Source organism: Chanos chanos, chromosome 2 (assembly GCF_902362185.1).
Source record: "Chanos chanos chromosome 2, fChaCha1.1, whole genome shotgun sequence".
In the NCBI taxonomy this organism is placed as follows: domain Eukaryota; kingdom Metazoa; phylum Chordata; class Actinopteri; order Gonorynchiformes; family Chanidae; genus Chanos; species Chanos chanos.
Window position 1 is genome coordinate 15,925,586 of NC_044496.1, and position 62,121 is coordinate 15,987,706.

The window sequence follows — 62,121 nt, forward strand, 5'->3', positions numbered from 1 at the left end:
CTTGTTTCATAATTTACTCTCAAATTGTTACCTTATTTTTAATTTTTTTTTATCTTGCTTGACACAATCATAAAAAAAAAAAAAAAAAAAAAAAGAAAGAAAATTAAACCTGCGAAAGTCGAGGTTCGACTATATATGCTTAAAATTTTATTTTTACAGATATTTCCCTTAGCTGGAAATATCTTGTTTCATAATTTACTCTCAAATTGTTACCTTATTTTTAATTTTTTTTTTATCTTGCTTGACACAATCATTAATGTGAGGTCAAAGAACATCACCATATAAATTGCACAGAATTACAATACATTATCACAGATCGTATAAGACAATGTAATTAAAATCAAGTATCAGCCTGTGTGCTTTTAATACAGACAAACAATGAAAACTATTTTGCTATTAATCAACTGGCAGAAAAAGGCTAAGAGAACTGCTCTCTTTTAAGGTCAAATGTCGATCATTAAGCTCATAGGGAAAGAATTAGATATGAAGTGGATACTGGGAAACATGTAGACCTCACTTCCAACAATAATTACCTCAGTTTAATCTGATGAGCCTATTTCTCTAAGGGTAAATGAGTTTGAAAAAAATAAATACATGTATATTTAAGGAAGCTTGCTCCCAAAGGATCCTTGGTACAAGGACCACAGCAAAATGAGAAGTTAAAATTCTACTTATATGTCACGCTGGTGGTGTGGTGCAGGACCCAAGTGCAAGACACGATGGTTGAAGTGACAAAAACGGAAGACTTTACTTAAAATGAAGATCAAAATACAGGCGTAAACTAATAACAAAAGCCAATAACAAAAAGGTGCAGCATGACAGTGCGCAAAATACACAAACAACGATCGACAAAGACAAGGCAAAACACTAGGACTTAAATAGAAGGAAAACTAATCAGGGCAAAACAGGATTGGGCGAAATTAACAAGGTAATAATCAGACAAACGGGAACAGGTGAGGGGCGGAGACAGGCACAGAACAAGAGCACAAAGACATGGCAAACTAAAAGTCCAAAATGGCGGTGCAGGTTGTGACAGAGCCCCCCCCTTAAGGGGCGGCTCCCAGACGGCCCAAAAGAAAAACAAAGTCCAGAACAGACCGGGTGGGTGGGGGGGCGCACAGAGGGAAGACCGAAGGTGCTGCTGATGGGTCCCCTCTGCAGCGGAGCAGGTGAAAGGTTGGCTGGATCGGACACCGGAGCGGGCTTTCCAAACCGGGCAGAAGAACAGGAACGGAGCAGACTCTTCAAGACAGCCTCGACGTCGGCTGAGCTGGATCGGGGAAGCGGCCTCGGGAACAGGACAGGGCGTCAGCATGGGAGCTGACCAGGACAGGGCGTCAGCATGGGAGCTGACCAGGACAGGGCGTCAGCATGGGAGCTGACCAGGACAGGGCGTCAGCATGGGAGCTGACCAGGGCCGGGGAAGCGGCCTCGGGAACAGGACAGGGCGTCAGCATGGGAGCTGACCAGGACAGGGCGTCAGCATGGGAGCTGACCAGGACAGGGCGTCAGCATGGGAGCTGACCTGGACAGGGCGTCAGCATGGGAGCTGACCTGGACAGGGCGTCAGCATGGGAGCTGACCTGGACAGGGCGTCAGCATGGGAGCTGACCTGGGCCGGGAAAGCGGCCTCGGGAACAGGGCAGGACAGCGCACCCTCCATGGTGCGCCGGGCAGCGCATTCCTCGCGCTGGGCAGCGCACCCTCCATGGTGCGCCGGGCAGCGCATTCCTCGCGCTGGGCAGCGCACCCTCCATGGTGCGCCGGGCAGCGCATTCCTCGCGCTGGGCAGCGCACCCTCCATGGTGCGCCGGGCAGCGCACCCTCCATGGTGTGCCGGGCAGCGCACCCTCCATGGTGTGCCGGGCAGCGCATTCCTCGCGCTGGGCAGCGCATCCTCCATGGTGCGCCGGGCAGCGCATTCCTCGCGCTGGGCAGCGCATCCTCCATGGTGCGCCGGGCAGCGCATTCCTCGCGCTGGGCAGCGCATCCTCCATGGTGCGCCGGGCAGCGCATTCCTCGCGCTGGGCAGCGCATCCTCCATGGTGCGCCGGGCAGCGCATTCCTCGCGCTGGGCAGCGCATCCTCCATGGTGCGCCAGGCAGCGCATTCCTCGCGCTGGGCAGCGCACCCTCCATGGTGCGCCAGGCAGCGCATTCCTCGCGCTGGGCAGCGCACCCTCCATGGAGCCTTCGGAGTTGCTGCTTGAAGAGGGGGCTTGAGGGGATTCAGGGTGGCAGAGACAGGAGACCCAGGAGCGGACACAGCCCTAGAGATGGTTGGGCCCAGCACCACAATCCATGTGGTGCCTGGGTCTAGGGCTGGGAGCCCCCCCCCCAAAAAATCCCCCCCCCGGGTTAGGGGCTGGAGAACCTACCGAGAGAGGGAGCCCCGCCGCACCCAGGTCAAGAGCTGGAGCCGTCTCTGCCAGGAAACAGAAGTGTCTTGCTGGGTCCTTGTGTGGTCTATCGTTCTGTCACGCTGGTGGTGTGGTGCAGGACCCAAGTGCAAGACACGATGGTTGAAGTGACAAAAACGGAAGACTTTACTTAAAATGAAGATCAAAATACAGGCGTAAACTAATAACAAAAGCCAATAACAAAAAGGTGCAGCATGACAGTGCGCAAAATACACAAACAACGATCGACAAAGACAAGGCAAAACACTAGGACTTAAATAGAAGGAAAACTAATCAGGGCAAAACAGGATTGGGCGAAATTAACAAGGTAATAATCAGACAAACGGGAACAGGTGAGGGGCGGAGACAGGCACAGAACAAGAGCACAAAGACATGGCAAACTAAAAGTCCAAAATGGCGGTGCAGGTTGTGACATTATAACATGACATAACAGTATAAAGCACAAGTCTTAAGTTTCACAAAATGCAAAACCATAATGGCACAGCCACAGTGACCATATTTAATACCATTTTGTTGTGCAGAATGAGACACTAGCTGCCTGGTTATACAGATGTAAAAAATAAACAGAATATTCTCATGTAAATGTAAACTGTATACAGAGGTCATCAGAGGTCGTATGCATTGATAAGAGAACATGGTATGTAGAGCCACTGTTTCAGCGGAATAAGTAAGCTTGTGGCCTGGAAGAGTAAAGCTCTACTTTTATCCGTGTATGATGAAAAGCAAGGCCAGGGTTCCATTGGAACTTGAAGAGAAAATTACACCAGAGTCTACCCCTTAGTGGGTACTGATTTGACCAGTTCTCTCTACATCTCAGTGGATCTTGTTAGTACTTTTTCAACAGTCAGTGAAGCCAACTTTGAGTTCAAGGACCAAAGGAGTCTCACAGATACTAAAAAAATAAGTTAATTAAAAATAACAATCAAAATATGAATATCAGAAGATATTAATATCATTACTTTTTGTGATAGTATTTTGATATGTCACTGTATTTCTGCAGTAAATCATCAGATGTCCAGAACATAGTGTAATGATTACACAAGCCAGTATACACAAGAGCACCATCAAGAGGCAATGTAAGGCTAAAACTTGCATCAGAAAGGTTTGCTTAAATCTTTCTCTCAACCTGTACTCCATTCAATAACACAGATTTCTCAATTAATAGCCTCCTCTCTCTTTATCTGGATTGCTAGATTATTATTTGTTATTCTCTTTAGCAACAGGTTACACTGCAAGTGTAGTAGACCCAGACTGTTCTTTTGGAGCATGTAGCTGTGACATGAGAATACTAGAAAATGCCGTTAGAAAGTATACTGAATGTACTTTGTTGAATATTTTTTTGAATACTGAATATTAAGACAGAGGCTTATCTGAAAGCTGTATTTTGCTCAATGTGTATCCCTCTTGTCTTTAGACCACTTATGCTTATAAAGAACCCTCTGACCTGTTGGAGATGGGCAAAAGGCATGAAATGTAGTTAAACTAGGTGCTACTGTAGGTATAAGAATTGGACAAGATTGGAATTGGACTAGCTACCAATAGCTAGTTAGGAATCTCAGTCAAGGTTGCAAAGTAGGACTTGGTGACCTCTCTAGATGTGCCACATGATAGAGACTGTAAAGTGATTTTTGGATTAAACATAGACTCTCTCTCTAAAGCAACTAACAAAACTAAACCATTATTTCATACACATACAATTTCCATGCCCACAAATGAACCATTTCCATCTCAAAAGGGAGAGAAAAAAACAATTTTGAATCGTGTTTGCCAAAAGACATGACATATAATTATATAACACATTCATAAATTATGACCTGTTTACCATAACCAGCAGTCAGCAACAAACTAAATGAAAACTTATTAGCATTGCTCAAAGGACTGACCAAAGAGCATCATGTTTTTACAATTTTTATTGTGTTGAAAACATTACATTTTATACCTCCACATGAGTGGACTTAAGATAAATAAAGCATTCTTACAAAATATTGGAATTGATCACAATTTAAACAAGTTAATATTTCATACTTTTACATTTAAATTTTTACACGATAATATTTACATAAAACACTATGACTTTCTTAATGCAACCAAGCAAGAAAACAAAAGATGTACCTTTAGTACAATAATCTTTTGAATTTATACCAGAGGAATCAGACTTTTCCTCCATCCTCCTGAGAAGATGCTGGGTTATGTTCTAGTGCATTCTGCCATTAGTTTAAGGCGAAACACTTTCCAAAATGATTTTTAGTAAATATATCAATTCAGCAGCATACTGCTTGATTGAGTTTTCCCTGCTTGTTCCTGATGAAAAAGGTATGTCTCTGAGAGTGAGATGTTTGGTGGGACTACAGACAGCTCATAAATCCTGAATTTCATAAGGCCATAGTGAAATTATTTTCAATTGTTTCAAACGTAAGCAATATGTAATTCCCTTTTCTCAGTTTGAAGAATCAGGAGTGCAATGTCTTAGTGGCATGCATTGACATATTATATATTTCTATCTTTTTACATATACTCTCTGATGTCAATTATCTGAATCAAGTTCAAATACAGTGAAAAAAAAGAAAGAAATACAGAACCCAAACCAACACCTTGGGGTTGCATGGAAAATATTAAAATCTCTGCTGCCCTCTAGGGAATGAACATTGTTACAATATATCTGCACTACCTGAAGAAAAGAATTAACACAGAATTTAAACACTATAAGGGTTTGTACTACTGAAGCAAAAATTCTGCTGAATGAGAGAATAAATAAAATGTAACAATCGCTGGTGAAATATGCATCTTAAAGCAAGCACAAATTTCACCATGAATCACAACAACTGGGCACACATTTACAAAGGCTGAGTCAACGGCCACTATCTGAGTAGAGAACAAAAAAAAATATTAAATAAGGATAATGTGAAAAAAAGTTTCAAAACAAAGACAAAGCCTAATATTGATCCTCTGTAGGTTTTACAGTACACTGTGCATTCTTGGCTTTTCTGTGCAGATATCATACCTGTCCTGCAGGTACTATAAAATAATCCAGAGGTCTATGGATTCATTCAATATTTACAGTTTTAGCCCTTCTGCTAAAAGTAATCAAGTTTAAGAACTTACATATTTTTCAGCAGTTTTTGATAAAGAAATGATAAGTACCCCAAGTTCAGAAACTTAAACTAGTCAGTGAAATATTAGAAGGGTAGTTCTAAAGCAGCTGTTACCCAAAATTTTGTTTGTTCTTTTTCCAAAATAGATGATCTTTGGATTAAAAATGAGTAAACTGATTGCCATTTCAGGACAACAAACCTTTTGTTTAAAGTGCTCTGTAGCATGGCATTGCTTTGAGGTGAAAAATAGAGAGTCATCCATATTATATACATGAAAGTGAAATATATAAACTTACTTTAAAATCTTTTTTTTTTTTCCTTTTTTCCCCTGTCTTTGTTTCCCTTATGTCCTCTTGAGACTTAACAATTCTGACTGCTGGTCCAGATATAATCAAATTGTATAATAAATGAGTGAAAGACATTTGCCAGTAGTAGTGAAAGACATAAGACAATAGCTTAAATGTCAAAACAGGACATGTCAAAGCTAGCTGGATTCACCACATCTCAAAGAAGTTAAATTACCATGTATAATTTTTAGCCTTGTTCGTTCCTAAAATAATTTTGACATTTGCCTATCAGCCATCAGCAGTTCAATGAATCTTTGTAGGAAAACAGATCAGTTATAAATGAATTCATAAGCAGCTGAGTTGTAAAAGGGAACAGTGGAGAAATACTGAGCACTAGTTAGTGCTGTTTTCACACTGTAGGCCTGCAACAGAAAAGCATTTTCCTGCAGCTCATGTGGGTTCAGATTTATGTTACTGCTGTATAAACCATAATGTTGATGGAAATGATTTTGTCCACATATATATGTCAAAAACAACAACAACGGTACTTTCAACAATAACAATAACGCTACTTTTACTCTTCCTCTATGAACAAGTATTTCCGGTAAGTAAGCATCACAAAAATGCAGCATGTTTAGTATTTAAACCTCACTTATGGATAAGGAGTAGGTTCCAAAGGAACTTGACTTCCATTGGGGGTCCATGGCATGCTAAGGGTTTTGAGGGCACTTTGGCTGGCAGTCTGCTTGACTTTACATTCAGCTGGTGAAAACAGCATGAGCGAGGTGACTGACAGTCAGCAGAGAAACTCAGCAGAAGAAAATTTCTCCATCCGTTGGAGGTTCTGTCAGTGGCAGCAGATGGGACTCTACAGAAAGAGCAGAAGTTATAGTAGGACAACTTCATTCATAATAGAACTGAAAGTGAGGATTCAAATTCTGAATGTGATATTGCATTTAATGAGAACTCATGTGATTCCTGTGTCATGTGCTTAATGTGAACTCTTGTCCACGTTATCGAGAAAAAGGCAATCACTACCTGCTTCCTGAGACTGCTGTGTCTTGTTCTTCTTCTTCTTCTTTTCTTTTTTCTCCTTAGTCTTGGCTAACTGTAAAAGCCTGTTAGGAAGCTGGTTTTGGGCTTCGCTAGTCTGGGCTTTGTGACTGAACGTGAAAGGGTTCATGGTCTTGACCTTGTGCTTGGAGTCCATCCTGGACAGTGAATTCTTTCTGTCTGCGTTGGAAAGATCACTCTCACCAGGTTCTCTGTCCAGTGAACTGCTGCTTAGCATCTGCAGAGAGTCCTCTGACGTGCTGGAGGGTGTTCTGTTCATCCTTTTCTGCTGCAGAAAAAAAAAACAGCACATGTCTTATAATCAAAAGGAGTCTGAAGGTCTGTTGTATCCAAATTGTAACCACAGCTATACTCTACAACTTGGTGCAGAGATACTGATGATATAATTTCATGCTAGTTAGAGCATGTTTTTATTATTGTTCAACATTTTCTTGAGTAATGAAACCAACACTGAACAATAGTAAATCTGAAAATGATTAACTTAATATGAAAAATTGTGAGCTGGTGCAAACAATGTTCACAGTAACATAAGAAACACAAGAAAAGTCAGGTTTAGATAAACTGTCTGTTCATATGAGTAATGGACAATGCATTGGGGTCTCACATCCGTTTGCCTCATTTGCTCTATCCTCTCCAGTTCCCTCTGGACCTGCTCCCTGTCTCTGTCCAGTCTTCTTTGGGCATCCCTCAGCCTCTCCAGATCTTTCTGGTAGTCTTCTTTTCGACCTTGCAGCTCCTTCTGTGCAAAATCCAGCTCTTTGCGCTTACGCAGCATCTCCTCCTCCTGCACGTGGAGCAACACCTCCCTGTCAGTCAACTGTTGCTCCCGTGCATCCCACTCACGCTCCCTTCGTTTCTTCTCCTCAGCGTGTGCAGCCTGCTGGCGCTGCAGAGAGGCCAACTCCTGTCTGTGGCGCTCCAGGCTCCGCTGTTTCTCCTGCTCAATTAGAGAGCTGGGTCTGGACCGAGATGCTGGCCGCTCATTCAGAGCCTGCCGCTGGTCTTCAATGAAAGTGTCTTGCTGCACCACCACTGCCTGTGCATACACACAGACGCACACACACACGCTTAGGCAGAGAATTCTACTGCTCAAAACATAAACCTGATACACTGATTTTCATTCAGCTATTCAGTTACACTAGGATGTTGAGAGAGAGAGAGAGAGAGAGAGAGAGAGAAAGAGAAAGAGAGAGACAAACCTGTAGTGAAGTCAGGAGGTTATGAAGGTTTGTGACACTGTGTAGGACCTGCTGTAATGGAGAAGAGGTTTGTCACTAATTTGTTTTTTAAAACCAAATATGAGCCCTACTGGTTGCATTTTACACACACACAGTGGGGAGCACTGAGGAATAATACAATTTCAGACTCATTTATCTAGTAAACAGTTTAATACAAATACATCCATTTCCCAAAATATATTATCAAGAATAAATTTGACCTGCTCTTCCAATTTTTGTCTAATTTGCTGGTAATTGGGAGGGAATACTATTCATAGTTGAGTAAGGTCTGTAAATGATGAAACTGAAAAGAGCTTTCTCTCAAACAGCAGGATAACTGTAACGCACACTGAAATGTGCTATGAGGGACACAAGAGCTGAGATGATTTGTGCAGAGCCTCTGTGAGAAGTCTTACCTCACTGTTCCTCTTGAACAGCAGCAGCAGGTTGGCATTTCCCCCCTGTGGAGAACAAGCAGAGCTGAGGCATGACTGAGTTGAGTAGAGTGGCTTTAATCAGCTGAGTCCCACAGCAAGCACCAGCTCAGAGGCACTCATTACGTGCATTAGAGAGCTAGGAGCGCTATGCCCTGCCAAGAAAGATGCAGACGCTCCTAATGGAGGCTTATTCATTTTCCTCCCTCTATTGAGTCCTCACAGAACTAATGACTCCCATTAGCCATGGTGCTCTGACAGGAAAACTAAATAGAAAATTTGTCAGTTACCCAACCAAACTGCTTTTGGGTACAATGTTTATGAACAGGCACGGAAATCCTGAGCCGCACAGCGCTTCTGATGAGCAATTCAATCCATGTTATTCAAATGAGAATCCTGCTGTCATACAGTAAGAGGAGCCATCCTTACCTTCTTCAGGACACTGTCTGATTCTGTCCTCCTCAGATCGCCTGTGTCTTCCCCCTCCTCTTTCTCTCCGTCTGCAATAAACACTTAATCCGTGAGCGCTGCTGAGAGTACTGTGTGTCACCACAGTTATATTTCACATGCTCAAATGAAATCATTGTATCTCCACTGTGTTGAGTTCATGATATGTATTTTTTAGTTAATAAAGAGCCACAATGAAAACAGTAAATATTAAACTGCACTGTTTTGAGGAACATCGGAGGTGTGTCAGGAAGGTCAGCGAAAAACCAGGGAGGAGCTCGTACTTACTTTTGGAAATGTTCATCTGGTGACTGTCGAAGCCTCCAAATGTCTCAGCCCTGCGTGGCAGACACACTGGCCCCACATAGCCCACACTTTCCTGAGCACTAACCACCTGCTGGCCTACAGCTCCTCCCAGACTGCCATTAACCAGCGTCTGCAACATCTCCACTGCAGTCCGCACAAACACAACATGACATGCGCCACACGTCACTAATCACATTACGGTAAGTGAGTTATAAGTCTACAGGGTAATCCATTCAAAAATAAGCATTTTTTTAGGAATTACATCACGTTATTGCTTTTTTCGATATGAAAATAAGAAAGTCGATAATCAAGACCAGTAACACGTTTCTTGTGGTTCTTGTCTGTAAGCACCACTCACCCTCTTTTAGAGCCTCTTTCATGATAGGTTCTCCTTTGGGCACTTTATCATTGCCGGCCCTAAAAAGCATCTTGATGGGAGAACTGTTGTCTTCAGGAGTGCTAAAGTCACACATATCACGAAAGAGTTTCATCTTCTCTTGTAGCAGAGCTACGATCTGGTCGTCCTTTCTCTGAAGCATATCTGAAAAGATGGGAGGGGTTATTCTCGTATTTTGGAATATTATCATTTTAATGTTAGTGGTATTTCATCAAACATTTTTTTTCCATGGTCTAAATAATCAAATACTTTGAAATGCAGAAGGTCGTGGACACAAAGGGAACACACAGACAGAGACAGTGACCTCACCTCTCATCTCCTTGGCTTTGGTCTCCAGCAGCCTCTTGTCATCCTCTGTCTCACTGGGGATCCCTTCATCATCATCCTTCCCTCTGTGAAAGCAGTCCTTTAGTTTAGACATATCCTTTTCTCTCCAGAGATTTATCCTCAGCTCCCCCTGCTACTAACTAACACCTCATTCTAATTCAGCCAGATTAGCCTGTCTGGGAATGGATGAATCGCTGTTTATCTTTATTTCTGTAGTTTGGCATAATCCTCAGATCCACAGTAAGAGGCTAGAGGTCTGATCTAGCGATGCAGAATTGCCGAGACTTACATTGAGTGCATGGCATCCTGAATTAGCTGCATCCAGGTGTTGCGCTCCTCTTTGGAGCTGGCGTACACCTCCACCATCTCTGGCTTCTCAATCCCTGCTGTGATGAGGAACAGACCTCGCTCCTCGTTGGCCACCTCACGCACAATGAGCTTCTGAAGGGAAATGACAGTGGCACGCTGGTCCTACAGAAGGGGAGGAGGGAGAGAGTGTGAGCAAGCGAGCGAGTGTGTGTGTGTGTGTGTGTGTGGGGGAGAGAGGGAGAGAGAGAGAGAGAGAGTGCATAAGGACCTATGGATGTTTCTAAGTTATAAGTCCTTATACGCAGTACACACTGGTTCATGTCCATTAGTGTTGCTAAGTCATAACTTCCTTTGATCCTTCTTACTGGTTTGGAGAATAAATCATTTAATAATGGAAAATAAAAACAAATCTTCCTATAATAAGTTCTCTTGTCTAAAGAAAATACATTTTTAATTTACCAGATTAAGTTTAAACAATGTAATGACCTAAAATGTTTTATTCAAGAGAAATCAACTAATAGAGATTTCACTGTGCCAAGAACCACATAAGTCAACTGCTGCTCGTTTATTAATAGCAACATCAACAACATCATGACCTGACTGCGTAAATTATATTGTGGCAATATCTGGTTGATTTTACAGTAGCAGTTTGCTGGTTGATATGAACTGCAGCACCAAGATAGGACAGTTAAAGTGAGAGAACCTTTTTTGAAAAAGACTGTGGAAACAATCATTCACATACCAGGGAGGCAAACACATATTTCTGGTCTTTCTCTTGAAGGAACACAAACACATCAGAGAGCAGCAGCCCTTGGACATCTGGGAGAGGAAACACATAATATAACACCATTAAATTCAAGGCCAAAAGGGCAAACGACTAGGGGCGAAAGGAGAGAGGAAGGAGAGAGATGTGAGAATAGTGCTTTTACCCTTTAGTCTGCCGGCAGCATTTTTCAGCTGCAGTGAGCCATCATGCAGCAGTTTCTTGCCACGCAACAAGTCCTCTCGTGCAAACATCTGGCCATTCTTCATGCGCGTGATGGACCTGCTGTCTGTGCGGTTGTAGATCTCCTTCAGCCGTCTTTTTTTCTCATGTTCGTTCACCTTATCATCCACCACAGCGATGACTTCTTTCACCAGCTGCAAGGCCTTAGTCAGCTCCTCATAATCCTCCTCATTCTCTGCAAAAAAACATCATACACACACACACACACGTCACATCATATACACACACACACATACAGATTAACAAGCTGGGGAGAGAGGGCTGAATATGGGACAAAGGGAAAATGAGCTTTTTGGTCACTTTCTCATTTAAATTAGACATGAAGAAAACAGCTCTTGGAAGTGGTTTCCTAACAGGAATGTAATGTTTACACAGTCCTCATATGGGTGCCATAAGACCTGTCATGGGATATGTCTATTTACTACACCACAAGGCCTTTAAACACAGATGGGTGGGGCAGCTAGGAGCTGAGTCCTAGTGATCTGGCAGCAGTTCCTGGCTGAGGCCCAGGACTTTAGAGCAGACAGTAGTCAGCAGTAAAAAGGGGTTTCATAGTGTAGCCCACAGTGCACAGTCTCACCTCTGGTGTGCTGGAGGATCCTTTGCAGAAGCACTGGGTATTTTGTAATCCGCTGAGTCACCAGTAATATACATTCAGGAACACCCAACCTCCGGACAATGCTGCTACTCATCTTTTTCTGAAAGACAATTAAGGGTTAGTAAAAAGGTCCAGTGTGTGCAAGACCAGAATATACTATCTATCTTCTTAAAACTAGGCTTCCTGACTGCCGACAGAGGAGTAAGGACATGTCTGAAGAGAATGGCTGAGTCCTTGGTTACCCTGATAAAGGACTGGAAGCGTTTGTCCCGGGCATGCAGCTCTTTATAGAGGTTAACTGCTTCGTTGTGACGACTACAAAATTTGCCATACACTTTCTTCATGCTCTCAGCATTGGACCCAGAGAACTGAAAGAAATCAATCAGAAATCAGTCACTGTATGTGCTTACAACAGAAAGACCAGATGACCGACATGCAGATGAGCTCAGGAATGCAGCCACACAAATCCAAAACTGAAAACTCTATTTTTAATTGTATTTTCATTACATTCATGACATGCCTCAGTCATTACAGTTAATGCATCTTATGAAGTTATTAAATACAAAGCCATTACATAACTGAACTATATGTTCAGTGCAAGCTTTCATAAGTTGACCTATATGTTTATAACTGAATTACAGACCAGCACCAATAGTTGTGTGTGCCGCGGAATGAGGAATTCAACTAAGGGTTATCGTAATTCCTCAGTGCATTATCTGCTCACCTGGTTTATGAGGATATCTCCAATCTTAGGAATGACAAAGCCAGTGTCCACTCCTTCCTGCTTGGCTTCTTTCTTTCTCTCTAGGAGGCAGATTAAGAAGTGTGTGTGCAGCTCCAGAAGATCATCCAAGGCAGGGAAAATGCGTTCCACCGTTTGGGCCTCCAAATGCACCTCTTTCAGCATGCCCTTACTGTAGACATCTGCCATGATCTTCAAAGTACGGACATGGTGCATCTCAGTCTGGATCACCTCTGGAAACCCAGAAACACAAGGTACTTTAATCAAGATATGGAACAGGAGGCCTGTCTCAGCTGAGGGCACTGAGGAGGAAACACCTATTGTAGTAAGATTTACTAGAATAGTAGTTTAGTAGCAGAGGCTAAACCCCACCACAATCACAATTCTTATTGTAGTCTATTTGATTTCAACGTCTGCTAATCAGGGTTGGGAATAAGGCAGTGTGCCGGCCCCCGGGTTTAAAATGCATTCATTTTGACAGGACTGGAGCATTTCTAATGCTAGATTATTGTACTGTTTCAATTAGTTGCGCAAAGATTAGCCATAACCCAATTCCAATCCAGTTCACATACAGATGGTTCATACGTATGTGCACACACACACACACACACACACGCACGCACACACACACACACACACACACACAAACATAATGAGCTCATTCTCATACATATACAGATTTTTTCACACCTCTCTGTCTTGCTCTCTCTGTCTCTTTTGTTCTTTTTTTCCTGCATACAGTATATTTCAATCATGTAACGGATAAGTCAATCAATTGGACATGCTGTTTAGTATGTTCTACGAACCACTCAACAAATGCATTAACAGGACAGATTCATTTGTCTACTGTAATATTTATCAGTGTCATGTGCCTTTTGCGTAATTAAACCACTGTCAGCAATTGCCTTGAGTATCGTTCTGTTTCATTTTCTCTTTGTCCCTTCATACATCATGTGAATTATCTTTAGTCCTCAGAGTGCCCGTATTTTACTTCAACATCCAGGGATCCTAGACACCTCTAGAGAGTAAGTATATTGTCGGGAAGAGGAAAACACAGGTATACGATTCCTATAGTCTCACCATAAATGATATCTTGTCTTTGAATATCATCTTTTGTCAGTTGCTTCAGGTATTTCTGATCCATAGTAAAACTCCAGGAATCAGCCTCCAGATCTTTGGCATCAGCCTCGAATTCTCCCATCAGCTGGCTGTCAAGTAACTCAGTTCCTAATAAAGACAAAGCCCAAGTCAACAAGTACAAATGTATACGCTCAAGCAAAAACAAAAACACACAATGACATTGCCTTCGCCTATGTGTATTCTAATTAACTAAATGAATAGAACTCAGAGTGAAACTGAATTCAGAGTAAAACTGTAGTTCTATGCTTGTCCTACCATTGCACACAGAGCATATCAAATGCAATAAATGAGAAACCAGCAGGCACCGCACCTTCATCTATCAGTGACTCTGTCGACTCATTGACCTTGTTGGACTTCTGCAGAGAGTCAGTGGAGTGGGACAGATGCTTTGGGCTCCTCAGAGGAATATCTTCTAACATGGGCCTACATGTGGAGATGAAAGGGAAGAGAGCAAGAGAACAGCAGAGGATCACAAAGACGTTCAAATTGTAACAATGCCAAAGACTGAGTAACATTTTGGGAGTGGACCAGTGGTGCTAGCATTTGAGACTCACATTGCGATGTTGCTGATAGAGATGCTTTTGGAGAGGTTGCTAGTATGAAAGGGCATAATGCTTGTGTGTCTCCTGGGTGCTGCAACCATTGAGTGCTCATCAGGTGGATAGATTGCTGACCTGGGTCTCTCCCGTAGCATGGCAGCTTAACACAGATATACTCAATGTCAAGGGGAACATTTAATCATGTTGTAGGCTCTGTTTGAACTACAAAAAAGTGCATTTCACTTCATAAAAGAATATGGAAACTAACATACATTTTGCCCTCAGAGTGACAGAAGGCATGGCCGCTGATTCCGGTAGAACATACTGCTGCTTATGCCACGTCTATAAAAAGAAGACAAAAATGAACACAGCACATGCTAAAGAAAAATGCAAAACACGACCATCTCGGATGAGTTCAGACAGTAATTTTAAAGAATCTCTTTAAAATGATACAGTAGGCAAAGAGTAACTCCCACCTTAATTTCACTCTTGGCACAAACAGGAACATTTTCTCTACAGCTCTTGTGAACGTACATACTGCAGTCTGAAACGAAGAAAGAATTTTCCGTCAAAAACCTTAGCTGACCTTTGTGCCTATAGAGCCTTCTCAAGTCATGCCGTTCTGACTATGATTTTCATAAAGAGTACAAAAAAAAAAAAAATCCAGGTTTAATTCCTGGGACTTTTTTCTTTTTAATCACGCTGTCTTTTGACTCTTTTGGCTGTTGAACAACCGCCAGTGACACTAATGGAATTCTCCCAGTGCTAGCCAGGAAACTCCACCAAAACCAAAAGTCCAGACTAAAACCCACAAGCTGTAGGAGTACAGAACCATGATATGGATTTTCTGTGCACGCCATCTGATGAAAGGAGTTTTTCAGATAGGATGAGCAGAAAACCATATATACAGACAGCAAGTGAACTTTTGAATGAAATCAGTTCACAGGTAAGTAAATAAAAAAAATCCTATCACTTTCAAAATGTCAAGATATTGCTCTACTGTGTTATGTTTAAGGGGAAGTAAAACAGTGTTTTACCAGAAACTGTTCCCTTTTTGAGCCGTGTCACTCTCTTGTGAAATGAGTGACATGTTTGTAAGACTACAGACACAACACAGTCTCTGTAACAGTTTTATGTTTTAATGCCACAAATGCCACATTTTAATGAAGCTGGGAATATGATAAAATAGGTTATATGTAGTCCCATGTAAACAATTACTTAAAAAGAATAATCGAGCAGCAGTTTCTCACCAGAGCACACGACAGCCTCTTTAGTGTTGAGAGTTTTGCTGCACTGATAGCATACAGCAGGATGAGGTGAGTTAACAGAACTGAAAAGGTGTCCATTTATGCTCTTCTTGTCCCTCTCCTTAGCCTCTTTGTCTTTATCACGACCCCTTTCTTTGTCTTTCTCCTGTGTAGGGCAAAAAGTGATAAGAAGAAGGAAGTGAAAGGAATCACTGTCTCTGCTGAAAATTCTCCTGGTTTTGTTCACACTCATTTTACCATTCTCTAACCAATTATTCACAGCTAATGATATGCTTTCATGTAGCTCCACTATCCTAAGTGTAATCTGTACTGTACAGTTAAGAGATCTTACTTTCTTTACATGGGGTTTTGCACAACCATAGGATAATCGCGTGCTCATGTCCACAACATGTAGCACTTTTTCTCCTTTTTCATTACCATTGACCAATGCAATTTGCCATATAAACAAATAGCTTATTGTTGTAAGTTCTCCTACTGACTAGGACAAGTTCCCAGTTGTAACTTTTGAGATGAACTAAACATTAATGTCACGGTTGCAAACACACACACACACACACGTACACACTCACACACACAAACATACAAACACACACACACACACACACTCGCACGCACACATAATATCGCTCTGTAAGTATATGATTTAAAAACTTCTTTAAAGATATATTTGAATAAATATCTCAGATATAAGATCTGTGAGGTTAAGTTGTACTAGGTTTTGGAATCTGTCAAGCTTCCAGGTTTTTTAGTCAAATTCACCCTAATGTGTCACTGTGTACTGATTTGGTACACTGATTAGACATTACAGCACATATAGTCGACATTAACACTGATTACTCATTATCATTATGACTGTTCAAGTCATTAAAAGTAATTTCAAAAACTCAGCAAGCTGTATACATAACTCTTCGAATGATGACATTAAAAAGCCACAAACACAAATCACTAAGCTGACCTCCAACAACTAAGAGTATTTTTCCACATTTCCAGCAGATGCTATGTTGCAGAATGATCCTACCTCTTGCCCTTTGACGTTCTTTAACTTCATATAATGGCCCTGCACCTTACAGAATTTTCTATGAAACATTACTCTGGGAGAAGGAGCCACAAGGTTTGTCAGCTGCGTGCACTGACAACACTCGTTCAGCTGACAGCGCACAGACATGGGAGGAAGCGGTGAGCCGAGGGTAGGAGGGGCTGCTTCCAACACTGCACTTAACGTATTACACCCATTTCTTATACATCTGAACCCAACCCATCTTATTTTTCATCACTATCCCCTAGGCACAGCACATTTAAGGTCTCTATTAGATAATCTAACTAGATTATATCCATCAAAAAAAACATACAACGCACAAAGTAACTGTGAAAATCAACAAGTAACATGGGTCATCTTTTTTTTTTTTTTTGATTGACGGGGGATGAGTTGATCTAATAACTGATCTAACGTTGATCTAACGTATTATGGAACTTCTCCAAATGAGGCATTCAGACTGAACTGCCGAACTCACAGCAGAGAATGAAGCCATGCTATGTCTCATCTTCCTGTCTGACTTCCTTTACCACTCACAGATAACATATTACAGACATGCTGTCCCACAGTGCACTTCTCTCGGAACAGTTCCCTAAAGTTAAAAAAAAAAAAACTCTTAGCTATTTTACGTGACGATAGGAAATCTAGCTCCTCGATTACGTTATATTATAACTTTCTCTCAGTGTGTCACTTACTCTTCATCAGAGAAGAAATACGTCTTGGAGTTTAACGTTGCAAACTGTTACTTGCTTGAAAAGCAGAATGAGGAAGAGGGTGTTGCATGCAGACTTACCCTGGCCTTTTTGTACATCTTGCTCTTGAGATAACTGAAGGTGCGGCTCACTTTGGTAACACTCTTCACCTCAAAATCACCTCTCAACGGCCCTGGCTCCTCCTCTGTGATACTGGCCAAAGCAAGAAGAATTCAGACATAAGCTCACAGACAAAAGGCTGCAATTGTTTTGCACACTGTGCCTGTTAAATTACTAACTAAATAAATGAATCAAATCAGCTAAATTCTCCAGGGTATGCCAGATAATACCTGTCAGTAAACAACTGAAATAGTTAACACATTAAATCATATGATACCTACGCAAATTAGGCTGATTTGTTTTGAATGATCAAGTTAGACAGAAAATGAGCACAGGATGAAAAAAAAAAACATATTGACATATTTGTGCGACCCTGTTCAATGCAGCTGAATTCAGGTCACAGAGAGAGAGCTGTGTAAACAGTAGTATGAGCTGATGTAGCGTATCTCAAACGTATAATTACTGAATGAGATTTGACAGGGTGCCCACCTGTGTCCCAGGGAGCTTGTTGTGCTGGAGAATGAACTCAGGCCTGTGGAGAGAGACAAACACACTGATGATGAGCTCATTTAAAGAACAATGGCTAACCAAAGGGCATGATGGGCCTAGAACATTCCTGAGATAGTGGCACTTTGCATCGTTTACCTAGTGGGACTGGGAGACACAATTCCCCACAAACTCAAATAAAATTGGTTTGGTGAACATAGGCTGATATGTTTTCAATAGGTTTTTTCTTTTCAAACTGGAAGTTTTATTGTATTCTCTTTTTTTGAGGGTTTTTGTGGTGTTCTTTTTACACCTAGACTGAGAGAACTATATACTGAAGAATAAATCCATAAGTACTTTATGATCTTATTTCACTGAGGTTTGTTTTTCTTGCTTTAAGACACAATTTTTCAAAGATTTTGCTCCTGTGCTATACCAGCTGTGTGTATCATAAAAATGGCATTCTATCTTAAACATTTCCCTCCCTACAGAGTATTGGATATCAACAATATTTTACACTAAAGCATTCCAAACACAATGTCGCTGCCAGCTGTTCTGTTTCAGAACTGTTTTATTCTGAGGCCATCTTCTGAATACACAAATCCAAAAGAGGACAAAGCGGAGAAAGTTGGCAAGTTTGTGTTGGTAGCAACTCGGTCATGGAGATGAAAAAAATATTGCAAACATTTCAGTAAATGGAGATTTCTAATCCAAAGGAAAAGGCTGGAAAGATGTGGAAGGACATTTAAAAGGACACACACACACACACACACACACACACACACACACACATACGGACATTTAAATAAAAATGGCAGTATTCCAGGGCAAGGGAGGACGAAATTTTTTTAGCCTGCTGAGTTTCGAATAAGAATACATTAATTTACACTTCCTATGCTAATGCTACCGGGGCACTACATAAGGGAATGACTATGCTGAGACTCTCTGACATTACTTACTGAAGTTATCTTCCTCATCACTGGATGAAGAACTGAGATTAAAAACATTTTTAGATTTGTTTAAGATGGGAGAGATGTTGAAAGCAAAGGAGATTCGTCTCTTTCGCCGAATCCGTCCTTTTGCTGGGCATCCCAGTGAAGGGCACAAAAGAAATCAGAGCATAAACTCATTAAAACAGAGAAGAGACAGAGCAGTAACATCTCTGCTGCACACATAATCCAACCCAGACCACAGGATTCCACAGGGAGGTGTGCACAGGGGACTACAGCAGCAGTAATGAGCTGCTCTCCTATGGCAAGAAACTAGCAGGGGGCCAGGTGCAAGACTCACACATCTCTTTAGCTTTAAACCTGATCAACTGCACTACACCCCTCCAGTTGAACTAGACTACCAATTACACAAGACTTTCTCCTCTAATTGAAGAAGCATACAGAGACAGAGAAAGCAATTTAGGGTTCAACTCGTAGTTTAACTCACCATCAGTGTCCCTATGGCTGATGGACAGCATGGAAACAGATTTTGTGAGGTTCATGGATTGACAGCTTTGTTTCAGTGGCTGATATCTCCTCGTTTTCTGAAACAGGAAAAAGTTCAAGGTCAGCATTGAAGTTACTGGATAAAGATGATTTCTAAGACCAACAAAGAAGTAATGTTGAATGTGTATGAAATACTGTTAAAAAGCCCCCCTCTTCCTCAGCACTTTGGACCAGAAATGGCAATGTCTAAGTCAGTGGGATAGTTTATGTAGTCGTCAGGTTTGCCATCATCTAATCAGCAGTTGTAAATCAGTAAGATGAGAGGGTAAGACGGAGAGAGGGTAAGTTTGTAGGTTTCGGACAAGGTCGTCAGACGCTGTGGTAGGTTTTAAGTGGTGCATTACCTGACAGCTCTGATTACAGAGGTCAGACTCCAGCTCCTCTTCAGTCAAGGATACTAAAGATCCCCATTCCTCACTGGTTTGGTGCTGCACCCCACTGGGATCCCGAGGGGTGTCTCCCCGTGGAGTCCAACGTTTTCCATTTTCTGTCTCAGATACCAGGCCCTCCAGACTGTAACTGCAGACAGCAACAAGATCAAAACCACACATCAGACAGTGAGAGATGCTCAGCCAGCCCTGAATATAAAAGAATCATTTTATCCACAGAGCAGAGACTGAGTTTAACTGACAAGAGCATAATGTTTTTAATACAACAGAAAAAGACAGGAATAAGCACATCATTCAATCATTTCAATGATACACAGAAATATGCAAAGAAAAAAAAAGCCTTTCAGTGCTATCACAGCTCTAAAACACACAATTTACACATTTCACAAAATACACATCTCACCCAGATCTACACGGGCGGTTTGACTCACCTGACATCTGGCGTGCTTATCAAAACAAATATACTAGTGATTCTGTGCAAACTGTGCACAACATGACTTTGGTAATGTTTTCTCTGAGCCCACAACAACTTGGAAAAACAACAACAATCTGTCTGTGTGTTATCAAACTGCGGCAATGAAATAAAAAAAGGAAGAACAATACACGTGTAGTCTTTCACCTAGGCACTCTCACTCCAAAGCACTCTTTGTCTTTGTCTGCCCCTCTGAGACAAAAGGTAATGCAAATGCTGATGCAAAAAGCTTTGTGTCCTAGTCAAAAGGGATGGCTGCCTGCATGGCCCTGTGCTGAGCTCACAGTCAGTCAGGGACTGAGGAGTTGACTAATCTTATCAAACTGACGACTGATAGATGCCGAGAGAAACACCGGCTAAGACTGAAGATGGAGATAAAGTTGGCGCTGAGCATGCACAAAATGACACAGGAACCAGGTTCAGGAAGAGGACAGGGTATGGAAACATACCTGAAGGATCGATGGATGGACAAGGCTAAGAGTGGAATCAGTCTTAAAGTAAAGCAGCGAACTACCTTATAACTCCTTCTATTTGTCTTATAACTATAAACATCTAAAGAGAGAGCTCTAAAGTGCATTTAGTAAAGGACAAATTGACAAATACCTCCGTCTTTGAATGGTTGGCTGCTCTTCCCCAATTTTTCGTAAACAACTGAAAGGGACAGAGGTAACAGGGTAAGAATAATGAGAAGATGTTAAAACAATTCATTCTGGACCATTCTGTTCAATGCAAAGCACTGTCAGCAGTGAAGAGCAATATGTAAAAGGCTTTATGATGGGTGAGAAAAAGAGACATAAGTAAAAGAGATAGAGTAATGTATAAAAAGATGAAATACAGAGCTGGATTATGGTAATGCATATGTAAAAAAACTTTCCAGGCCCTCATAAGAAAAAGCGCCTTGTGTTACATGACTGCAGCCCAAGCAAGATTTTGATTGTCCTCTGCTATACATTCCACATCACCAGTGTCATTAGCAAAGACTCTTCTCTAACTGTATTCAACATACACTTATCTTTATATCTTTAATTCTTACTGCGCAAATCACGGATATAATAAGGGAATGGGGTACACCTTGGACTGAATATTATAAAGAAAATTCTTGGGACCATCAACTGCAATGGGAGTACACAGAGCTTCTTGCAACAATTAATGCACTATGAGATTAGTGATGTAGACAAGATGCTGCTATTAAAGTACAGTAACAATACATTTACAAGCAGGACATTGGCTTAGAACCGTGTAGCAGAGCTGAACTGACCTGCGCTGGTTCATCTCTGTTTCTCGTTCAGAGTTCTTGCCGGGACCCCAGCTGTGGCGACGTGAGGGTGAAAGAGAACGGACGCTAGTGCGAAGGACGGCAGAGTGCATCAACACATCTGTTACACGGTCCTTGGCCTCCTCTTCAGCCTCACCTCCTCCTGCACTTCCTGCTTGCCTCACCTCTTCAGTAGTCCAGCTGGGCCCTTCCACACAACTGTCTGCAGAAGAGCTGGGATGGCCCACACTGGTCGTGTCATCTGTCGAAGAGCAGGACACGGACACCTCACTGGTGCTGTCCCCCGCTATTGGCTCATCCCCCTGAGAATGCGCACGCGCGCGCACACACACACACACACACACACACACACACACACACGACATTACACTTACAAAAAGTGCACATTGGAATGCAGCATTACAGTCTTCATTAACCTTCTTTATCTCATTGAGTAAAAACTCCCCTACATCTAAAGGACACCGTCAGAGAAAGCGTTACTGTACATGCTGACTACTATACTCTGATTAAAATAAGTGAAAATGTCTAAAGCTTAGATTGGATCTTTGACAGCTGTTTGCTCTCAACTGTTTCTCAAAAGCAGCGCATCAGATTACAAGCTCTAAGTAATTACCTTATTTACATCAGAGAAGGTTTCCTCTGAAGGGCAAAGTACAGACAGAGCAACTCACCTCTGTTCATACACACTTAACACAGAAATCTCTTTAAACACACAACCACTCCTATCCATGCAGACACACACCTGAGTCTAAATAATTTTGCGCTGAGTGTTAAGTGTGAGGTTTTGGTTGGCGCATTGTGTTGTGCAGCGATAGCGTGAGAGAGAGACAGGAGGGAGTTCCTGTGTTCCTGACACACAGAGCTTTTTGTTGGGGCTCAGGGGATGAAAGCATGCTATTCATGTGCCCCAGAAATGACTTCCACTGAACGTGTGTGTGTGTGTGTGTGTGTGTGTGTGTGTGTGTGTGTGTGTGTGTGTGTGTGCGTGTGAGGGGCAAGGAAGGGGTGGCTGCTTTAAGAGTCGGGGGCTGTAGTTTGGAGCTGCTCAAGGGAAATAATAACCATCACCATCACATGACCTCAGAGGAAAAAAAAAAAACCCTTGAGTGTGGAAGACCTACATTTCTGCAGAACAGGAAGTTTGCCCTAAACAGCTGCCGGATTTTTTTTTTTTAAATGATGAAAAACAAAACCGATAAAATGTCACATTCTAATTCAAATGGTTGAGACATTTCAGACACAGAGACTGCTCTTCCGTCTCTCTTACTCCACTCTTTCCATTTTTCATACAACCTCATTCCCTTTTGTCTCTCTCACCTTTCTGAAGACACTGTCATCTCCGACGTCTGTGCTGAGGAAGCCATCTGTGTCACTGTTGGAGTCTTGGTTTGAGGCTGAGACAGATCTGCCTAGTCGGTATTCAGCTGGAGACTGATGACAATCTGCAACCCCACACATAAAAGACATTCACTTCTCACAACAGTCCAAAAAAGGTCTTTGTTATCATATTCACCAATCAGCACTGAAAACCAACCTGAGCGCTACAGTATTTCTTAATACAAGTCCATTCAGTTGTTTCTGCAGAGGCTTAAAGGATGACAGCAAAAGCAAAAACCTACGACAATCTCTGCCACTCAGTAGAAAACTACTTTTTCTAGGTTTTTTTTTCCTCTTGAACAGATGCCCGTGTGACACGTTCGTGTAACCATGAGGAAGTGGTAGTGACCCATAAACTACAGCAGGAACAAATCATCTGCTTCTCCTGTAGGAGGGGACAAACACACTCAGTGTCATGATGTGTGTCACCAGACCACAGTAACCAAATTCATCTCTAAACTTCAAAAAGTTCATTTAGAACCCTCTCTTTCTCTCTCTTTCTCTTTCTCTCTCACTGTCTTTCGCTCTCCTTGTCTTTCGCTCTCTCACGCACACGTCTTTCACATCTCTCGCTGTCTTCGCGTCACTCTTTCAGTTTCTGTGAGTCAGTCATATTATTCTGTATTTCATCCTTTTTTCCTTCTTACTGACGGTGTGCGTGGCGTGAGAGAGACCGAGAACTGCCCCGTGGTTTGCCAGTCCTGATGTCATGGCTGTTATATGTTGGTTAGAGGGATCTAGAGCTGTCCTTAAGCCAAACCCTGTCCCATCCATTCAGGAGATCTGGCAGGAGAGTGTGAGCTTTGACAGCTGTCACACACAGCACAGGTGGTAGCAGGGCTTGGGAAAAAGGGGAGGGCTCTGCTGGCACTGCTACAGCTGTCCTTTGTTTCCATGGGCCTCTACTCCCTTCTAAATGAGCCCCATTGACTCAATCAAGTCTCCGTGTCGTTTAAGTGACAAGACAGCTCTGGATTACTTTAAAAACCAATTCTGGATGTCAGCAAGGTACAGCGTCGCACTGGCAGCGCTGTTGAGCTTGTTCAGTAAATGGCGTACAAGACCGTGAAAATATTTTAAACAGGTCGGAGGGAAATGAATAACATTTCCACCAAACAAACACAAATTAAGTCATAAAGCACATTCTGTAGCACAGGTACAAAGCACAAGGCAAAGAAAACAACAGTTCAGAATGTATTAACATAGTCATATAACTCTTTTCTTTGGGGTGCCTGGCACAACAGACCTGCCCTTCCGTTCAGTTTCTTCCACACATGAACTATATTTGCCCAAAGTCTGCTGGTCAGTGACCAGCATAAAGTATCCCTCCATACAAATTGTAGGATCTGGCATGTAATCACATCACTTTCAGCTTTCAGTATTGGTGAGGGAGAATGTAGAAATTAGACAACAAAATTGCTTCTCATGCAGCCAAATGACTCTTGCAAGATTTAAGACATTGGAGAGCAGAGAGAATCTTACCCATGGAATCAGAGATTGATCTCTTCTCCAGCAGGCTGTTATTAGTGGAGGGTTGCAGACCATTCAGACCAACAGCATCCGTCTCTTTATGGATCTGCCAATAGAAAGAGGAACAATCTCACACATGCAAATGACTCTCCTGGAAAAAGAGGACACAGAACTGAAGTATGCCAATGGTAAATATATCTTTTAATATAAACATGACAAAAATGAAGTCATTCAACTACAGGTTGAAGCAGAGGTCATATATCAGACAAAGGATTAGGTAGTCTGCACTTCCAAAATGAATAGCTCTCTGTGCTAAACAACAAAACGTTTAGCACTTCACCCTCACACACCCACATGCTACAATAGCACTCTTTAGGAAATATCTTTTAATCACTTCTTAAAAGATAGACAACAACTCCACCCACACACACAGAGTCAAAGACTGTACATATGACGCTATTCAGCCTTCTATCTGAGTCCAAACACTCAAGACCCCAAGCAGCTGTGTGTCAAACCCAGAAAAAGACCACACAGCACTTTCATGCCACCACTGAGACAAAGCAGCAGCTTCGGCAATCAGGGCAATCTCACTAAGCCCCTCTAAACATGGGTATGAAGACGAACCAATGGGCCTTGATTATAATAAATCTGAGCCTAACTCCACACAGATGACTTCAGATCTTTGAGGATACACATGACTTGAGCACTTATAGCTGTACGTTTCAACGTCAGCTGTGTTTACAGACAATACGAAAGCCTCTTAATTGAGAAGAACATAAAGGAGAAATGGAAAATGAACTTCATCCTGGTCACTGTGTGAAAGCTCCACAGGGTAGGGCTGGAGCTGACGCCAGCAAATCTGGAGCTAACGTATGGTAAAGGCACTGTGTTTCAAGGGATGCGATATTTGCATATACTTTGCCCCCACAACAGTGGTTCAGAGTAGGAAGAAAAGGACCAAATAAACAGTAATACACATATTTCTGATTTCAACTATTAGACTGTGACTGATTAAATCTTTTTTTTTTTTTTTTTTTTTAAGATTTCCAGGGCTAGGGGTATGAGGTAAAAGACTCTTTTGATCTTTATGACAAAACATAAACATATTGTTGTTTACCCATGTCTCAGATTACAATTGCTATTTGGAGCATCCAATACTGACAAAGCACCTTTAAACAAGTGTTCACAAAATAGAATCTGTATGAAAGAGAAGCACTATACTGCTGGCCACTCACCTAGTTTAAAACCAAAATGAAAAGCCTCCTGAGCTCTATTACACAGAAACCACATATTGTTTAAGAGTTTACCACCAGTGCCTGAAGAGCAAGTACAGCACAATGAGAGAGCACTTAACAAAAGGAAGTCATGAACTGAGGGGACTGAACTGGAGAGAAAACAGGTTAGAGAAAGAAATAGAAAGAGAGAGAGAGAGAGAGAGAGAGCAAAGAGGAGAGAGTAGCGCTCTGACCGTATCCCCTCAGATCTATCCTAAAAGCAGTTCATATTTCCCTTCTGGTCAGCAGCTAATTATGTTTACACCCCAGGAGGTTGTAAAGCAGAGCACCCTGCACAGTTTTAAAGCAATTAACAATACACACAGTGCTCTATTGATTGGCCTTCCCCCTGCTCCACTGAGCTGCCACTGTGTGCTTCTGAGAACTGTGCAGCCAAGAAACACAGATTTGTGTTGTCCCACCCAGGGGCCTCAGGAACTGCCTCAGGAGAGGATAGATAGTGCCTACACGCTCACATGCACACATATACATACACACATACACATGTAAGCATGCAAAAAGCAAGTAGACACGTAAGCACACGCAATCATATATTCACATACATTTAAAGAAAAACCCTGTAAAAAAAAAACCTCAGTTGTGTTGCGGATATAAAATAGCCATAGGTGAGGGAAGACAAACACACTGATAATCTAAAGATTAGCTGTGAGAGACACTACAAGGCTTACAGACTGCAAGGCTGAGGAGAGCTAGAAAGCACCTCTGTAATTAAAGTATTAAATTCTGGGTGGTGTCATTAAAGATGACGCACAGAGTAGGAAGAACATGACACTTCATGTTCATTTAGTTCTGATTCAATGGGTTGGGGGGGGAGGGGAGGGGGGGGGCTCAGTCTTTTGAAAACTCTTTTATTCATACACATGTACATCCTATATATGCATATATTTCAATAGACCAACAGCACCAGAATAACACATGATCAAACAATAGCCAAGAGACATACGTTTACATCTGTAATATGTGTAACGGTGAAGTGGGAAAAGCAGCCTTTGGGAAAAGGATTTAATGGTGTCTCTCAAGAAGAGGCTTCAAAACCTGTGGTTCCCCACATTTTGCTTTCATTTTCACCGCACTGTAAAATACAAACTAAACTCTGAGATTTTCACTCATTTCACATTTCCACCGGAGGTAATGCACAAACCAACAGCAGTGGCGATGGATTTGTTAGGATGTTCTTAAAATGAATATATGTATGCTGTCAGGACTGATGTTTGTGAAATAATTGCTGCTGACTCAACATCAGCACCTTTCCTCCAGGAAGTGTCAATTTTAACACCAGAGTCTATGGAATTAAACTTGAATTGAATTGAATTGAATATGCAATCAGGTTTTTCAATAGGGTGAAAAGGGCTTTTTTTAAAACTTCAAAGGTATTCTATACCACACAAGAAAAAAAAATCTTTAGGTTATCCATCCAACACTAAGGTATCGTGGTTTCTTTGTTTGGTTTGTAGCTTTGTAAAACTCAAACTGATGTGAGTTTCTGTGTAGCTCCACGACCCTTTTTCACAGTCTCCATACTGAGCTCAGGCTCTGTTTCCCCTACCTCTATCCAAACGACATGGCCTCAGGTTCCACACCAAAATTTGGCACCACTGCTGTTCTCACTGCATACTTCTAAAGCCAAGGGAACAACTGAAAAGGCAGTGCCAACAAGCTTGGTCGGAAGCAGAAATGCAAGAATGTACCCAATAAAAACACATATGGTTTAAAAATAAAAGACTGTAGACTGATGCTTGATGGATGCTTGGCTCAAGGGGGGTGCAGGGGGTGTGGGGGTAGGGGGAAGGCTACTATAACTCTCTGACCACCATTTAAAGTGGCAGAATTGTAAAGTAAATTGATCAATTAATGGAGCACTCTCAGTACATTCTGACGTGTGAGCACTGTTAAGTGTTCTGGCGTCCTTAGGGAACCATTTAAGTGATGCTCCTTTCCGGGCTTTTTTCTTTTCTTTTTTTTTTTTTTTTTTCTTGAAGTTTACAGAGCCCAAACTCTGGTGTACTCATGTGAAGATTGTGATTTGAAGGGAGTGCAGCATTATGAAGTCACTTGGCCAGACGCCCGTTTCCATCAGTCTCTCCAGGCGAAGAGCCAAAGGAAACCGTTAGAATCTGAGAACTGACTACCAGGCCACCACCAACTCCACAGCCCCTCACTCCGCATCCATATATCCCTTAAACACCAACCAGTCTACGTCTACAGCGGGATACACAAACCCATCAGACAGTTATGGACCCGGCCAAGCAGGAAAAGGTATACAGCTTTAAAAAAAAAAAAAGGACAGAAAAAGGTTGTTAAGAGTGGCAGGCATTCTGATCCGTATAGAGGAATGCCAACGGACTGACCAATCCATCACAACCCTCTGCCTGCAACCACAGGCATTTGCTTTAGGGATTAAGAGTGATGAGTTAAACTGTGAGGGAACACTGAGAAGTCCTACCATTCAGCTATGCAGAGAAGAAAAACTGAGTTATCAACAGCAGTGATCCAGGAAGTCTGAAAAATACTTTTCAATGTCCAAGTTGAAGAGACAGCGCAAATGGTGTCTCATTCAATTCTAAATCGATCTTTATGTTTCGGCACAGTAATGGAAGCAGATGTTCTTCTGCTGATACTCAACTTTTTTGCGTTCTGTGACATCCCACTCTCCTACTAAGAAGCAAAGTTGAGTGTTCCCAGGCTAAAGTCTTGAAGGGCCACATAACATATACAAAAACAAACCCCACCCAGCACACACAATCCTGGGTTCAGACTCCCCGACTGTCTGAATCAATGAAACGCTTGACATCACTCATTATCACTATGATAGATCATTTTATTTCCATTGTTAAATTTGATTAGTTAATTCTTCCACTTAACTCTACCTTAACAACTGAGCATTCAGAGGGAAAATATAAATTACATCTCTTATTAGAAGTCACTGACAACTGTTTTATTATACTGTTCGATTTTATATGCATGCGAATTAACATAGGAAAAGCCTTATAATTCACAGAGTGACAACAACACTTCAACAAATATCAGACACAGAACTTCAACATCAGTTACAAAAAATATTCACGAGTATAAGTAACCAGAAAAATAATCAGACTGTTGTAGGAATAATTGTCAACACAGTTTGAGGGACAAAGTCAAATTCCTACCTTTATCAAAACCACATCCACCGCTGTCTTCCCCTTAGCACATAGTCTATATCTCCGCTTGTGTCGTTCATACATCTCTCCCAAATAAGTGAAAAAATGTTACTGTACAAGAAGCTGTTTATTTCCAACATGAGGTCCTGAAATGCAGAGTCTGTAGTCCTCTGGTAGAGCTTTTGGAAAAATGAGAGGCTCCTAATCTTTCACATCTGTGTGAAGAGCCTGCCCCTTTCACTCGCTCTGCCTCTTTCACCCTCCTTCACACACCTCCCACCCCGCCTTCTCTCTCTCTCTTACTCTCTCTCTCTCTCTCTCTGTCTCTCTCAGTGAATCACAGCTATGAGCTCAGTTCCTGAGCAGCAGGAAAGTCAGTCCACTGGGACAGATTGATAATGGAGCCAGTCGTTTGACAAGATGTTTTCAAATGGCCATCAAATGACACCAGGACTAAATGACCTCAGACTACTGAATGGCCGGTGTGCCATGGATACACACCCTGCGCATGAAGGAAATCCGACGGCCAGCTTTCACAAGGCTACACCTTCCAGTGATTTTTTCCATCTGCTTACCATCTCCTGAGCTGAAGCAAGCACAAAGGCTGGCTGAGGGCAGATGACATTCAAAGGGCAGATGACATTCAAAGCAAATCTAAGCAAAAAGAATTTCAGTGTTTGCAGAACACAACTGTAGCAACACAAACAACAGCCCCCTCCCCACAGAACCACACAGACGTAAAGAGCCTGACAGGCAGGCTGTTACCCAGAGACCATCACACCTCACTGTTGATCTAAAAGAGAAACCCCCCCCCCCCCACCCAAAAAAAAAAAAATCTAAATCTGTGTGGATGTTGTAATATCTTCTTGCATAACTGTTGCAACTATATACAATGTGTAGTTCTGTTTTGCCAAATTTTACAGCGTTTAAAAAAAGCTAGTCAATCTTACTCTACTTGCAAGGAATATCACAAGTTCTTTTCTTCTTATAAAAAACCTGTGGGCTGTAAAGGGTCTTGTTGTATGCTCTGGGATGCTGACAGAGTGACGAACTGGAGTTTTTCAGTATCTCATGTGGACGCTACTAACACACACACACACACACACACACACTAAAAACACACGCTCTCACACACACACACACACACACACACATGCGCGCACACACATTTTTTTTGCTATTTTCCTCTGCTCCACCCCTTTTGGCTTGACCTCTCCCAAAGTAAACACTTCCACATTGCACCCAGCTTTACAGTCTAGCACTAATGCAACTTGCTTTTCTTACACTATGCACAGAAATCTAGGGAACAGTCACCACTCTGCCTCGAGTGACCATACAGAACATAATTTCTTTTTAGAGGACTTTGGAACATATTCAGTAAACATTACCATGGACGAACTGAGAAATAAGTGTACTTAAGAATAGTTGGTCAAAATCGAATCTGAACATAAACAGGCTATATGGCTCCTTCAGTAATAATTCTGGGATTTCATTAGACTAATATAATCATTAACAGCTAAAGAGTTTGATGCAAGTTTTGAAGCAATAGAGGTAAAGCAGAGAGACTCTGTTAAGCTATTACACCGACATGAGAGTGCAAACACATCCATAACCAGCTATACCACATAATAACACCAGGAGGAGCCATTAAAGTAGAAAGTCCAAAAGGTTTTCCTATCTCTGTCTCTTTTGACACTGAACCAAGATAACCTTAAATGATATAGAAGAAACAAAAATAAATAAATAAAAAAAATACAGAACCCCACTCATCTGTCATTGCATTTAATATGCACTGCTTACTAAACCCATTGGCTTCAGGCCTCACTTTCACTTCCTCAGTCTGAGGTAACAGATGCAAACAACAGTACTACTCACCGTGGACACCTCTTCTTCTATACTGACATTGCACTCCACCTGGTCTTCTGCCTCTGTCTCTGAATCTGGATTGGACAGAGGACATTCAATTATGCAACACGGTGTGGAAACATGAAACTGAGGGCAGGCTGTAGAGATTTCCTTGCATATTGCCACAAATCATAACAAATGGCTGGATTTTGGACCAATGCCCAGCTCAAGCTTAGTGAGAGAGACCAGAAAATATTACTCATGTAGTGTGCGATTATCAATGGAAAACGCTTACTTCAAGGACAAGCCATCAACACAACACGACCATTCCTGAAAATAGCCAGTAAAGCTATTTCAGTATCATTATTTCATTCTGTGAAAGGTACAATAAGTATTACATACGTGGGCGTTGGTGTTTTATGTCCTTCCAGAACTAAAAAGGTCAGGAAATGTTTGAATGGAAGATGACCTTTCATGCTGTGTTTTTCCTGATCATCTGATGAGCTCATTCATTGCTATGAGACAGTGTGTTGTAAATAAAGTAAGTCCTGGACTATATAAACACACCCGATTCTCATTCGTCTCTGCGTGATGAACACATGTGATCGTAACTCCCTGAGATGTTAAGGAAATAATTATTTCTACTTATCAAACACAGGGTGGGGTCCTCTTAGAGGCTAACATGGAGCAAGAAAGGATTATACGATAATTTAGGCTGTTGATTAAAAATGTGTATTGTTCCTCTGGCACATGTAATGAACTGTGGCCAGCTTCAGAAAAGCCTGTTTTCGTAGACCAGGCATACAATAAGCAAAAGACAGCAGCAGGTAGGTTTATGTCTGGACAAGCCTGCTCTAAATGAGCAGAAGATCAATATAATTAAACACACAGCTAAATACGAAAAACACACTGCGATACACATTATCTCACATTATATAAAAGACTGTGATACGAAAAGGTTAGCACCATAACTGCAACTGTTCCCCTATCTAAAAGGCACATTCTAAAGTGTACATAACTTATCAAAAGGGCACATTGTTTTCAGATGTATTCTTGGGGGGGGGGGGGGGGGCGCTCTGAAGTTAGATGACATTTTAAATTACTCATAGTGCTGTGATGCTTTATATATTACTGAAGACATCAAACACATTTTTATAACACTTCTTTATGACTCACCTGTCACTGAACAAGTGTTAAGCCTTTCCACAGGGATAAGAGTAGTGCTAAAATTCTCCTGTGTGTCACTGCACAGTTCGTCCTGCTTCTCTGTCACAGAAATGTTTGAATCCACAGGAACTGCATAGCCCTCCAGTAGATTAGGACTGAACTCACACTCCTCTTCCACAGAGACTAGACTGTCCATTTCAGCTGCTGGTCCAGCTACATCTGACGGAGGAGAGGAGTCACCTGTGCTTTTGTTGTTAATTAGTGAGGCTACAGAATTCTCCTCTGTTACCGGAAGACTATCATCACCAATTTTGGTTTCGCACAGGTCTTCTTTGGTCTTGTTTGAATGATGTCCTACGGGATTTTGAGAAACTGTCGTGCATCCAGATTCACTGGCATTTTCAGGCGCTGTGTCAGTCCTAGAATTCACATAATCCGCTGAGAAAAGGATGTTTTCCACTCCCTGTGTAGGCCGACTATCTCTGTCACATGAGGTCATTTTGATTGTTGGGTTCAGTGGACAGTCCTGCTGCACAGAGGAATCCCTATTCTCCTCTATTTTTGCTTTCATAGTCTGTTCTTTAACCTCTATGCCCTCTACTATTTCATACCTCTCACATTCCAATGCATTCTCATGCTGGTGTTCCCTGAGCTCCTGAAGTGGTTCATTGTCAGAGTCTGCCAGGACCTTGGCTGAGGACTTGAACTCTGGCTCTTCATCTTCTGTCGTGTCCTCACCTGAGGGGGTAGAAGATTCAGGCTCTGTGCCAGGGGGGAGGGGGGTGGCATCACTGGAACTTTCACTCTCCGTTTTCTCCTTTACTTCCTCTACTGAAATTCTTAGCTCTGGAATGGATACTGATTCCTCGTGTAATTCAACTGATTTTTGTTCAGTCTGGCACGCTATGTTAGCGCATGCTCCTTGGTCTAACTGAGACGAAATTTCAGCATCAGTAGCATCACTGAGTTCAGCTTCTATGTCACAAATCCTCATGACTTTATCAGTCTCTGAGTTCTGGTCAGCCTCATCTTCTGATTCCTTATGAATTATACAGTCATCGTTGTGGCAACTGTCTGCTGATCTCTGCACTGTTTGATCCTCAAGGAACTGTCCAAGGTCAAAGGTCTGTTCACAGGGTTGAGAAACATCAGTCTTGACACATTGTCCCAAGTTCTGATCTGCATTTGACCCTCTCTCTTCATTTTCCTCTACACTGCACTCCAGACATTTTTCAATCCTGTTTACTGGGCTTTCCAATTCAGGTTTGCTTAAATGAACAGGTTTCCATTCAGTCTCTTGTGATTTCTGCCCACTTTCCTCACACTGGGAACCAGGTGGAACCAATATGGCTGAACCTGTGTCAAGAAGTTTCTTGTTTTCCTCCTTTGATATATCATATTGCAGTAGAGACAGGTATCTCTCTTCAACTTCACTTTCACTTTGGTCATCCTCAGAACATTCCGTAGATTCCACGCCAGACGTCTCGGAGGTTTCGGAGGTTTCAGAGGTTTCTAACGACTGAGTGAGACCCATATGTGCTGTTGTTGCTGCTGCTGCTGCTTTGTGGTTATGGGTAGATAATTTTTTTTCCTCAGACTGATTGCTACCTTCTCCCTGAGCAGAGAAATCCTCCTCCTGCTGCCTCTCTGCACTCCCTGGTTCTAGACAAACAAAGTCCTGAGTTCTGGAAGTTTCCTCCTCTTCTCTTTTACAGGATGGGGTTTTGCAGGCTGGACTCTCACCCTCGAACTTGCTCTTGACAATCTCACCGTTATCTTGCTCCTCCCTGGGGCTCACTACGCAAGCAGCTGTGCTGTGATTTTGCACTTCACAATCTCCCACAGTGTTTTGACAAGGGCACACCCGGACCTCGCCATTGTCCACAGAAGAGTCCGAAGTTTCAGAGCTGAAAGTGCAACCAGTGTTACTCTCCCTGTTTTCACTTAGACTTAGCCAGTCGCTGCTCTCTCTTGATTTTCCTTCGGCACAAAAAGTAGTGAACTCTTGCTCTTTAGTATTGAGAGAGTTTTGTTGCGGCTGTTCAAAACAGGCCTTCCTTGTCTCCAAGCTGTCACCACATTCTTGGGCAGTGTGTTGTGACTCTGACTGCTGCTGAAAAACAGCTCCTCCCTGCAAAAAAAGGAACACAAGAGCAGCTTTTGCATTTTCCTCCTGACGTAAGCAGCCTTTCGACTATTATCAGTGTCAAATTAACTTATCAAGACTCTCTCGCTCCCTCTCTCTCTCTCTCTCTCTCTCTCTCTCTCTCTCTCTCTCTCTGAATTTAATGTTAAAGTAAGGGCAATTACAAGCAGACCAGAGAAGAAGTTAACATGACCAAACATCACAACATATTATTAAAACGCTAAATCAAATTGAGGGGACACTGGAAAGTAGAAAGAGAGAGAGAGAGAGAGAGAAAGAAGAGAACTAGATTGAGACTAAAAGAGAGAGAGAGAGAGAGAGAGGGAGAGAGGGAGAGGGGGAGGGAGAGAGGGAGAGAGACTGCTGACTGCTGCTATCCTCTCGTCAGGATAAATGGTAGTTTACCTTATGCTGAGAGTGTGAGAGTATCAGATGGTGCAGGTCCTGGACATCTTGCTCCAGACAGGGCTGTTGGTCACTGGGTTCTGTGCCCACAGAGAGGGTATAGGTGTCCAGAGAGGGGTGATACTGCACCATGCGAGCACCTGAGGACATCTTTCTTAATGTTGTAGTTCTGCATGGTGTACTTGTCTCCTCCCTGTCCAAAATATAGTACATGTTCAGAGAAGATGACCACACAGTTCTAGAGTTTAAAGGAATATCTGTGAGTAAAGTATCTTATTTTGACAATTTATGGTATCAAAATTGTTTGCAAAGTTTTCGTCTTTGCAAGCAGAGACACATGAGAGCAAGCAAAAGTCTTGGCAGTGGATCTGTTGCGTAATCCTGGGTGGAGGGACCTTTTTACTGTGAGGCCAAAATGAAAGCAATCGTAAGATCACTCTGAGGCATACTCAACGAGGTGATGTCACCAGTACAGCACAACATTACTTTTGTGAAAGCAATCCAGTACCATTTCATAAAGGAATACATGACCGCATCATGAACCTAGAAGTGCACAGGGGAAGGAACTGTCATTTTATCATATAAATCTAGCTAATTATTATAATTAAACGATAAAGATACTATTAACATACTGAGTTACAAACCATGGCAATACATCGAATATCCAAAACATGTCTTTCTAATTTTGCCATGCTAAAGAAGAAGAATGGTCTCCGTCAAACCTCAAGGCATGTCATTAGGCACTGAACTCCAGGAAAATCATGAATAAAACCACTGGTATCAGTTCTCAGTCAATGTTGCATTTTCTACAATCCCTTACTAATTTAAGATATATACCTCATAGCAGAATAATTGTGAAGATACTTGTGAGGCAACATTTTATGTGTGCTGCGACTTTGCTTCGTACTGTGAGGGAGTCTGTGCAGTTCTTGAAATGACCTGGACAGGAAACCCCAATCTTAGATATTCACTAAAGTGTAGCTCAGATCCATGAGATGGGTAGTAAAATGGCTTCCAGGGCATCACTATGCAGTAATGATATCCCCAAGGTCTTACTTAATATATAACATGTTGTAATCCTACAGTAATAAAAAAAGACCACATATAATTAGAGTATTAAAAATATGTAAAAAAAAAATTTGTGATGTATTGCTACTTACTGAGAAAGAAGCTCCAAGAAGGAGGAGTGTCCTCGGCTCTGGGCGATGCTGACTGCAGTTAACCCCTGTTTGTTGGGTAAGAAAAGGGCCTCTCGTCCTCCGGGCAGCTGTATGAGGAAGCTGGCCACTTTGTGGAGTCCACGCCGGGCAGCAAAATGCAGGAGTGTCTCCTGAGGCACAAACTCTAAGACAGAGAAATCAGTTAGTCGGTACAGAAAGTCAGCCTCAGGTACAGTCAGAAGAAGAAGAAGAAGAAGAAGAAGATGAGATATGAGAGATGGATTCTGTTTGGGAATTGAAAGACCATATTTCCAGGATATTTCATGCACCAAGAGACTTTTCCTGCGCCCACTCACTGACATGCTGAATCAATCAGAGATAACAACATATGACCAAAACCTCTTTCAGAATACAGGAAGGAATTGTGTATGAGGACAGATCTGATCTACAAATCAGGTCCATTCATTGTATATCAGAATGGGTACAATCTGTAAGACCAAACACAGCCTACAAACACTGACGCACTGCATATGTTCAGCTGAACGCTGAGTTCATGGGCAGTAACGAATACTGAACATAAAAGAGCAGTGAGCCAGATGGCTTTTGGCAATCATTTTCTGATGCAAGAAGTTCCCTGGATTACGCTTTACATGGTGAAATATAGCATATTGACAACAACACTTTAATACTTCACATGCTGAGATCAATACACTGTAGATTTATATAAGAATTTCAGCAGAGGCTTATATTATAAATTCTTGCACCATTAAATATTTGACATTTATATTTTTATAAGCTTAAACTTTTCTTTTTCAATTTTCATATTTTATATATATTTTTTTACATTTCATATTATTTCATATTATTTCATGACGAGAATTCAAAATGACAGAGAAACTTTTAAGTTTTGATCTCGGACAATGGGATCTTCTTCTCCCTTGGAATGCTGTTCCTGAAATATGGAGCACTGCATTTCAAATGAGGAATGGTAACCAAACATGAATGAAAAAAAGAAAAGAAAAAAAGATTCATAGAAAATTGATAGAGCTTCAACATGACTGACAAGAAATGCTAGCCTCTCAAAAGATTAGCTGTCCTGGCAGTATTCCCCACTGCTAGCATATTTACAGTACGATAAAAGAAACATAAATGTTTTTGTCCAAAACTTCAATAACAGCTGAGGTCTAGAGTAAGAGCTGAGCTGTTCACATTAGTGTCGTCAGGCTCCCTCAACAGGCTGATGTAGACAGAGGCTTTGACCCTATTTCAAACCTCTAAAAGAACATTTTCTCTGTTTTTCATGGACGTGACTTTAAACATGAGTAGAAATAATAATGACAGCATTTCATTATTGATGGAGACTCAAGCAAAGAAAAAAAAAAAAAAGAAGGAAGTGGACCAACGGAGATAAAGTAAAACATGTGAAACCTGATTCTGAAGTGTGTCAAACCCACACAATATTATGTATTCTGGACTCACCTGTACTTTCTTCTCTGTTTCCCAGTAGACTCCAACCTTCAGGGAGTGTTATGTGTCTGAGGGCCAGCGCTAGGCTTTGGTCCAGTCGCTCACACTCCTGCAGAGGTATCTGACACTCATCCAACATCATGGCTCCCTCCAGACCATCCTCACAGCCCACTGCACTCACCAAGAACTGGGCCATGTCAAATGCCAGGTCTTGCACAAACTGCAGCCTGTCTGTGGCCACCTGACGTGTAGACCCATCCGCCACAGTTGAGCACAGCGCGACCACAACTGACTCACAGCAGTTATGGGCTACAGGGGAAGGCAGAAAGAAACAAATCAATGGGCTATACTCTTGAAAACATGAATGATGATTCAGATATTTGCATCTTCTACAGGGCTGTAGAGGATTTATACATACAAAGGTTCTCAAATCAAGAAATATACTGATGTCATATTGAAAATGTATATCGTGATAGGATTCAGATGAGCAGTTGGATTAGAAGCACATAAAAATGAAATGCTTATTGGCATCACAGAGTATCAGTTTGTGTGTATCTGGTGACAGCGCTTTTAGGGCAGGATGAAAACAAAAAAATTATATTCAGTGAAAATTCCACAAAAACTGCAACTGTGAAGCAAAACTGTTTTGATTCAAATGTATGTCCATAGAAACCCCCTTTTTTTTTTGCATGCTCATAAAAGCACCAAAATCCCATCCCAAACTTTTAAATGTATGAGCACCAAAAAATTATTTGTTGCTATTCACATCATTCATTATCTATGGAGCAGAGCAGACCACACCCTGCCTAAGTGCTGTGGTTGGAATGTGTGGTGTCGGTGAAAATGATGCCAAAGCTCACTCCACAAAGTGGTTCACTTAAATAAGACGGTCAAGGCCCAGGACTTAAGTGATGGGTGTCTGTGGTAAAAACCAAAATGTACTTACAAGAAGTGTGTCCCTCCATTTCAGCTATACAAATCCACACAATGTGAGTATTTACTGTTTACTTACTGATACAAACGAGTAAAGGATACTGAAGGGAAATATATAACTACTAAATATAAATATATTTAATAACCTAAATGTATTATGAGAATAAAATAAAAAAAAGAATACACCCAGTATTTTAAAGTCAGCTAATATTTGGTGGTAATGCATAGTAAAGAAGGACACACAAGGCCGTCTACATTTATATGAGAAGGACTCAATTAAGAGCTGTTTAAGTGCTTGTGCTCTTTGGTCAAATACTCTTGAAAGCATTATACCACCTTTGTAGTGCAATAAAACATCACTGACCTAAATAACATGCTCTAAATGCAGATAAAAACCAAATGGCGTAATGTTTGGAAGTAAAGAAGACTGCTTCGGGAATGTGAGCATGCTACACACACAGAGGAAACACACAGAAGGTAAAACTCTTGTTTATTTAGCCGTGGAAGGGGTTCCGAAGTCCACAGCAGGTAAATGTACATTCCACACCCACACCAAACATAAGGACACAGGTATAGGATCTGGCTGTACTACTGTGAATGGTAGGAGAATGAGGTTCATTGACCAAGCAAAAGAAAAAGAATCTTTTTCCAGACGGGCAAGCTCAAGCCACTATCAGGCTTCCCCACAGTGCTCACTTTCATGTCCTTTTCAATCCGCCTGAGCCTTTAAGCAGATAACCCCACAAACGTGTTTGTCACTGGCTAAGTGCTGCCATCTATCTATCACTTGTGAGAGCTAATTTACTGGCAGAACAGGACATTCAACCTAACCTCTGTTCTGCCTTACGAATGATAAAAGGGACACTATTTGACTTTTCACTGAAATGCACTCACTGCCATCATTAGATAAACAGGTACTATCGAATAACTGTGGGGTTAATTATTCACCTTAAAACACCAAAAGGATGGAACACTCTTGGACCATAATAGGCCAAATCCTCTTTCACTAGTGGATAAGTAAATAGACAGGGATGTCCTTAAACACACAGCCTGAGCTGCACTCGTCTGCAGTTAAACATTTACTCACGGTCGCATTGCAGTAACCACGCATGCTACATTCCAAGGCTTCACAAGATGCGTCCGGAGGCATTATCTCATTACCAATGTGTCCAAGGCTCGAAAACAATTAAAGACACAATCATGATACATACATAGACACACACATGCACGCACGTACACGCACATGCATGCACAGGTGCACACACACGCGCACACGCGCACACACACACACTCACACACACGCATAAATAGCCTCACCTGGACAGACAGCCTGCAGGGTGTCATGGCTGATCCTCTGGGTGCTGGTGAGATGTCTCTGAGTGGAGCCAGTAAACAACAGAAGAAACCCTGCATCCTCTTCTGCTTCACAGAGCTCTTCATCACACAGATGAATAGTAAGGACACACTTCCCCTGCCACAGAACACAGAGAAACTCTTACAAAATGTCCTCAGTAAATAAACATTCTCAGCTCTGCAGTGCAGTACATGTACTGTTCAAATGTACTGCATAGCATTCTGAATTACATGGGCTCTCTGTAACTGTAAACATTATCACTTAAAAAGAAAAATGATCACTGAGTGGTGAATCAGTTCTTCCAAGTGGAGCTATCATTTTTGAGGTGGTCTTTGAGTCACCTTTTCGTGTCTTCACATTATACTTAGTGTTGAATAAGGTCAAAGGTCATTTTGTCTATGACAGCAACCTCTAAGAAAAATTTGCATGCTACATATAAGTTATGATTCCAAAAGTCACGTGAGCAAGCCAGTGTGCATTTTGCCTCTGTCAAACCAAGCATGAATACTCTTGGGTCCAAAATACACGTTTGTGCAGATTCACTTCAAAACCTTCGCGAAAACGTGTGTGCTTTTCACACTTAAAATGTGATTATTAAGTGTACGAGGTGAGTTTTAAGAGAAGCTGAGGGGGGCCAGGAAATCCTGCTCTGGTTTTCATATAGATTACCACAGTTTACAGTTGTACAACACACCACATTAACGGTACAGTTGATGTAACAGAGAAGGAAATCTCCACCCTATATCAAAGGAAGTGATTTTCACAGCGCTACACAGATATCGCCACAGAATGACTGCTCAGTTTTTTAGAGATCTGTTTGTTTCATTTGTGTAATGAAACCAGTGGAGTCCTACACAGAGTCAGCTCTTCAGATCTGATACCACAGTTAAACTATTCTTACATTTTCTGAACCGGTATCATCATTTAATTCCACCGTCACAGTCCTTTAAATGATCTGATAAGTCTTGATCTGGTAAGAGACTTAACACAAAAACATGTGACTTTGAACCCAAATCAGCTGCCAAAAAATTGTCTTCACGTGCCAATAATAAGACCCAAGTCTCAAACCCCCAACTCTGCTCAGTACCCTCCTTTCCCCTTCTCTGGAGTGCTCACAGAAATATAATGCCAATATAATGTGCTTCTTCATTTTTGTTGGATGCATATGTAAGGACTGAAAAGAGGTTTTTCCACAAATAAAATCTGCTGACCTGTAGCTGTGAAATATTTTAATTTCTACTAACCATTCTAGCCATTCTAGCCATTTCTACTAACCATTCTAGTCATGGCAATGCCAGTTTAAAGCATAAACAAGCTTAATCCCAAAAGCCTGGAATCACAGATAAGATAGTTATTGAGTTCATTAAGAGCTACAATAACATTAGTACCCCCAGACAGTCATGCATGAAATGTGGATGTGTCACTGTGCTATGCTCAAGCGACTTGAAAGACATGCAGTAACATGTTATACTTACATATAACGGAGCTTGACGTGGATTCAGTTTCATGACACTAGAGGGGAAAGAGAACACCATAAGAAAAAAGCTATTAACTGTTCTGCTTTCAGAATAAACTGCTCAAGCATGACAGAAACCCCAGCAGTCCCCCTGCTCTGAGGAGAGTTTATCACAATATGACTCATGGTGGGCTGCTATGTTTCAGAGATCTGTGTCCTGGGTAGATTCCTCTGTCCTGCTGAGCTGGAGGGTTTGAGAGGAAAAACCTCAAGCAGATTTGAGAGTCAGAATATTTCACAAATACATGCAATATTTCATATTTTTTCTCATTCACGTTTTTTTTTTTTTTCATGTAAAGCAATTACATCCATGTTATACAGCACTTCTGTTAAAGAACATGCAGTGAGTATTACCACACCAAGACAGTGCCTGTATCAGTGCCAGTACCAGTACCTGTACCAGTACCTGCCCCTATGCCTACACCAGTACAGTTCATTTGACCTTGGCATTCCCATTTGGCCTAGTGTGAAAGGACACAAGTGTCCACCCCTTCAAATAAATGAATTAAATAAAGTAAAATAAAACAAAATGAAAGGAAATGAAATAGTGCAGTAACTTTAGTACTTGCAGTAGAAAGTTTAGCAACAGGACCTCACTTCCCTGTTTGTTTGATGAACATTGCATTTTGTTCAGACAACAAAAACAAAAACAATCATTCAGACTACATGAGGAATCATTACACCACTCAAAGTTTTCGCCATATTTAAACTGGGCCAGGTGCCAATGTATTAGCTGATTTAAATTCTGTTATTGTTTACAGGGTAACAAAGTAATTGACCAATTAAGCCTCATGCTGACAACACAACAAAGTTCACTATGTGAGAGGAAGGCTGAATGTCACACAAGAGAACATCAAACTAATGATTCGATTTGACCAACAAATTCAAACGTGTCGATAAACAGAGGACCTTTTATTCTGCCTATTCATTGAGAATGAAGGAGGATGAGGTAAAAGGATAATCAGCTGGCTCTAATAATACCCGCAGTCTTAATCCTCTTCTCCTAAGTGCTCAGAGCACTACAGCTTGCCTATACACCGAAACTAGGAGTAAAGGGCTGATCCGCCAAGCATGGACACACCACACCACCATTTGATTGCCAACACCTTTAGCTGCTGGTCTGGAGTCAATTATGTGGGGAGGGTTGGGCTGGATAATTTCCTGTATTTGAGAACTCATATAGCACTCTACTTAGTCTGCTCATGAGTTCAAAGGGAGAGGTTTATCATAAACCTTATAGCCTATAATTTCCTCATTCATTCTATGCAGTACCAAATATTTCAGGGTTCCATTAAGCACATATCTAAAATAATGAACTAATACGTTTTGCTTGCTTTTATTCACATGCTTGCCTGTGCACAAAAATAACACTTGAGACCAAGCTTTCATTCTGGCTCTCATCCTTACCTGGACTCATGAAACACAGTTCTGGAAGCGCGTAAACATACTAAACATGTTACAAAGTTATGAAATCTTAATCTCAATCACTTGGTCTATCAGCTCAAGAGAAAAAAAAGTTTCATGAATTGAGACATCTAAACATGACGGTAAGAGTACCTACTGCCGTGTTACATTTTTCTACATCTTGAACATCTTGAACATTTCACTAATGATCTCACTTGAGTTCAGCAACATCATAGCCATATCATTCTTGTCCGTTTTGATTTTCTCGCAAGCATATAACAGACTTCTTTTTCATATGTGCCTTCATGCAGCAGCACGTAGCTATATTGAACAATATACAATTTTTAAAAAAAGATGCATGGACTATTTCATTACAAACGGTGTGTGAAAAATCCCTCTGAAAATTTTCATATGACATTGTTCCATAAATGAAAGTTGAAAAACAGTTAAGAGCTGTCTGTAGCCTTACCCCTCCAGATAATCAGCACAAGAAGAATCCAAATGTTTCACAAAACTAAAACTTCATGTCCAGTTCAAAACTTTCAGTCAGAAAGAGGATGTAATACTTGAAATAAAGCATGTTTCACAATTTCATGTCAACATTTTGTGTCAGCTGTCTATGAGAGAAATTGATCCACCAGCTAGTACACAAATTGTGAAAGAATTCACATCTAGTGCTTCTCTGGAGCAGTTTATTTCCAAATGAATAAAGATTCTGTGTGTGTGTGTGTGTCTATGTGTGTGTGTGTGTGCTTTCCTAACATGTTTTCACCTTGGAAATATGTACACGTAGATATACACTGGTGAGAGTAGATACTCTGTGTACTTTTTGTATAAATGATCTCAGTTCAACATACTTCTGCATTTTACCTACAGAAGCACGTAGCTGAAATAAAACAGCAAAAAAAAATCATCTGCTTTCTGTTCTAATGCTTTACTATTTTCATGATGGGGATAATTGTGTCCCAGGGAAACACTCAGTCGTGTCATCTGATACAGGTGTCCCTTAGCGACACCTGATAACACAAACGTGTCTGAGACGGGCAGTGTCTCCTTCAACTTTTTCTACAGTGGTCACAATGTGGTCTACAGAGTCACAATGTGGTCTCTCATGAGTTACGCTGCCATGAAGCCAGGTCTCTGTAACTGTATCTCTCAGCATTACAGAGCAAATGAACCTGTGCCACCAACTCACACCTCACACATATTCCAAAAAACTACAAATAGACTCTGTCACTGATCTTCAGAGCAGCACTAGTGAAGAAGGCAATATGGGTGTATGTTAACATAATGGACATCTTCACTGCTGTGTTTCAGCCTTCTTAACACTCACTTAAGATGCTAGAGCAAGCTGAGTGAGTGAAAAGGGTGAGGTATATCCTTTAAATATATGGCTAGCACGTTCAGATAGCTGACACAGAAAACACAGTTTACAAAAAATATATATAACAACTGTTACATGTGAATGGAAAACTGCTAAGAAAAAAACAAAACAAAACAAAACAAACCTGTAAATGCTCGTCTTGCATATGTCACAACGCGGAAAAAGAGAAATATACAGCCAGTTCTCAAGATCTGATCTTAGTTGAAAATACAGTTTTTCCAACACTGTCTAATTACAAATGCCATAGCTAGGCAGATCTCACATATATATATATAACTGTGACACAAAAGCAAGAGCTACAGAGCTAACTAACTTTTCTTAAGGGTCAGGTCTCCAGGGAGCAGGGTTAGTCATGGCTGAATGGCTGTGTAACTGCAATGGGGGAGGGGCCCTGCTGAATGTGAAGGGGGTTTGATGGGGTTTGATGTTTAACTACACAGTGTAACTATCCTCCTTCACAGTTCAGGAACACAAAAACTGATCCCTCACAACAACATAACATCCAGAACTATAAAATGCTCAATAACTTTGGTCTTTTGAGGCAAAATGTAGCTCTAGAGTAGTCAACAACCCTCTAAAATTTTATAAGAAGTTCATTAAACATCACTCATGGTAAATTTCATTTGATAGCAACACACAGCTGTGGCTACACATACCTTAATGGAGTAATACTTACACTGACTAAGCATGGACACATTTAGTATACGCTGTACTATTCCCTAGGAATCTAATTGAACAAAGAGGTTCTGGAATGTCTTTAGTGTTGCTGTTCTTAGGGCTGAGAATTACAGTTAAACTGAAACCTAATACCTGTGGGGCCAGATAGCAAATTAGGAGAAGCACTGAGGGACAGCCTGTAATCATCTTCAGGGCCTTGATCCTCTCTTTGCTGTCTCACTCCTAATGAGACACTGTCTGACTTCCCGCTAAAGCATCACCAACTGTTACAGGACTCACAAGATGTCATTGTTTCACACTGTTGTACTGCGAGAACATGAGGCTACTTTACTGTTCAAACTCTTTGAACTAATTATGTACTCCACATCTGTAGGTTTATTGCTTAAAGAAGCTTAGAGCTCCCTACTAAAGTAAAAGTATTAGGCAATAACATTAAAGCAAATGACTTCAGTGTACAGTGTTGCTGTAGGCACCATCTGACTGAAAGTCCAGCACAACTGGACTCTGTCCCTACAAAATATAACACCCGCCCCCATGTTTTAGAAGGTACCCAAAATAAATCTTTCATTGTACATTGTATAACAGGACATGAATGAAAAACATGAAATAAATATGAAATGTACATGAAAAAAAAACATTAAACTTAACTGACTGTTTCTATAACCCTCTCTTGAGTTTCAGACGTTAGTGAACTGTAAATGTGTCTGAAAGAGCTCAAATCTGACCCTTACATATAATGGAGGCTAGATAGTGCCGGATTAATTCCTTCAGTATGATAACATAATGCTGTGGTTATTAACTACTGTCACTTCACATCATAAGTCGTCAGAGAGAATTTGTCATAAGAGAGAAAAACCATCCAGGTCATGATTCATTAGATCAACAACCACAAAAGTTCAGCAAAGTACTAAAATAAGTATCATCCCTCTTGCTCCTCTTCATTGCCACCTAACACATAATTTTTCACAAGCGAGCAAAGCTCTCCTTAATCAAAATTAGTTTCTCTTAAGGTTCCTTAATACTGCTATCTTTCTTCATTTTTCCTCACAAAAAGGTCAGGCACTAGATAAACTCTGAGACAAAAGCTTAAAGGACGCCTTACCCCAGCTCTCCTTCAGAGTGCCCTGATGACCTTATACCATTATGCTTTCATGAAAAAGTTCCAGAACACAGGTGGCTTCATGGAGCCTCACTGCATAGCATGTTCAGCCATCTCACTCTGATTACTGAAAGCTAAATATGGCTTAGAGCTAGCTGAGACAGAGCAGATAAAGGCTGTGATGTCACAGGGGGAAGGGAGGAGGAGCAGGCTTCAGCTCAGGTGTCAATTGTGCTGTGCCGTGCAGGCCGCTCCAAAGTCTTCAGGTCTTTACCCTGCATAGCATTGCTAGGAAATGTTCTCTCACCCATTTTTTCTTTTTAAATGCAGCAAACACACTTGCACATTTGCAAAGGCAGCAAACAGTCTTCGGTGTCTTCAAATAATATCGAAGGATTTCATGTGAATAATCCACAACATATCTCTCCCAAACGTAATAAAAAGGGTATATAAATGCAATAAAAGGGAGTGCCTTACAGTATGTATTCAGCAGCATTATTTTAATAATTTTAATACTTTTAAAATTTTTGAGTATTTTAACTCATATACTCATACAAACAGGAGTGCCACAAACAGGGAGCACCTGAAATAGGGAGGGGGAAAAAACATGTTCATGTCCATTCTGCTGACAGCCTTTAAACACTCTTTTTACGTTATCAAGAAACCAGTCCTATTACATGACAACCACCAATGGTTTTAGGACAGAAAATGAAAACGTTTTCAACTCCAGCTCCTACGCATTACCACTGATGACAGGTTACTTGGCGAAATGTGCGTTGAGATTTCCACTTGCTGTTGAGAGAATAACCGTTTATAGCATGTTGGCCTTACCTTGACCCTTAAAAATTCAAACACGACTGTTTGAAATTAAACCGCATGTTCTCCGATTTGTCATTTCCATTTGTCATTTCCATGAGTGATCAGTTGTTCCCTTACCGAGTACAAACTTTGTTCTCGAGTACTCTTGCTATATTTCAAACGACAAACTTGGAGATGGGATATGCAAAACGCAGAGTGATAGATGAGTTACAGAAAAGAGGGCTGTGGGGAGGGCCGACTGGTGTTCCTTCAGTTAAAATTATAAACAAAATAATAATAATTTCTTTCAGAAACACCACATCTCATCTAAATGCTTGGTATATATGTTTTTGTATGTTTGCCATTTACTTAGGAACGCTTATTTGGCCCCATAATTTAATTAGTGAAACAGTCATAAGTTATTTCTCTCTGGAGTTCAGACTTTTCTATGGCATGTGCTGCCATCTACTGGTGAACCAATGAAAGCGTTTTGTCTGATCTGAACTAATCCAGAGGTCCAGTACCATTAAAGACAGACAACTTTTGTTGCACTACTCATGCACAAATGAAAGTCAACAGAAATTTAGATTAATTCAGGTGGTTTAGAAAATGTGAGGAGCAAGTCAAATGAGACTTTTTTTTTAAAATCCTCCTGCGCTACAGTAAAAGCTACGAATTTAGACTAAATAAAAAGGTATAACGAAATGAAAAAAGGAACTGTTTTATGAAATGCAATTTTGTAACAGTTAAAGGAGGAAGGATGTTGAAAGATTGCTAATGTTATATCTTCAACCTGCCCTGTTGGCTACTGCCAAATTAAGGAGATGAGGAACAAGAGTGACACAAATAAATACGTCACAAGCTTTATTAGTCACAAAAGCTATTTGTGAGTTGAAGGGCTCATTAACTGTAGAAGGAGTTATTGGTAGCAGGGCCTTGGGCAATAAGGCTCTACTAAGTAAAAAATCAAGTGCCTTAATTCAGGAAGAAGAGGGGGATATTTGTGAGACTGTGAAATGAACCATTACTCTGAGTTACCTTTTGCCAATGCTTCCTCATAGGGCTTGAAAGTTAATATGACCTATTTAACTTAAAAAAAATTATGCTGATGTTTGTGTGAATAAGTTCTCAATGAGTCACTGTGCTGAAATGTATTTTTAAGGACAAAATCTCGTGTACTAATGTCTCTCATTTTGCATTACAATTCAACATTACATTAAGTTCGTACTATGTTTATTATTGCATGAAACCAGCCGGTTCTCTGAAGATCTAATTTCACGGATTTGTTCTGAGAACCAAATATAAACAGCAGAACAGCAGAGCTTGTGATGTCAAAATTGAGACATAAGCTACAGACAGATTTCCATGATAATGTTGTAAGTAATAAGTTGTAGGATGCTTATACACAGCAGAGCACTAGATGGTGCCTTTCCACATTTTTGTTTTGTCGTAATAAGATCATGGTGTCCACAGTGCACTGTCTTACAGTCAGTAGGAACTTTGGACTCAGCTCTTATCTGGGATTAATCAAACCAACATAGCCAGCTACAGAATACTACTTCGTTGTTCGTTGGAGGAACCACTCCTCTTAAACTGTGCTATCCTTCAGCACAAAGAATGAGGAGCTTTTGTGATGGACGTTACTGAGCACTGGGTACAGAACAGGAGCTTATGCTAACAAGTGGATGAATTAAGCAGGAGCAGTTTCCTGTATTTACTGCAGGTTGCATGTCAGATGTGTGAGCTGTATGCGTGGTATCAGTCAGCTGATAAGACCACAATCCTGCCTCTCCAATCCACTGGGAGAGAGAGAGAGAGAGAGAGAGAGATTTGACTAGGTCAGAACAGTCCTGACCCCTCTTACCTCTATATTCCACCTCCATTCACCAAATCCTAGGGGATTACTCTCACAGAGCTTTCCCCTTTAATTAGGAAAACACACTGCAGTCAGGATACACTGGCTATTACCTACGTTACTTACCATGTAAACGTGGAGGAAATTAGTAGAGGATCAGTCACACTCTGAATTTCATTTGCTAATACTTTTGATATTGTTGTTATTGCAGAATGAACGGTAGTAATCACCCCTCCTTTGCTTGTCATGAACACTGTTCAAATCAGTTTTCAAACTCTTCCAAGGGTCAGTAGATATTCTCATATATTTTTGATGTTCTAATAATCTCTGTCTGAGGCACCCCAAAGGACACTGATGAGATTAGAAACATAGATGAACACAGAAACACAGAACTGAGCACTTCATCTTTAATAGGCATACAAAAAGGTTTTTCTGAATAAACACACAACATGTCTGTCCCAGCATAATTTCTTTTTTCTTCACTATCAGTACGGTCTGTTTTATTATCATATATTGGAGCTTCCATGGCTACCTATGGCCTGTCACATGACTTTAAAATAAAAAAATATATAGGTGGCACCATCAGCTTTCAAAGGAAGATAATGGGCAGATTGATGAATGTATGGAAGTGTAGGAAGGCTAGACCTGGAGTAGAGGGGAGGAGCAAAAAGAGGGTGGACAAGAGAGGGAGAATATTTGATCTAAATTTAGCCAATGGCACTGCTTGGGTGGAGCTAATCCTCTTTACGCTAGAATAATCTGGCCTTGGGATTAGGGAGCTTTTCCTCTATGCAAGACATCTATTCTCCATAGTGATGTGCCTTAGCAGGTTGTACCAAGAGGCTCAGGGCGGGGGTGTCATTGATATTGCTTTCTTGGCTGGAGTGACTCTTTGAAAAAGGAGTAATGTTAGCTACCTCTGACAGTGATCTATGACACCGTTCCCTTAAGAGAGGAATCAAATCTTTTGGAGTTGCCATTGCAATAAACTGTCACAGGAGGCTAGGGTGACCATACATACTCTTTTTCCCGAACATGTCCTTTTTTTCGGACCTAAAAAATGCGTCCAACCGGGGTTTCAAAATCGCCGAAATTGTCCGGGATTTGGCCACAGTCGCCATCCATTGCATGTGCATTTGCATTGCTTTGACCTTTTTCTTTAGGTCCCGCCCTCTTGCACGCCACCAATGGATGGTCATGCACACTATCATGCCATAAGCATTGTTTAAACTGCATTTAAACTGCATTCATTACCGTTAACATCGCAGCAACAGCCAAGAGACCTTAAGAGAGCCGTAATGCCAGCAGAACTTGAACGGAAAGAAATAAGGTCATCTTGCCACTGCTATTATGCTAGCAATTATTTGTCTCATTAAAGACTAGCCGGCTATGTATTGCGGCAGTTAAGTACAGAGGTAGTTTCACATTGCATTGTCAACCACCAGCCTTACATGCGCAACAACAGGAACCAAAAGTGACATACACTTTAATTTCCCCATAAATTAGGAGGGGAATGTATCTACCCCCCCCCCCCCCCTCCCCACCACACACACACACACACCCCGCCCCCATCCTCTTTTTTGAAAATCAAAATATGGTCACCTTACAAGAGGCAATAAGAGCTCACAAAGCAGCTTGATTAGGCTGTGTAGGGATGTGGTAACTGTGGCCTGTAAATATTAGCTGTATTAATTTAGATCACCAAAAGAAATGCAGTACACAATACAGCGAAGCCATCGGAAGCAGATTTGAAACGCTGCTCTCTGCATATCTGTTTTTGAATGATTCTCAAAGATTAACCATCTGTCACAGTGTTTGAATGGGCCATTAAGAACAACAAGAGAAGAGCTCAGAGCGCCATTCCCTTTGGCATGAGGAATGAGTGCTAGCTAACATTTAGCATTTGGAGATGAGATGAGTCTGGCATGCAGATGGATTAGTGTTGCAAAAGTTAATGTACATCAAAGCACCATGGAGATTTTAGTTAAACACATTTTATCAAAGTCTTGAGTTTTGTGCATCTCACATTTTATCCCTCTCAATATTTTTTTTAGTAGATTGAAATGGTGGAAGGGATATGACAAATAAGCAAATGCACTCACAGAGATACACATGCACGCACACATACACACTCACGTGCACACACACACGGGGACACACACACACTGCTTTGACATGTTGTGTATACTTTAAGCTGGACTCTACCATTTGGCGTAGCAGCGACATGCAATGGGAGAATCTCTCTTGATGAGCTTGGGGGATCGTGAGGTCGGATCCTAATCTCTTCTGTCGTACGGCTTCCTGCTAAGGTGACATGTTAGATTTGCCTTCTGAAACCTTCTTTTCTTGGATTTTTTCTCCTTTCCACAACTTTTTCATGTTGAGGAGATAGCCCCATGCGAAGGGGAATGCCAATTCCGGTAAGATAGACCAATTTCCTTGAATTTCTTTGAGTTTTTAAATTTGAAACTTCAGACGACTTCAGACATACCTTAAAGGTCACTACTTTATGCCATATTTTGCTTCAAGTTTGAATTACATTTAATTGCTTTAGTCACACTTTTAATCAGTAAAAATAGCAGGAAAAGGGTGACTAACATCAAGCATTTACATTGTTTACACAAGACTTTTTGGCAGATTTTAACACCAAAATGATCCCCAGTTGGGCAAATTACACTGACAAGCTTATAACATTAATGCACTGTGTTTCACTTTATTACAAAATAGACCAATATCTATCATTTTACAGTATGTGAGTATGACAATCTACAGCCTGACAACAAGACTCTCCTTTTGGAATATTGAAACGTTAATATGTTTAATGTGCTATTAAATTAAATTAAATTAAATTAAATTAAATTAAATTAAATTAAATTAAATTGAAAGTTACACTGAAATAATGAACAAATATTAAAATATAGATCTTCTATAAATATATTCAAGAGGAGAAAATCACAGTGTGGCGTCAGTGGTGGTTGTACCAAACCAGACCAATAACTGAACACTTTTGAACAATTGAAAAAAAAAAAAAAATAAGCAATGCACTACTACAGCAATTTAAATCTCACAGCCAGATTTACTGTCATTTAATCTGTAGATAGTGCTGCAATCAGAGAAATTGTAAGAGAAACTCCGTATAGTAAGATTTCAGAAAAATATACGACGAAAATATTATATAACCAACTGGTCAAACTGAATAAAGCTAGTTTCCACTCCTTGCATAGCATGCATCCTCTCACTTTAACTAGTGACAACACTGAGGTAAACGTGTCTGAAACAAACATGCTGGGAAGAAGACATGAGAAGAAGACAGAATGAGAGATATGCAATGTATGTTCCTTCTGGCAAAAACTCTGCAGCAACGTAACATTTCAGAAGCCTGACATCATGAGATTATCAGAATGTAATATTTGTTTTTCATCAACCTGTATGGGGGAGGTTTCATGAAGTAGTGTGAATAATTTGTGCAGGTGTGTTATCCAATTTTGTGCAGCCACCCACAAAATTCAATTGTAATCACTTACCAAGTCAGGTCTGACAGTTATGTAACATCCTGCTGGGATCGTCAAACAGAGGGAGAGAGAGAGAGAGAGAGAGAGAGACAGCTGACAGATTGGCTGAGGGCACACAAAGTCAGTGCAGAGAGACTTTTGAATGCTAATCTTTTTCTACTATGTGTGTCACTCAAACAAAGTTACATATTTCTAAATTGAAAACGGAGAACTGCAATTGCAATTTCAGCCATTGTTAATCAATAATGTTAAAACATTCGCTCCATAGAACGAGAGAAAATTCGTAGTTCTCAATTCAGTGATGGGCAGTATTATGAGGCACCCATCTGTGGTCAAACAATTCCACAGATTTAAGCTGGATTAAATCCCAGATCTCACTTGCGATGATGAGAAAATATTGCCACTCATGACCCTACCTGCAAAACCGTCTGTGCAGCAGTGCTCACCAGAAGAGCACCCCACCCTGCAATAGCACACATCACTACATGAATTACAGTCACTCACTATAGTAATCAGTGATCAACTATTGCACACAATATTTGGATGCATCTATTACACAAGACGCACGTGAGAGGCTGATTTGACTGATTTGACTGATTTGACTTCAGATTCGGACAGTAAGACAGGATGTAACCGTTTCTCCCATTACCTCACCTCAGCTACAGCCATGTCAGATCAAAATGGCTGCCATCACAGTCCGATAATGAGCCTGGCCAGGGCCTGTGAGAATGGAGGATTATCCTTCACTCGCGGACACTCGCTTGCCAACACGGGAGCTGGCACAGAAAGCAACAGAAAGCAACATTGCTGCATTCTTTCTCTGCAAATGCTCTCTGTGATTAATTCACTTCTATAGGACTAGTTGAAGGTATTGCCCTGTATTAAATAGATATTAGAGTGTCTTGCGTTATGCAATGCACAGATTGTGACAAATGTGTGGTTAACGCATTATTACACAAGTGTTTAGTTTGAATTTTATACTGTATAGTGGATAGGTAAATCATATATTATTCAAATCTTTAACTCGTATGTGTCATGGTGGACTTTGGAGGGTGGGACACATTAGGTTAATTTGGCTTTCTGGATACCATGAGCTTTTTAAATGCATAGTGAAATAACCAGTCGTATATCTTTGCCTTTTGTCGGGAGGGGCCTATAGATGGTGTGATCATAGGAGCGCTAATTCTCAAATTAAACTGGCCAACAGGTACACAAAAGAAACCCAACAAAATCACTTAATCTCCAATAAGTGGAAATGCACAAGCAGATATCACAATAATAAAAAGGCTGCAATGCCCATAATCATGCATACACCTGATGATATGTGTGTTTTCTACATAACAAACAGCTCATTCAAAGACTTTTATCCACTCTCTTTCAGGAAAAGCAAGCAGCCTTGTGTAGAAGCATACAAAGAACAATAGTCTTTCTCATCACAAACACTGAGGCCTTACCCATATTTTTTAAGAGCTGAAGAAAAATCATCCCAGGGTATACACTAACAGGAGTGACAAGGTTCTGATCTCCACTGGTCTCTGGAATAAGGTCGAACATTGAGAGCACAAATACAAAGACAGAGAAGGATTATGCTCATATAGCCAAGGAGGGACTTGGGGATACAAGTGATTACAACAGTGTTGATTTGGTCTCTTTGGTTAAGTAAGAATGGATGACCCCTATCAAAACAATGTGAGTCAAGGGACTGAGATTGTCGGGGAGACCTATCCCACCTATGGGGAGGGAGGACAGGATGGTTACAGTTACCAAACGGACTACCCCCCTCAAGAGGAGGATGCTGCCAGTGATGATACAGAGGGGCATGATGAGGATGATCAGATGTATGAAGGGGAGTACCAGGGAATCCCCCACCCTGACGAAATCAAAGCCGCCCAGAGGGCGGCACGGCTGGAGGCCAGGAGGAAGGCGCGGGCTGCTGCTGAGGAAGAGGAGGAGCAGCTGCCTGAGCAGTACGAAAGCATCATGGAGGACTGTGGACACGGGCGCTTTCAGTGGACTCTGTTCACGGTGCTAGGTCTCGCACTCCTGGCTGATGGTGTCGAATGCTTTGTTGTGAGCTTTGCCTTGCCCAGTGCTGAGAAGGACATGTGCTTATCCAATGCAAGCAGGGGATTGCTGGGTGAGTCTGTCTGTTTAATCTGACAAAGGCTTTACTATATGTACCCAGTGTGCTGATGACCAAATATGTCATGTTTTCGACATATTTTTCATACATGACCAGTTTAGCGACTAGATTATGGTCGCATAAACATAAATATATAGCTGAGCATTCTTAAACACACCTTGATTAAGGCGGTGTGACTTCGTCATCTGTCCATATGTTGTAATAAAGAAAAGGGCGCTGTCACATTAAAGATGGAAATAATGCAATCTGACAAATGCACACACAAACACCACTCTGACAGTGTTGTGTTATCCAGAGGGCGGTACCAGCAGGCGTGCCTGATAATCTGCTTTCTCATTCTCTAATTAGCTGTCTGTAGTAAGATAAACACACATACACACACACACACACACATGTGCACACAGAGAGAGAGAGAGAGAGAGAGAGAGAGACAGACAGAGAGAGAGGGATTGAAGGAAGAGGCCTGTCTAGTGAAAGGCAACCAAATCTGTGTTTTTGGCATTTATTATAGTATGTCTACATGTTTTTTACAGTTTGATGCACAAACCCACTCCTCATATCTTTCTGTTAATTGTAACCTGTATCACATAAACATCAAATCCTACATCCAAGAAAACATTTCAGCCCAACTCCTTTGAAGAAATATTTTTTAAAATATTGAAATAGCAAAAGAAGAAAAAAAGAAATACAGGAGAGGTACAGTTACAATAAAAAGTGTTAATGAAAATAATTTCACTGCTCATCTTTTTGCCTGGTTATGTCATTAAACGATACAAATATGTATGCCAGGCACACTTTTGTAAAATATGTTCCAATCTTCAACAGTGCTGTGTGTTCTGGAACTATGCATTTTTGCACGAGGCCATTTTCATAGTCAGCTGAATGCAGTGGAAGTGGTCCCTCTAGTGGTAGAAAGAACTAATGTGCTAATGCAAAATTTAATTTTAAAGAAAACGTTATTTTTTAATAATATTATGAGTGAAATTTTAACAAGGCTATAAGTTTTTTTTTTTAAAACACACAGTACTCTCAGTCTATTCATTAAGCAGGGAGTGAGGACTACAGATATTTGATATGTCAAATGAATCTCACATAGCTCTGTCTTTGTCTTCTGGCAGGTTTGATAGTGTACGTGGGAATGATGACGGGATCGTTTGTTTGGGGCGGGCTGGCCGATAAGCTGGGTCGGCGCCAATGTCTACTCTATGCACTGGCTATCAACTGTGTCTTCTCCTTCTTGTCCTCCTTTGCCCAGGGATATGGCTTTTTTCTCTTCTTCAGGCTCTGCTCAGGAATCGGGTGAGGGCACATAGAAGCTACACTAAAAGCTTCTTTGCTGTAGTTTTGAGGGAAATCACTCACTTACACATGATTTCTTAAACATTTCAAGTTCATTTGTATGAAGTTCAGGTTCAAGAGCGAAGAAGGACTGTACGTATTTCATAATTGTCATGGAATCTGCAGAATCATTCATCGTTATTGCGACATGAAGAGAATAACAATGTTTGAGCCAGTGGGAACAGGCCCCAGACTGGTGATCTTTGAGTTCTAAATCTCACGTCTGCTGTGAGCATGTACCCATATAAATTATTTTCATTTATCAAATGAAAGATAAACCAAAACATAGAAAAAATAAAAAGAGCAATCACACACTATTCTTTTGTGTCTATACGTTTTGGTCACGCTTAACATTCTGTTCAAATGCCACAGGTTCACTCATATCTCTCCAATTCATGTGATTTTTCTCAACAGAATTGGCGGATCTGTTCCCATTGTCTATACATACTATGCTGAGTTCCTTCAAATGGACAAGAGAGGAGAGCACCTCAGCTGGCTTTGTTTATTCTGGATGTTGGGTGGTCTATATGCCTCTTTTACTGCATGGGGAATTATCCCTCATTACGGTACAGACGATCATCTATATGAATTAATAACATGAAGACTGTTTATCATTTCATTGTCGACATTGAAAGCAATGTAAATAATAATAGCTATTACTTTGGCGTAAGAGTTTGGTCTGAGAGCACACACAAATCAAGCAGACAAAACCATTAATAAATCGTTGAAACAAAACCTGATATTGTGCAAGTTTTTAAAATAACTTGAAATGCAGTGAGTCAAATGGTATAAACAAATGGTCTCATGGGATTGTGGTTATGTGCTGGGTGGAGGATTGCCCAATGGCCCTGGAGCTCATTGTGTTCTGAGCAGGGACTGTGTGGTTGTGTGTGTTGCAGGTTGGGGCTTCAGCATGGGCACTGAGTTCCAGTTCCACAGCTGGAGAGTATTTGTGTTGGTCTGCTTCCTGCCATCTGTAGTTGCTCTCGCGGGGCTGGTCTTTATGCCAGAGAGTCCACGATTTCTCCTAGAGGTAATGTTTGAGAGATGGCTCTCTAAACAATGCTCACTCATTTGGCAGTTGCGCTGTAGTTTCAGCATAAGAGGAGAATGAGGTTGATAAATCACATATTGACCACTCCATTTGCTAATTGTTTAGATTTGAAGAAGGCAATATGCCTCCTGCAGAGCAGCTAACTTACAGGATTTTGGTCTAGCACTAATCTAATACATGACACTAACATTCACAGGATCACCAGAAATTTTGATCAACTATTTTGACAGCCTGAGTTCAGGCTGATTTTCATTTATTGCTGTTCGACCTTTTCCAGACTGCCCGTCATGATGAAGCATGGATGATTCTCAGACAGGTCCATGATACAAACTGGAAAGCAAAAGGAGAGCCAGAGAGAGTATTCACAGTATGTAACATATCAAATAAGTTCTGATGTTGTATAACCACAAGCAAGAAAAGCTATGATTTTGTTCTTGCTGTGATTTTTTCATGGTAATGCCAAGTTTGTGCCTCTGGAGGTTAGTGCCCAGATTTAAACTAAAACAAACCACTTAGTGTGGGGTCAGAACATCCATAATATCCCCTTTAAAAAAGCTTGCCTATTGTTTTCTTACCAGGTTTCCCAAATCAAGACACCACATACTCAAGATGATGAGTTCATTGAAATTCAGAGTGAGACAGGCACCGCATTCCAACGATTCATGGTCAGACAGATGACTCTGGTCAAGCAGGTTTGCCAACATCCCCAAATTCCTACATCTCAAAAAATGTCAGAAAATGTAGAGATCTTCATTAATATTTAAGCGCACTCTGTTTTTGAACAGGTGATGAAGAATGTTTTGTCACTTGCAGCCCCGGAACTGCGACTTCATGGTTTGTTTATTACCATTGTGTGGTTTACTATGGCATTCAGGTAAATAGTGCTTCAAAATGAATAACAGATTTAGCTTGCTTCATTTCAAAGGTTTAAGAGTGCAATGCTTTAACTGGTCCTACAATATATGTCCTTTTTTCACAGTTACTATGGACTCTCCGTGTGGTTCCCTGATCAGGTCAAGTATCTACAGTTTGAAGAGTATGAATCTAAAGTGAAGCTCTTCCATCGTGAGAGAGTGGAACGTTTCCATTTCAACTTCACACTGGAAAATCAAATCCATAAAGAGGGAGAATATATCCACGATAGGTACATGACCAGTTTAGATAAATATTCAGATGTCCCCGAGATGGAATTTCGTCATTCTTTTTTTTATCCCTTTACAAGCAGTAATTACTTTGTTTGAGGCCCCAGCTGAAGCGTCCAGCACGCCTGCACTTTCTCACACTGCCGAAATGCATTTTACATCTGTCTGCATCCTTATCCCTGTTTGACTGTGGCAGGGATTCTAAAAAAAATGCAATTGGCCGCTGTCCTTTGGGTGTGTATGCAGGCCAGCGTGGGTAGGGCCCCACTAACACTGCCCATTGGTGGCCACTAATGGTCAGGAGTCTATGTATTCATGGACATCGTCACACGAATAGAACTCTCCTCCAAGTTTAGTATGTGCAGTCACTTACTGCAGCTAAGCAGCTGATAGCATAAAACATGCAGTGGCCATCGCTGTATGTATTTGAGGAATATGCTAACTAGGGCCCAACCAATATAGGATTTTTTCAGACTGATACCGATTTCGATATTTGAGGATATAAAAATCAGATAATGATGTATCAGCCGATATTCTCCTTCTTCTTTTTTTTCTCAGAAACACATAATATAAACAAATATTTTCCCCAACATTTGTTATGTGTAGTTATTTTAGAGTCCTCACCAAGATAACATGACATAATGCAGTTTAAAAATAAACTTGTTTTATTGTAATAAACAGTACTTTGAACAAAAGTAGAACAAAATATATTACATTTTTGATCAATAATGCAGTAAACCGATACATTGACCTAGAGTAAATGCTGCTGCTAAATGCCTCTAGCCTACATGGCTGTTCACACTACATGCTTGAAAGAGAAGCTAGATAACTTTGTTTGGCTACCAAGCCATGTTAGATACTTCTTCAACTCACGTTCATTTACGTGTCCCCTCTGGTTTAATCATTCCCAATGCACCAACTGTAACTACAGACATGCGAGTCGCAGATATATTTACCATTGCTTCATTTAGGCAGAATAAGTTAAATGCTACAGTTTAATCACTCATTGACGGTCTTCCACTGATAAACATGGCATTAGCTAGCTTTGTGGGTAACCTAATTTAGCAATGGACAGCGTTATAAGTTGCTGTATGCAATGTTGCCAAAGAAGTTTTAGAAGTGATGGGGAGAAATGATAGGACCGTTGTTTGTTTACTCATTAGAACTGCCACACTGATTCATATATAAACCTACAATCAGTTTTGTCAACAGCTAAGTCTACACCACTCAATTACCGTAATGTTAAACGTAATTTTGATGTTTGACTGACCGCTTCATGTTAATGCAGCAAAACCAGGTATGGTTGACATAAATGTCATAACATGGTTGAAGAATCCATACTCTGTTTCTTTTTAATTGTCATTCATCAGCTGTTATAAACACTAATACCGATTTATCTGCAATATCGGCCGATAATATCGGCATGCCGATTTATTGGTCGGGCTCTAGTGCTAACCATACTCAACTAGATTAGTGTGGCTGCCAAGTGACGGGGGTAACTTCTGAGGATTTATGAGCATGACTTGGAAGAAATGGGGATAAAATTAATAGTGAAAATTTTTGATGTTTCATTTTTAGATTTGTTGAAATAGAGATGAAATCTGTGAAGTTTGAGGACTCGCTGTTTGAAAACTGCTATTTTGAGGACATCAGGTCAACTGAGACATTCTTCAAGAACTGCACCATCAAAAACACTGTCTTCTATAATACTGGTATTCTGATGCACAATGTGATTTCTATGAATTTCATGACATTTTTGCTTTTGATTGCTTGGGTGATATATGACATGTTTTCTAATTTACAGACTTGTGGGAAGAGAAGTTCATTGACTGTAGAATGGAAAATACCACCTTCTTACATCCCAAAAAAGGCTGCCATCTAAATTATGAAGAGGAAAATGATATTGTAATATATCTGGTCAGCTTCCTTGGTAGCCTTTCAGTGTTACCTGGCAACATTATAGCAGGTTTACTAATGGACAAGATAGGGAGAATCAAGATTATCGGTAAGTGACACTTAGATGGCCATTTCAAATTCAGTTAATGTAATGATTTCAGCCACGTTTCATGTTAGAGGGATATAATTATGTATACATTTTAACGTTTGTTTGTGTGTGTGTGTGTGTGTGTGTGTGTGTGTGTGTGTGTGCGCGTGTGTGTGTGTGTGCGCGCGCGCGCGTGTGTGTGTGTGTGTGTGTGTGTTTTACAGGTGGCTCCATGCTCGTCTCTGCCGGTTGCACATTCTTCTTATTCTTGTGCTTCAGTCAAGGGGCTGTCATAACTTTTCAGTGCCTCTACTTTATGGCCTGTGCATCAGCCTGGAATGGTATTGAGGTCATAACAGTGGAAATCTATCCAACCTCTAAAAGGTGATACTCATTCTCTCACATTCTCACTTTTCAGTCAAGTGTCATAGCAAAGCAGCTTTAATGGAATGATGATATACACAAAAACATAATGAAGGTCAAGTCTTCATACTGCAGCAGACTGACAGTAAATAATACCATCTATGTGTTCTCTAACACGGCACTGGTTTCCTGCAGGGCCACGGCTTTCGGCGTGTTGAATGGTATATGCAAGCTGGCAGCCATCATTAGCAGCATCATCTTTGGTTCATTCATTGGCATCACCAAGATTATCCCTATCTTTCTGTCCTTCACGTCCCTGGTCTGTGGGGGACTGCTTTCCGTAAAGCTTCCTGAGACACGGGAGGTCATCCTTCAGTAAAAGCCAAACTTACAAACATTAAGGCCTAGCACCACTGACTGGTCCAGTGGGGAACTGGACTTTCTCATGCACAGCAAACTGAAGCTGATAGCATGAGGACTGAGTCTCTTTATCATCTCTTTATCATTAAAATGAATATGGTGTCCCTATAGGGCCGGTTTACCACCATTGGACAGGTCTTCTTCAATATTTTACACTACCACTTCACCCAACATTGCAACTAAGCATTGCTTCACTCTTCTCCCACTTATAGCTCAGCTTAGTTTAAACAGCAGTTGAACTTATTAGGAATGAAAAATAGTAAGTGGGTCATGTGTTGCTAAAGACATGATGTTGTGCTATAATTTTTGATTAATCAGCAAGAAGCCCAGAATTTGGATCATTTCAGCAAGTATTAGCTGAAATTGTTTCACATAAATGCTCTTCCAACATCATTGTTTTATTTTAAGGGGAGAAGAAACTTTCAAACAAATCTTAGGCATCTGCTATGGGTATTTTATTTTTATCAATGCTTTGTATGTTACTTTCCATCAGAAGGCTTTATATGTAAGCTTCTGGCTCATGTAAATGTCCTTTTTGGGCTTTTCTGGCCTGGACACAAATCACAAAACTGTTATTTATTTCAAGGAGTGTATGTATCTGTAGATGTACTGTTGTTTTTGTTGTATTTGTTTACTTGCGATAGTATATTTTCTTCAGCTCTAGAAATGTATTCAGAATAATGCACTTATCTTCTCAGTGGTCTGCCATGCCTTGCCACGAAATGTATTTTTAAAGAACATCATTTAACTGAATATTTTGACATTTTATCAGATTGTTTTTATGATTAAATGAGAAGAAGGCCAACGCACATTTATCAATGAGGTACAGATATGGATACTGATATACAGCATTCTATACTGAGGAATCCTCTATACTCAAAACTCTAGAGCAAAATGATTTTAATGACTGCCAGTCTTTTTGTTGCGAACGGTCTCTGAACGGTCTGTGAACTGGTTATTCTGATTTGGAAGGTAGAGTCTGAAATGTATTTTAATATAGAAAGTTTTATTTAAGGTGACATGAAACATATGGAATGATTCAAAAGAACTCAAGCCGTATTGGAAGCTTGATAAATGCCGACAGGGCTATGCATAAAATGAGATCCATTTGGCTTTTCCCTCTACAAAAAGTATTAAAGATGAAGATGTGCCCCCTCTTTTGAGTATCGTATAAATATTCGGTTTGAAAACATTTTCAAAATAATATGCATAGATTATCTCATGTGGTTTTATTTTAAAATTTAAGGAAAGTCTTCTACTCAAAACACTTCAAAATTATTTTTATAATCAGAATGACTACTCCAAATATTCACAGATATATGTGCAACATAATGTTTTTTTAAAGCTCTGGATAAGGGATGGCCTCTTTCACTCTTAAATGAGTGACTGTCAGGACGTTAGCCTTACTCTACCTGAATTGGACCAATGTCATTTTGGCACAACTATGAATAACATGACTCTTTAACTAGATGAGAAAAAAGAATGGGCTGGTATATATAGATCTTAAAAGTATTATTTTTATTTAGAAATTAATTATTAAAAAGTACAATCCAAACTGAAGCCATAATTTGTTCTTTTTATATTTTATGTTCTCAATGATGTGATAAAAGAATCAGACAACCTATACCTTTTTGTTTTGTGAAAGTAAAATAATAAAACTAAAAATCTTGATACATGTTATGTGGAAAAACCTCTCAAATTTTAATGCCTTTGCTTATGCAACATTCAGATGTCCTTATACCATAATAAGTATTGTTTTCCGGTAAAATTTGTGTAAATTCATGTGCTTGCATGGGGTGGGGGGTGATGACCTATGAAAAGAATCTCGGTAGTAACTGACTCTAAAGACTCAGATCTCGTGTAAAGTGATGTGTGAAAAAGTAGTGTGCTTAGCTGTAGCAGTTGTCAAGGATCCTGCATCGAATGGAAAATAATCCAAAATTCAGATGTTTGTAGCTGGCATGACACTGTCACTCATTGGCTCTAAAGCTGAGATAATGTTACCTGAGGGAACTGGAGAGGTCAGAGCTGGAAAAATAAACATAAATGCCAGATTCAATTCTACCAGCACATCAAAAAGTTACTGAACACAAACTCTCACTCATTGTA

General features: G+C 40.8%; 2 protein-coding genes across 3 annotated transcripts; one reads left to right on the forward strand and one right to left on the reverse strand.

Moving 5' to 3' along the window:
* Positions 1 to 4,313: 4,313 nt before the first annotated feature.
* On the reverse strand, positions 4,314 to 45,525 carry LOC115805432 (A-kinase anchoring protein 13). Of its 2 annotated transcripts, none has more exons than XM_030766012.1 (37): positions 45,407 to 45,525; positions 40,798 to 40,834; positions 39,286 to 39,439; positions 37,048 to 37,344; positions 35,569 to 35,752; positions 34,409 to 34,601; positions 31,867 to 33,988; positions 30,721 to 30,785; positions 24,426 to 24,519; positions 22,884 to 23,008; positions 21,549 to 21,868; positions 20,894 to 20,941; positions 19,774 to 19,948; positions 19,371 to 19,467; positions 17,937 to 17,979; positions 17,429 to 17,540; positions 15,585 to 15,747; positions 14,811 to 14,878; positions 14,607 to 14,676; positions 14,350 to 14,494; positions 14,106 to 14,218; positions 13,736 to 13,882; positions 12,638 to 12,888; positions 12,156 to 12,281; positions 11,896 to 12,013; positions 11,239 to 11,490; positions 11,052 to 11,128; positions 10,290 to 10,471; positions 9,983 to 10,065; positions 9,635 to 9,817; positions 9,259 to 9,420; positions 8,953 to 9,023; positions 8,506 to 8,550; positions 8,072 to 8,119; positions 7,477 to 7,908; positions 6,837 to 7,140; positions 4,314 to 6,666 (listed from the first exon to the last, which is right to left on the reverse strand). In XM_030766012.1, the coding sequence occupies exons 2-37, from the start codon at positions 40,828 to 40,830 to the stop codon at positions 6,608 to 6,610; spliced, it is 7,161 nt and encodes a 2,386-aa protein (XP_030621872.1). In that variant the 5' UTR covers positions 40,831 to 40,834; positions 45,407 to 45,525; the 3' UTR covers positions 4,314 to 6,607. The 2 variants fall into 2 exon arrangements, with proteins under 2 accessions (XP_030621872.1, XP_030621871.1); XM_030766011.1 differs by having other exon boundaries at positions 8,072 to 8,122.
* A 7,708-nt stretch (positions 45,526 to 53,233) lies between these two features.
* sv2ba (synaptic vesicle glycoprotein 2Ba) lies at positions 53,234 to 59,971 on the forward strand. The gene is made up of 12 exons (XM_030765816.1): positions 53,234 to 53,705; positions 54,830 to 55,010; positions 55,464 to 55,615; positions 55,949 to 56,082; positions 56,381 to 56,470; positions 56,682 to 56,795; positions 56,889 to 56,977; positions 57,083 to 57,247; positions 58,824 to 58,957; positions 59,050 to 59,250; positions 59,454 to 59,613; positions 59,788 to 59,971. Exons 1-12 carry the CDS (start codon positions 53,234 to 53,236, stop codon positions 59,969 to 59,971), a joined length of 2,076 nt encoding a protein of 691 aa, XP_030621676.1.
* Positions 59,972 to 62,121: the final 2,150 nt, after the last annotated feature.

Coding starts and splice junctions, on each gene's coding strand:
- LOC115805432 (XM_030766011.1), bottom strand. CDS start 40,830: ATGAAACTGAATCCACGTCAAGCTCCGTTATAT. Junction 13,883..14,105: donor AGAGTCACTGATAGATGAAG/GTGCGGTGCCTG, acceptor TGTCTTTATTAG/GAACTGAGTTACTTGACAGC. Junction 12,014..12,155: donor GCTTCCAGTCCTTTATCAGG/GTAACCAAGGAC, acceptor ATTGTCTTTCAG/AAAAAGATGAGTAGCAGCAT.
- sv2ba (XM_030765816.1), top strand. CDS start 53,234: ATGGATGACCCCTATCAAAACAATGTGAGTCAAGGGACTGAGATTGTC. Junction 56,471..56,681: donor AGCCAGAGAGAGTATTCACA/GTATGTAACATA, acceptor TTTTCTTACCAG/GTTTCCCAAATCAAGACACC. Junction 56,796..56,888: donor AGATGACTCTGGTCAAGCAG/GTTTGCCAACAT, acceptor GTTTTTGAACAG/GTGATGAAGAATGTTTTGTC.